This window comes from Pipistrellus kuhlii, unplaced genomic scaffold (assembly GCF_014108245.1).
Source record: "Pipistrellus kuhlii isolate mPipKuh1 unplaced genomic scaffold, mPipKuh1.p scaffold_m20_p_8, whole genome shotgun sequence".
Classification (NCBI taxonomy): domain Eukaryota; kingdom Metazoa; phylum Chordata; class Mammalia; order Chiroptera; family Vespertilionidae; genus Pipistrellus; species Pipistrellus kuhlii.
This window is the reverse complement of record NW_023425584.1, coordinates 14,142,673-14,205,672: the sequence shown is the minus strand read 5'-3', so window position 1 is coordinate 14,205,672 and position 63,000 is coordinate 14,142,673. Positions and strand designations below refer to the sequence as shown.

The following is a 63,000-nucleotide window of genomic DNA, read 5'->3' as shown; positions in this document are numbered from 1 at the left end:
CTCTTTCTAAGTTAGAATCCATGGACAGGCTTCACGGAATTCACAAACATCCTCCACTTGCATTACTGCATTAAATCACAGTGTTCTTGAGAGGGAGGTCACAACAGTTCTAGGTATTTCATGTCTTTGCCACCTTCATTTTTTGCACAGGGGGGCTTGCCGTTGTCAAGCCAGGCCTCCCTCACTATTAGTCAGTACATCTCAAGTTATCCTGTTTCCCCGAAAATAAGGCAGTGTCTTATAATAATTTTTGCATCTAAAGATGCGCTAGGTCTTATTTTCAGGGGATGTCTTATTTTTCCGTGAAGAAGAATACGGTACACATTTATTGTTAAATGAAAATAAAGGAAATTTTCGTATACGGTACGATAGTACGGTAGTAGTCAACACAAACCAGACAAACTGTGAATCCTACAGTATCAAGAATTTACTCATTTATTCAATGACAATCATGTCATCATCTTCTGGAACATCATCATAACAATCCAATTCCTGAATTTCCTGGTGAATTTCTTGTGACTCCATTTCTTTCAGAATCAGTGGGCCAAATCTCTCATGTTTAGCCGGGGGGGGGGGGGGGCGGCTTATTTTGGGGGGTTGCCTTATATTTCACTCAGAAGGAAACCTGTAAGTAGGTCTTATTTTCAGAGGATGTCTTATTTTCGGGGAAACATGGTATGTAATTTCATTTATGGCCATGGCATTTGGCTCAAAGATGGACAAGTGACCCAAAGCGAAAGGTAGGTAATCTCGGCTTATCTATTAGGACTTTTGAGAGTCAGGGACGCTCTCTATTTTCCAATGGTCTTTGAACTGTGAGGAAACGAGGGTGAATCCAATGTTAGCATGTCAGCCATCCCACCACCAGTAGGTGAAACTAGAAGGCAAGTGGAGAAATAGAGAAGCCTGAGTCTTTGACCTGGTTTGAGCTCCTGAAACAAGACACACCAATGCATGCCAATAAACTCTCTATGAGGCTTCAGCCAACTTGTGTTGGGTTTTCTGTCATTTGGAATTTAAATACTCTGATTTCTTAAACCTAGAAGGACTTCTACACAGTAGCAAATTAGCTGATGACTGAAATGTTTCCCCTTCTGAGTTTACAACTATTAACTGGTCCAACTACCTGCTTCATCAAACACCAGCTTCACCCAGACCATTAATTATTTGTCTACCTATTATACAAGTACTTGTCTACCCATTATGCTCTATGGCAATGATTTCCTTTTTTTTTTTTAATAAATTTTTATTGTTCATATTATTACAAATGTTCCTTTCCCCCCCCTTCTCACCCCACCCTCTGCCCTTTCCCCACCCCCCATTGTCCTCATCCATAGGTGTACAGTTTATGTTCAGTCTCTTCCCACATCCCCCTCTCCCCTTTTCCCCAAGAATAAACAGTTCACTCCCCTTCCATACCTCTGATTCTATTATATTCAACAGTTAATATTGTTCCTCAGATTTTTTTTTTTTTTTTAGTTTCCTTGGTTTTTAGATTCACTTGTTGATAGTTACGTATTTGTTGTTCATAATTTTTATCTTTATTTACTTTCTCTTCTGAAAGAACCCCCTTCAGCAATTCAAATAATTCTGGTTTGGTGGTGATGAACTCCTTTAGCTTTTTTTTATTAGTGAAGCTCTTTATCTGACCTTTGAATCTGAGTGATAGCTTTGCTGGATAGATTATCTTTGGCTGTAGGTTCTTGCTATTCATCACCTTGAATATTTCTTGCCATTCCCGTCTGGCCTGCATGGTTTCTGTTGAGAAATCAGCTGACAATTTTATAGGTGCTCCTTTATAGGTAACTACCTTCTTTGCTCTTGCTTCTTTTAATATTCTCTCTTTGTCTTTTGCTCTTGGAATCTTAATTATGATTTGTCTTGGTGTGGTCCTCTTTGTATTCCTTTTGTTTGGAGTTCTGTGCGCTTCCTGGACTTGTAAGTCTAATTCTTTCACCAGGTGGGGAAAGTTTTCTGTCACTATTTCTTTCAGTATGTTTTCGATATCTTGCGCTCTCTCTCATCTTCTGGGACCCCCATAATTCTGATGTTGGTTCGCTTGAAGTTGTCCCAGAGGTTTCTTACATTATCTTCAACTTTCTGGATTCTCTGGCCTTCTTGCATCTGTGGAGGAGTGTCTTCTGGCTCTTTATGTTCCAAATCTTTGACTTGATTCTTACGATCTTCCATTCTGTTTTTAGGACTCCATAAAATATTTTTTATTTCAGACAATGTATTCTTTATTTCTTGTTGATCCCTTATTATTTCTAGTTGATCCCTTTTCATATCCTCATAGGTCTTGTTTATTTTATCGGCCCTTTCTAGGAGATTCTTGAACAACCCTTTAAGTGTGGTTTTGAACTCTATATCCAGTCACTTTTTGTCCTCCATTTCTTTCGTTTGTGATCTATTTGGTTTAGGCATTTTCGCAGGCAGCTTTCCTGATGGGGTGGGGTTTCAGGGTGGAGCCTACAGCCTTGGCTTCCGTCAGCCCTGCCCTATGCGACTCCTGAGACTCAGGGTCCTTCAGTACTTGTTGCGAGCGCCTCTGAGAGAAAGGTGCCCTCGATTTTCGCCTGCTGCCAAACTGTCTATGCTCTCCCCCAATGAGTCCGGTATTGGGGTTCAGTTCAGTTGGTAGTGGGATTGGAGGTGGCATTCAGAGCAGTCTGGAGCCCCTGTCTCCTTCCTGTCAGGGCAATCCCTCGGCACAGCTGGCCCGGCCTTTCTCTGCGCGCAGTGTGCGCGCCTCCAGGACCTCCTTTCGCCGCTTCCCGAGTCCCACCTTACAGCCCGGCTCCCTATAGATGAGCCTGGGTCCCTGGGGTCTGGCCTAGAATTGGGGTTCAGAGCAGTTAGAGCTGGGCCCAGCACAGTCGGAGCTTTTCTCTCCTTCCCGCTTGGGACCACCAGCCAGGCACTCGGCCTCCCTCCTCTCCGGCTCTGTCCTCTCCACGCTCGCCGCATGTCTCCGTACCTTGGGCTTTTACAGCTCCTCCGCGCTTCCTTCTGGTTTTCTCGCTTCTTGTTGTAGAATTTCCAGTCAGTCGACTTTCCTGTAGTTCTGGGTAATGTCCATTTTATATTTTAGTTGTATTTTGTTGAAATTGTTGTGTGCGGCTGCGGCTAGTTGCCTACCCGAGCAGCCATCTTGGATTCTCCTGTTGTCCCCTAAGGCAATGATTTTCAACAGGTGTGCCATGGCACACGGATATGCCACAAGAATTTTTTAAAATACAATACCTGACTTTAGTCAGGGGCACTGACCTCTTTTCCCTTAGATTGTCAAATGGAATAAAAACAACAGCCAGCTGGTGTGAGTGAATCAACATTGTATCTATTTTTTTGTCAGATTAGCAATTATATATTTTTGGTATGCCTCGGAATTTTAGTAATTAGTTTATGTTTGCCATGAGATGAAAATGATTTAAAATCTCTGCTCTAGGCCTGTGGGGTTTCTGCTAGACTCTAGAAACAAAGACAAATGGGCATTCTAACCTTAAGAGCCTGACAGTTCCAAATCTTTAAGCAGAGGGCATATTACCAAGTCTCATTTTAAAGATAAGGCCATAGAAAACCAGAGATAAAAGACATAACATAATAGGAAGAAAACTGAATTCAGGTTTTCTGATAAAGAGTCCTTTGCAGTAACCCGTGCTTCCTTTCTAGTAAATGGGGTTAAATGTGACCCTACTTATTCATTTTTATTTGTTCCTTTCTTCATCAGTTATAGCACAACTATGACCCATGGACCAAATCTATTTTTATAAATCACGTTTTATTGCAACACAGCCATGGCAGGTGTTTACATATTGTCTATGGCTGCTTTTACACTTCAATGGCAGAGTTGTGTAAATGCAAAAAATACTGTATGGGGTTTTTTCTGTGTTTTTTTTTTTTTAATTTCTTTATTGGTTAAAGGATTACATATTTGTCCTCATCCCCCCATTATCTTCCCACTCACCCCCACTCCTGCCCTCACCCCATCTTGTCTGTGTCTACCATGCATGTACTGTATGGTTTTAATAAAAAAAAGTTTCCAATCCCTGAACGATATATTGAGTTCCTGCTGTGTGACATGGTGCTAAGCACTGACACTGCAATATAAGACCAGCCATTCTTGTCCTAAAATGAGCTCACGGGCTAGTGCCTCCTGGTGAGAGAAAAGTGAGTTAACAGACAATACAGCACTTGATAAGATGTGACAGGAAAAAAACAAACACTATGGGAGTGCTGGGGAAAGATCCCTGCCTGGTCTTGAAGATGGAAGAAGAGAGTCAAGGACACTTTTAAGTATAGACCTAAAGGACATTGGTGAAAGTGGAGATGGGGTGGGAAGAATTTCAGACAGAGCACATGGTAGTTCTAATAACAGTGATAACAGTGAGGCATTGTAGACTAAAGGAAGAATTTCACCTTTATAGGTGTTTGTTATAGTATTTAAAAGTAAATGGACCTGCATTACCACCATTAGTCCACCAACCAGATCTGAAATATCATGGCTAGCATGTACCCATAAGGAACAATCTGGCATTGAAATTGGGACTCAAAAGAACTGTTAGCCCAGAAAGGAACTCACTACAGACTAATTTATTTGCCTCTCAGCATAACCATTATGGCTTGTTGCAGTTTAGGTTCTTACAAGGGTATTTCTTGGATCACATGATCTCACACATCTAGAGGAAATAATGAACAACATAAACAGACTCAAAGAAAGAGAAGCAGCGATCAGACTCTCAAACCTCAGAGGGAAAGTAAGGGAGGATGGGGGTAAGGAGAAGAGATCAACCAAAGGACTTGTGTGCATACATATGGGCCTAGCCAGTGACCATGGACAACGGGGGTGGGGATGGGTGGGAGGGCATATCTAGGGAGGGGTGTGGGATGGGAATGGGGGAAAAAGGACAATTATGTGAGACCATAATCAATAAAAAATAAATAATAAATAAATAAAAATTAAAAATTAAAAAAGTAAATTTAAAACTTAAATTTTTTTTGCAATAAAAAAGTAAATGAAGAAGCAAATAAAATAAAACAGGGTTATGTGTCCAATAAAATTCTTTTAAAGAAAAAAAAAAAGGAAAGTGAGTAAAGGATGACTAATTTATTCATCCATCCAAAGCTTTATATATGTGGCCAAGCTTCTGCTTTCATGCTTTCTTCCAAGTAATCCATTCTACCTCTATACAGAGCTAGTTATTAGGAAAATGGAGATGAATTAACATTCACTACTCTCAATACTCTGTGGCTATTTTCACATATAATCCCAATAATAAACGTGTAAAGGAAATAATATCTTTGCCTAAACATATAAGGAAAGAGGGCTTGGAAGGTGTTAAATAAAACTTAACTCAAAATATAACTAATAGTCAGTTGAATTACTTAGGAATCCATTCAAATGTAACAGAAAATCCAATTCACAGAAGCCTAAACATATAAGGGGTTTGTTTTTTCTTTCATACCAAGAAGTCTCAGTATAGGAACCCAGTAATTCCAAAATATCACTAAGGACTCAGATTCCTCTCTTGCTGTTCCTTCATGTTGGTTTGTCACAACATGGTCAGAGGAGGGCTAATGTGCTTCTGGTCACCAAATTCACCTCTGGGTAGAAGAAGTGAGAATCATGAGGGCTTTTACATCATTATTCCTTGACCTTTATTTGAGAAGGAAAGTCTTTCTAAGCAGGATTAACCTTATAACTTATTATCCAGAATGAGTTCACTAGCCAGTTCTTAAATCCATCGTATGAGTTGTCTATGACTTGGTTTAGACAAATCAGAACAATTCCTTGAGCCTAGGGTAGACGCCTAGTATTTCTGAGAACAAGGGATGAAATAGGATGGTTCCCCGGAAAAATGTTAAGAGTTCTATTAGGAGATGGAAAGGCTGTTAGTGGAACAATAGAACTGTGTTTACACCTCCTGTGGCTCACCCAACGCCACACTTCCAATAGATAACAAGTTCTTGTGGAATGAATGAATGAATGAATGAATGAATGAATATTTTGACTCCTTAAAGGGAGAAACTGATACAAAATAGAAAGAAGACAGAGTGGCTGTAGGAGATGCAAGTAATTTCTGCGAGCTTTTGTCTGACCTCTCTGAAACTCATTATCCTTATCTGTTAAATAAGACTGAATAATCCCTGCACCAGGAAGTTGATTTGGGGGTTGAATGAGACTACTTAAAAGTAAGTTCTTTGAAATCATTAAGAATTGTGAAAATATTGTTTTGGTTTATAAGCCAAAACAGCAAAGATAGGAGAAAGCTGGCATGAGTCAATTGGACTTTGAAATCATCCTTACAAGGGGGCTCCCCAAATAGAAAAAAAGAAATGAAGCCTGGGCGGATACATGTTCTGAGTGACTCAAGAATATTCTTCTGGGAAGGTCAGGATTTGGGTTAAGAAATTGAAAGTGAGTGAATCAGATGCAAGAAGAAAAAAGTACAGCATCCAGCAGCTCTAGGGATACCATAGTTGGCCCAAACATTGTGAAATTACTATTTCCAGGTTACATTATATTATGGAAACTCAGATAAATATCACTGGCTGCCTTCGGCCATTGAGTTCACTTTGATTTAATACATCTAACAACAGTTATTTTTACAACTACTCCGGTTATCTTCCAGACGTATGCTGGAGTAGCATGTCCCACACCCATGATGTTAGATATGGCCACATGACCTGATTTGGCCAGAACATGTGGGCAAAAATATCATGGGTCATTAGCAAATGGGAGCCTATAAGAATTGGTGTACTCTGTGTAATATACAGATCTTATAACATAGAAACCCACACTGAAACCTATACGTTCATGTTGACCAATGTTCCCTCAAGAAATTTAATAAATTTTAAAAAATTGGTGTGCAATTCATTATTTTCCCTTCTTCTGACAGAGCAACTGGCTCCAAATAGTGAAACCTTCACAATCCCTGGTCTCTGAGTGAGTGAGAATGACATCAAGCAGGAACCCTTCCTTATTGATCCTCGATGGAAGCAACAAAACCAAAGTTCTATGGTTTTAAACCACTAAATTGTTTAACTGCAGCATAATGGAATGTATCCTCATACCACCTCAGTCAAGTGGAAACAGCAATGAGAAGTGGTTAAGAACATTCTCTGAGGTGAGGACTGGAAGCTCTGACATTTATTAGCCACCTGGCCCACCATTCTATACGCCTGTAGCCTTGCTCTTCTTTCTTTGTCAATCTAGATCTGTGGTTCTCAGATCTGTTGGCACCTTAAAATCATAAGAGAAATTAAAAAAAAAAAAATGGCCAGGTTCTACTCCAGACAATGTGATTTTATTGGGTGGGGCCAAGGCATTAGTATTTTAGGCTCAAATGTGCAGCTAGGTTTGGGATTTTCTGTTAGAATTCCTTAACCTTTTTATTTTTTAATCTTTATTGTTGAAAGTATTATACAATATATGTCCACTTTCCCCCCCCCATTAACCTCTTCTAACCTTCTGTTCCCTCAGCCCAAGGTCCTTAACTTTTTTTTTTTTTTAACTGGTTTCACCCTTCAACACTCAGCCTGAATCTTTTCCAAAAAGTCTTCCTGAATCCAAAGTTCCCACTTGAGTACTGGTAGCACACACCTGATCTTATAATTAGAACATCATATTAAGATTATCCATTTTCACATATACTTTCTAACCAGCATATCTCCTGGAATACAGGAAATATACTAAAACCTTCTTGTAGCACCAGCACCTAGCATAGGTCTAGAGGCCTGGTGGGATCCCTTGGCCTGGCCTGTAGGGATCAGGCTGAAACCAGCTCTCTAACATCCCCCAAGGGGTCCCGGATTGCAAGAGAGCAGTTCTCTGGCAATGCACCCTGGAATCAGGCTCCCTCCCTCCCTCCTCTCTGGTTCCAGGTGTGTCACCCAAGAACCACATCTGCTAAGTCACTGCAGTTTGACAGGTCCTGCATTGAGCGTCTGCCCCCTGCTGGTCATTGCACATCATAGCTATCAGTTGGTCAGCCAGTCGCTTAGGTTTAGGTATATATATATATATATATATAGACATAGACATAGACATAGACATAGACATAGACATAGACATAGACATAGACATAGACATATAGGCAGATATAATATCATTACATATATAACAACTTTTTAGTTTTAGTTTTGGTCTTTAATCCCTCTAGAGCTTGCTATTATATATAACATGAGATAGACATCCTAGTTAATTTTTCCTATATAGTAAGCTAGTTTTCTCACTATATTCTGCTAAAAAAAATATATCCTTTCTTCATTGATTGGCAATGCCATCTCTAGCATATGTATGTAGAATATTGGACAGATACATAAAGATATGTGAATATGTGTGTTCTGTGCTTTTTATTCTGATATGTTTTTACTTATTTTAGAGAGATGGGAAGGGAAAGAGAGAAAGAAAAAGAGAGGAGAGAGAGAGAGAGAGAGAGAGAGAGAGAGAGAGAGAGAGAGAGAGAGAGAGAGTGAGAAGAGATAGAGAGATTGTCTCCTGCACAGGCTCCCACCAGGGATCGAACCCAAAACCTGGGTATGTACCCTGACGGAGAATCAAACCAGCAAACTTTTGGTGTACAAGATGATTCTTCAACTAACTGAGCCACACCAGCCAGGGCAAGAGTTGATATCTTTACATATACCCTGTTTCCCAAAAAATAAGACAGTGTCTTATATTAATTTTTTCTCCCAAAGTTGCGCTAGGTCTTATTTTCAGGAGATGTCTTATCTTTCCATGCCCTAGGTCTTATTTTCGGGGAAACACAGTATTAAGTCATTCCATCCATTAACTTGATAAATAAGGTTTTCTTATGTTCTTTAACAGAGTTTTTAAAAAATGTATAAAGATTTTATACATCCTTTATTAGGTGAATTGCTACATACTTTATGCTTTTTATTGCTAATTTGATTTATACCTTATTTTATATTTTCTAGACAATTGTTGTTGAGATACAGATTGCTATTGACATCTTAGCTAATCTCTCTTTTGTATTCAATTAATATAAATTACTTTTCAAATTTGTTTTTACAAAACAGAAGAAGGAAAATGGAAATACAGAAAATTTGCCTTTGTAGAACAAGGCTATATCTTACTCTTTAGCAGGAAGAAGAGAAACAGAAAGGTTAAAGACAGAGAAAAATGTAATTCATTAAGTGAGGGAAGTTGAACAGTTTATTCCTGAGATGGAAAGAGTTTTGAGTGGTTTAAACTTTATCCCTTGAAGAAAGAAAATACTTTCTGTTGATAAACCCAGTTTTGTCATGTAATGAAGGAGTTACTAAGGAGATAACCCTTTTAAAAGTTACAAAAGCCAACAATTTCAAAACTGAATTCTTAAAGCAAAAAGGAAATGAAGATAAGAATGAAACCTAAACATGATATTCTCCACCTACAAAAAATGAGGAAACTACTAAATGATATCTAAACTTCCTTCTGCCTCCTGTCTCTGAACTTATTCTCTTTATAAGAGTGGGAGGGGAAAAAGGATTTTAAGTGTGAAGGAATCTTCACTACTGACTTTCCTATTCTATAGTTTTCTCTAAGAGACATTGAGGACAGTTGTTTTTTCTTGTGTGTGTGTGTAGTGTGTGTGTGTGTGTGTGTGTGTGTGTTTATGGAAACTCAAGGGGAATGAGTTTAGCCCACATAACTGCAAAAACAATTTGAGAATGGATATTTTGGAGAATTTTGGATTATTTTTATCACTGTCATTTTGGCTGGTAAGTGAACTGGTGCTTTCCCTGCTATCAGCTCTACCCTCACTCACTCTAATGGAAGCTCTTTTCAATTGGTCCATAGGTTTTAGAGTTTTCTAGTTTGGGAAGACAAGAGGAAGACAGAGAAGTGAAACTCCTGGGCTTGCATTTTTAAAGGAAACTTGTTCTTTAAGACCTTTTGCTGCCAAATTTTTACTCAAACTTCCTCTTTCATGAGGTAGGAGGATTTTTTTTTTCTTTTTCCTCCATATTCAAATAAATATTTTAAGATGAAGTACAAAATCCCCCACCTGAGTATCTTATATAACAGACATATTTACTTGATAAGTTCCATTCCTCCATCTACACAGCAGGTGCAATCTGCTCACCAACATTTGGTGACTCGAAAAGAAATCAAAGTTCTGCTTTTGAAAAACCACACATCTTTAAATCAAATAATGGCCTCAAAATTCAAAAATATGGTTAATAAATAGGTGGGGATATAAACAAATTCTTAAAAATGGATACAAAACTATTAATAATAATGAAGATTCATACAGAGTCATCCACATGAAGATTCAGCAACCATTTAAAGGGATGTTGTAGGTGTATATTTATTGATGTGAAAGGATCCTTGGGACAGAAGTGAGGAAAATGAGTTTCATGACTGAGTGTGACAATCAAGACACAAAAGATTACTTATGCACAATCTCAATCCATTTTGTAATGGCACAGCCATCTTGTGTTATGAAATCCCTGCCTCTCCCCACTGTGGGCACAGCCATCTTGTTACAGTGAGGTGGTCAATTTGCATATGCCCTCTCTATTAGGTAGGATAATCTTTAATTTTGTGTACAAATGAACTTAAATTCTTGAGATATTATAATAGACCAAAATGCAAGTGAGCACTAGAGATGTATGTCCTCAGCTAGCATATCCAAATCTAATAGTAGAATAGTCCAAAAAGTCACCAAACTCCCTCTTGCCTCAGTTTCTTTCTCTCTACAGAAGAACTGCCTTTTTCTGCCTTGCTGTTAATCCTCACTCAAGGATATTTTTAGAGATAATGGAAAGGAAGGGCAGGAACACAAAGAGAGGAACACCGCATTGATGTGAGAAAGACAAATCAATTGGTTGCCTCCCACAATGTCTGGGCTGGAACCTGCAACCGAGGTACTTGCCCTTGACTGGAATTGAACCAGGACACTTCAGTCCTTGGGCTGATGCTCTCTCTGCTGCACCAAAACCAGCTAAGGCTTCCATGGAGTTTTTGTGTTCAATCAAAACATCTTCCCACAAACAATTAGCAATTAAGGTAAACATACACTTGCATGAGGCCCAGCAATTCCACAAGAAGGGATTTTACCCAAGAGAAATGAAAGCATGTCCACACACAGGCTTGTACATAAATGTCCAGAGCCTCATGGGCAGGAGCCCAAAACTGGAATGTTCGCACAACAACATGCTAGTCAGCAATATAAATAAATAAATAAATAAATAAATAAATAAATAAATAAGAACAAGCTACTAACACGTGCAACAACATCAATGAAATCTCTAAAATGTTACACCAGGTAAAAAATCTACACACGAAAGTTCACGCACTATATTATTCCATGTAAATGAAATTCTAAAAAGTAGCAAAACCATGCTGACAGAAAGCAGACCAGTGGCTGAGGGTAGAAGTGAGGGGAGAGGATTGCCTGCCAAGAGGAAAGAGCTGGAGTGATGGACATGTCTGTCTTGGATCAAACATGATGGTGGTTACATAATTATACGTCTCTACCAATATGAGGGACACTTGAAATGGGTGAATTTTATTTTGTGTACCTTATACCTCAATAGAACTCTTTTTAAAAACACATAGCAGAACTTAATTTAAAAAGCACATCCAACCAAGTATACGAAACATAGTGTAAAATGTAAAGCTCTATAGAATGTAAGGAGCTTTTTGTAAGTGCACTTCACTGAACACTGCACAAAGAACAAAGAAGCAACCTTGGTATACATGCAACTAACGGCAATTTCCCTTTGTTTAATGCAAGAGAGGGTGTAAGCAAAGAGAAGGAGGTGTAATTGTTATCTGTTTCTTCGATTTCCTTTAGCTGACTTAAAGGTTACATAGTAGTTCAAGAGAAAATATATATCCCATATATTATTTTAATATTGTTCTCTGCTAAGTACTTAGTTGGAACGTAGAGAGGAGAAAACAAAAGAGAAAAAAACTTCCTCAGCTTCAGCCCCAGATCTTGATGGGAAACCTAGCCAAACAGATATGGCACGCTGAATATTTGGAAAAGCTTCAGGTTCACATTCTGTCCCTCTGGAGAAACTGAGGCTAAGAGCTGCTTATTCCTTGCTGGAGGATGCATACCGGTTAGTGGTTGAGCCAGACACTTCCACCTGGTCACCACCCGCCTTGCCTCCAAGGGATGTTCTCTGCAGAATCAACATACAGAGAGCACCAAGGAGGGGATGAAAGGTGAGGGGTCTGGGAGGAGGAAGTCCTTTGGAAATAAGAAGTGGGAAAGGTGGGGTGCCCACATAAGGAGAAGGAACCCAAGGGGGGAAAGGCAAGGTGCCAGCGATTAGGTTCTCCTTTCACAGCTGTGCCTGGCTGGTCTCCAGTGCCACTTACCCTGGGCGTGGGGGAGGGCACCCACATGACAGTCTGGACTGTGCCTAGGGTCACTGCCCCCTGTATCCCAAGCTCAGGGTGGAGCATTGGTGTGCTAAGGGCTCCCTGGATCTCTAGTTGAAAAGGAGCAGCTAACCCTACTTGTTAAAGTAGAGGGCATTACATTTTGTTTCTAATTTGTCTCATCTCCCTCCCCAATCCCCCCTCCCCCTCAGCCCCAGGTCCTGTTTCTGTGCTCCTAACACAAGAGAGCCTGGAGCCCTGTGTGAATCGCTTTGCTCCCCCCTCCCACTGCCCTTTAGGAAAGTGGTCTGGAGGAGTTGGACCAGCAGGGAGCCACACTCTTTCCTCCATCTTATTTCTGGGAGATGCTTTTGGCAAGATATCTTTCATTGGTTTTGTATTAGAATCATTACAAAGCAATTCATAATCATAGTGTATCTCTCTTTATTTCATCTAAGGGGGGGGGGGGACAGGAGAATTTCTTTATGTTTATGCTCCAATACTCATTGATATACCTGGTAGGTCCTGCCAGACATAATCGCACGTGACATATCTATGCGCATGACCAGCTTTTAAAATGTACTGCACTGCCCTAACTGGTTTGGATCAGTGGATAGAGCATCGGCCTGTGGACTGAAGGGTCCCAGGTTCGATTCCGGTCAAGGGCATGTACCCTGGTTGCAGGCACATCTTCAGTAGGGGGTGTGCAGGAAGCAGCTGGTCGATGTTTCTCTCTCATTGATGTTTCTCATCGATGTCTCTGTAAAAATTTAATAAAATATATATTTTTAAAAATGTATATATATTATATATATTTAAAAATATTTACTGCACTATGAACATATTTTATGTTTTCAATTTTTAATTTAAATCCTCTTTAATACACATATTTAATGTCCTCAGAAATAGTATCACACTACAGGGATTTATTTAAGTCCTCTTTACTAGATAGTCAGATGCTCCCCCAAAAATTTACTATTAAAAAGAGCAATTTATCCGAAGCCGGTTTGGCTCAGTGGTAGAGCGTCGGTCTGTGGACTGAAGGGTCCCAGGTTCGATTCCGGTCAAGGGCATGTACCCTGGTTGCAGGCACATCTTCAGTAGGGGGTGTGCAGGAAGCAGCTGGTCGATGTTTCTCTCTCATTGATGTTTCTCATCGATGTCTCTGTAAAAATTTAATAAAATATATATTTTTAAAAATGTATATATATTATATATATTTAAAAATATTTACTGCACTATGAACATATTTTATGTTTTCAATTTTTAATTTAAATCCTCTTTAATACACATATTTAATGTCCTCAGAAATAGTATCACACTACAGGGATTTATTTAAGTCCTCTTTACTAGATAGTCAGATGCTCCCCCAAAAATTTACTATTAAAAAGAGCAATTTATCCGAAGCCGGTTTGGCTCAGTGGTAGAGCGTCGGTCTGTGGACTGAAGGGTCCCAGGTTCGATTCCAGGCAAGGGCATTTATATTAATTGCAGGCACATCCCCGGTAGGGGGTGTGCAAGAGGCAGCTGGTCGATGTTTCTCTCTCATCGACGTTTCTAGCTCTCTATCTCTCTTCCTTCCTCTCTGTAAAAAATCAATAAAATATATATTTTTAAAAGAGCAATTTAGCCCAGCCAGTGTGGCTCAGAGGTTGAGCATTGACCTATGGACAAGGGAGTCATTGTTTGATTCCCAGTCATACCCAGGTTGCAGCTCAATCCCCATTGTGAGGAGTGCAGGAGGCAGCCAATCAATGATTTTCTCTCATTATTGATGTTTCTCTCTCTCTCCCTCTCCCTTTCTCTCTAAAATCAATTAAAAAATTGTATTTCATAAATGAGTGACAATATAAACTGATGAACAGAAACAAATCCTGAGACAGAGAAACATTGATCAGACAGTCAAACCTCAGAGGGAAGGTAGGGGAGGGTGAGGTTAAGGGAGAGAGAGCAACCAAAGGACTTCTATGCATACATATAAGCCTAACCAATGAACTCAGACACCAGAGGGGTGAGGGCATGAGTGGGGAGATAGGGGTGGAGGGTAATATGGGATAAGGACATATATGTCATAACTTAATCACTAAATAAATTAAAAAATAAATAAATAAAGTGTGACCTGCAAACCAGGTCACATGCAAACCGGGGGGGGGGGGGGGGGGGAATTTTTTTTAAAGAGCACTTTAATAATTTCATTTATAAAGTTTTTAAAAAAATATTGAAATTGGAACCAATCAAAATTTTTGGCTTTTAGCTTACAGAAAATAAAACAATCTGAAAAGTTCACAATATGGAACATTTTTAAAAACAACTCATCTAGTTTTTCAGCAAGTCAATGGTATGACAAAAAAAAGGAGTAGTCACTGTTCTAAATGACTTAAAAGACATAACAACCAAATGTACTCTGTAGGTTGTTTTGGATACTAGTTTGGATGAATCCATTATAAACAGTCACTTGGAGGGGCACGCAGAAAAAAACAAATATATACTAATATTAAAGAGTTATCACTAATTTTTTAGGTACAATAATGGGGATTACATATACATTTTATTTCATATTTCAAGATGCATACTTAAATATATAAATAAATGGCCATCAGTTTAAGAAGTACTTTTGTTCATAAAAAAATGTCTAGAATATGAAAAAAGAAATAGAGGTTATAAAAATGAACAAATTGGAAATCATGAAATTGAAAAATGTAAGATAACTGGAATAAAAGTTGATGGCTCCATACTAGAGTGGAGATGATAGAGGATGGGAACTGAGAACTTAAGGATAGATCCATAGAATTTACCCACACTGGAAAAAAAAAAAGAAAAAAAAGAAAGAAAAAGAACCACATTTCAGTGAGCTGAACACTGTAACAACAGAGTTAACATTCATGCCCTTGGAGTTCTAATAGAAAAGAAGAGAAGAGTGGAACTGAAATAATGGGAAGAAATTATAGCTGAAAATGCCCACTTAGGCAAAGACATAAACGTATAGTTCACAACTGGGTCTGTAGCTCAGGGGAGAGATGTGACTGTAAGAGACTTGGGGGAGGATTTCTTGTAAATAGGGAGATGTCAAGAAAGAAGCAAGAGGTGATTGAGCCCTGCCTGGGGATGTGAGTGCTTAGGAAGACAGAGAAAGAGGATCCAGCCACAAATGCGGAGGAGTAGGAGGAAACCAGATAAGTAGCACCACTCCCTGAGAGCAAAGGGGAAGAGGGAGGGGTAGGAAAGATGGTTTGGTCAGCAGGGTCAAATGCAACCGAAAGGTCAAGTCTGATAAGTATTGAGAAATGGCCGCTACCCTTACATAGAATGCTCACTGGACAGCATCACTGGACAAGTGGACTTAGAAGCCAGACTACATTGGTTTAAGGAGTAGATGGGAGACAGGGAAATGGGCGTTTGTAATAAAAAAATAAACAAAAACAAACAAACAAACAAAAAAGTTTGACCGAGTCATAAAGGGATGAGAAAGGGGAGTAAAAGGAGATTGAGATTGTTAAAGGGTCAGGGGGAAGTTGGTAGAGGCTCTTGTTTGTCATGCTCACAGGCAGAGGGAAAGTTCCTAGAGAAAGCAGAGGTAGCAGATATATTAGATGAGAATGGGATGTGCATATATCAAGATAACCGTACACAGTTCTCAAAGTCATGTCCTTGTTCAAAACCCAGAAGCCTTCAATCCAGGCTTTTCTTTTCCTATGATCAGATCCCATAAAAAAATCTTCTCCCAGTCTCCAAATCACACATCCCTCTGTCAGCACAAGCCCTTTCCCTACTCTTAATTTTTTTTTGAGGTGCAATGTACACACAATAAAGTTTACCATTTTAAAATGGTTTTTAGCATATCCACAAAGTTGTACAGCCATAACCACTATCTGATTTTAGAATGTTTTCATTACCCCCCTAAAAAAAAATAAACAACATACTTATTATCAGTCTCTCTCTATTCTTCTCTCTTCTCAGCCTCTGGCAGCCACTTCTCTACATTTTTTCCTATTTATTTGTCCAGTCATTTTACAGAATGGAATCATATACAATATGGTCTGTCACATCTGGCTTCTTTCACTTACCATAATGTTATTGAGATTCATCTATATCATAGCATAAATAAGTATTTCGGTCCATTTTATGGCCGAGTAATATTCCATTATACAGATATGTCACATTTTTTTAATTTATTCATCAGTTAGGGACATTTGGGTTGTTGACCACTTTTTTGATATAATGAGTAATGCTGCTATAAACATTTGTATGCAAATTTTTAAAATTTATCTTTATTATTGAAAGTTATACAGATATGCTTTTTCTTCATTGACCCCTTCTAGCCCATCCCCTGCCCCTGCCCCAGGCTTTCACCACACTATGTATCCCTGGGGTTATGCCTATAAATTCTTTGGTTAATCTTTTCCAACCATCCCCATCTCTCCCTGAGATTCATCAGTCAATTCCATGCTTCTATATCTCTGTATCTATTTTGATCATCAATTTATTTTGTTCTTTAGATTCCACATATGAGTGAGATGATGTGATACTTGTCTTTCTCTGACAGGCTTATTTCACTTAACATAATACTACTATAAAAATTTTTATGCTCATATATTTTCACTTCGATGGGTATATCTATGAGAACTCTATACTCAACTATTTTTTAAATATATTTTTATTTATTTCAGAGAGGAAAGGGGAGAGAGAGAAAGAGGAAGAGAGAGAGAGAGAGAGAGAGAGAGAGAGAGAGAGAGAGAGAGAGAGAGAGAAGCATCAATGATGAGAGAGAATCATTGATCAGCTGCTTCTTACACACCCCATACGGAGAATGCGCCTGCAACCTGTGCATGTGCCCTGACCAGGAATCAAATAGTGACCTCCTGGTTCATAGGTTGATGCTCAAGCACTGAGCCATGCTGGCAATGACTTTTAAAATATAACACTAGTCCTAGCCACTTTGGCTCGGTATATAGAGTATTGGCCTGCAGACCTAAAACTCCTGGGTTCAATTCTGGTCAAGGGCACATACCTAGATTGCAGGCTCTTCCCAGGCTTAGACCTTGGTCAGAGCTCATGCAAGATTCTAGCACATCGATATTTCTCTCTGTCTTTCCCTCTCTCTTCCACTCTCTCTAAAAACAATGGAAAAATATCCTCAGTTGAGGAATATATATATATATCTCCAAAGACATGACCCATGGATAAAAAAATGATAAGTTGGATTTCATTAAAATTAAAACCTCTGCTCTATGAAAGACACTGTCAAGAGAATGAGAAGACAAGGCATAGACTGGAGAAAAAAAAAAAACATTTGCAAAAGACATATTTGATAAAGAACTGTTAGGCAAAATAAAAAAAGAACTCTTAAAACTCAACAATAAGAAAATAAACAACCTGCCAAAATCTGTTTGGCTCAGTGCAAATTAAAACAAAAATGAAATACCACTATATATGTAGTAGAATGGCTAAAATCTAACATCAAATGCAAGTAAGGATGTGAAACAACAGGAACTAATTCATTGCTGATGGCAATAGAAAATGGTACAGCCACTTTGGAAGACAATTTAGTAATTTCTTATAAAACTAAACGTACACTCTTACAATATAATTTATCAATCATGTTTCTTAACATACACATGAGTGATTATAACCACTTAATTCTTAATTGTCAAAACTTGGAAGCAGCCAAAATGTCCTTTAATAGGTAAGTGAATAAACAAACTATAGTACATCCAAACAATGAAATATCATTCCACAATAAAAGCAGTGTGTTATGTAGCCGAGAAAAGAAAGAAAACAAAAATTTATATTGCTAGGTGAAAGAAGTCAATCTTAAAAGGCCACACACTGTATGAGTCCAAATATAGGACATTCTGAAAAAGATAAAACTACCTACATAATAAAACCCTAATATGCAAATTGACTGAATGGCAGAATGACCCATTACTATGATGTGCACTGACCACCAGGGGGCAGACACTCAATGCAGGAGCTGCCCCTGTTGGGGTCAGTGCACTCCCACAGAGGGAGCGCAGCTCAGCCAGAAGCCAGGCTCATGGTTGGTCAGTGCTCTGAGGCAGCACTAAGGACCCCTTGGAGGATGTCCCACTGCTAGCTAAGGTGGGAGTGGGCCTAAGCCTGCAGGCAAACATCTCCTGAGGGGTCCCGTACTGCGAGAAGACATGGATATGGTGCACCAGGCCTTTAGTGGAAATAATAAAAAGGTTAGTGATTGTCACAGATCTGGAGGAAGAGAGAAATGAACAGGTAGAGTATAGGGGGATTTTTAGGGCAGTAAAAGAATTATCTATATATAAAAAAGCCGGAGCAACCATCGCAACCGAACAGATGACTGAACAGGCTGTATAGGGCAACTAGGCTGTCAAGGCGGTTAATGAGGGACTAAACAACTGAGCAGTAGGCTGTGTAGGGCAACCAGGCCTGCAGGGGGATAAGTGAGGGGGCATCCAAATGACCTAGCAGCAGGCTGTGTGGGGTGACCAGGTCCACAGGGGGAAAGTTGGGGGTCACGAGGCTGGCAGAGGGGGGCAATTGGGGGCGACCAGGCCGGCAGGGGCCACTAAGGGGCGACCAGGCTGGGGGGGAGGGGGGTGACCAGGCTGGCAGGGGTAAGGGGCAACCAGGCTGGCAGGGTGGCAGTTAGGGGCAACCAGGCCAATGGGTGAAAATTGATAAGCATTGGGGGAGGGGGAGGATAGTTCTAAGGGAACTCTCTATACTTTCTACTCAACTTTGCTGTCAACCTAAAACTCCTCTAAAAATAAAGTTTGTTGATAAATGTGGGCAGAAGACATCCTCCAAATAATATTTTAGGCTCAGCAGGTTCAGCATTTGCCAGACAGAGCAAACCCCGTCTCAGCAGTCCACCGTATAAACAAAAGAAGGTTACCTTAGAGCAAACCCTCACAAGCCAAAGGGACTTTCTGCTTTGCTTACTTTTACAACTTGTGGAAGAAAACGTTTAGTTCTTAGGAAGCTCGGGACAGTCAACTAGACAGCTGCGGGCTGGCTTCCTGAGAAGCTTTCAAACTCGTGGCAGTGTCCATCTTTTCATTCCCAGGGCTGCCACCAATATAATGCTGTTGCCATGCAGCCAGACACAGGAAAGATCTGCTATCACCCATTGTCTGCCCACCTGTCCCAGCCCGCTGTTGATACTCTGTTTAGTCTGAATCTTTTGTGCTTTTCCAGAGCTCTCTTCACACAGAACAAGGACACAAGCACTCACCTCCCCTCACCAAGTCTCTTCAGGTCAGTGGTTCTCAGCCTTAGCTACACACTGAAATCATCTCAGAAGATAAAAAAAAAAAAAAAAAAAAAAAAAAAAAAAAAAAAGCCTATCTGGCCCCACAGCTGAGATTCTGATTGACTTGGTCTGGGCATGCGTAGTTGGCCACGCTTCCCAGGTGATTCTAATGTACAGAAAGCCAAGGTTGCAAAGCACGGGCCAGAGAGCCTCTGAGGTACATACGAACTCCAGCTGGTCATATGAAGAGAGTTCTTTCTAGCTCATAAAAAGAGTTTTTAAAATAATCAGGTCTTTCAACAATAACAATAAAAATAAAATAAAAAAGACACTTAGCTCTCCCATCCCCCCTCATTCCCAGGACACGGAGGGAGGATTTAGGAAACATTCTTTCAATTTATTCCAAAATTTTCATAATTATGTAGTAAGCACTTACTGTGTGTAAGCTGGTTGCTGAGAAACTGCATACACTTCCCTCAGACTACTCAATATACAAAGCGTCCTTAACCCACACATCTCTAATACAAAGCACTAACTTATAGGGTCACTACATCACTAATTATGCTTGTAGTTTGGACAGACTCCATTTGACAAGCCTTTGACCTGGCTCAGAGGCTGTGCCAGCCAGAAAAAGGGAGGAGGGTGTCTCTGTAATTCACCCAGAATGTGCCCCACTTGCTAGGTAGGGCCCTGGCCTCATGTAGAATGACCCACGCTGGGTAACAGCACCATGCCTGGCATATTCATCCAGTGGCTGAAGAGGGATCCACAAAGTGTTTTCAAGGCTAATTCTGCCTTGGGGAATGGGGTCCCACAGGACTGGAGAGGTGACATTGGAGCTGAGCCATGAGGAATGACACACCCACTGAAAATACAGGAGGCAAGCTTTCCCAGAAAGCGGGTTGACCTATGGGATGGAGAGTGGGTGTCTGAGGCAAATATCACAATCAGAGAACATGTCTCCACTATGCCAGGCTGCAAGTAGATCAAACTCTGACACCCCATCCGTCTTCTTCCAGGACCTCTCTCCCGAGGCCAGGGTGCCCTCATACTGACCTGTGAAAAGCCCTTCACTGCCAGGATGTAACTCTCTCCCCCTACGTACCCTCATCTTCTGTCACCCCAACCAACTAAACCGACTTTTCATGTGTAATCTTAGAAGCACATTAAGAAATGCTGAATTTATTTTTGGCACAATTTGGTGATGCATATCCGGTTTAAGCCTTAATATATAGTGTTTTGTTTCCTAAGAGTGGGACTCTTCTCAAACTGAGGTGTTCATAGGGCCCTCTGCATCCAGCCCCTGTGAGAAGCAGCGCCCAAGTCTCTAGCCTCATCTCTTTCCAAACCTCCTCACTCACTTGGCTACAGCCACATGGCTGTTAGTGCTTGAAACACACCTTACTTTCTCCCTCTTAATGCACAAGCTTCTTCCTGCCCCAAGGCCCTGGCATTGGGTGGATTCCTCCAAGCGGGTGCCTTGTTTGGTTTCAACTCAAATGTCACCTCTTTCTCAGAGGCAGTCCCTGACCAACCCTGCACCACTCCCCACCCTCCCCACTCACATCCTTCACACCCCCAGGCATCCTGTGTCACCCTGATTTCCAACCAGGGGTGATGCTGTCTCTCAGGGGACATTTGGTGATGTCTGGGGACATTTGCAGTTGTCATAGCTGGAAGGGCACAACTGTCCCCTGGTAGATAGAAGCGAGGGATGGTGCTAGATATCCCACAATGCACAGGGAAGCCCCCAGCAACAAAGGGTTATCTTACTCCAAATGCCATGGTTGGAAAGCCCATCCTATCACCAAGTTCTCATTCTCCTCAGTATTTATTGGTAGCAGAATTGATGGTTTTGTGTTTTGTGGGCTTTTTTGCGGGGGGATGGAGGGTACCTATTAAATGGGAACTCCTTGGGAAATAGAGAACTCCACCCCCAGCACTTACCTAACTGCCAGGCACACTTGGCTCTCAAATCTTGTCCCGCCTGCCCTTGTTCTGAGAATCCACCGCAAGTTGAAGATGTCAGGCCCCAACTGATGAGCCTGAGAAAAAAGTCAGTTTTCAAAATGAAAACAGAAATCACATCTATTGGTGTTTGTTCCTACAATGAAAATAAGAGACTCAACTTTCATGTACTCACAAAATTATCTTCACAGTCATCAGTGAAAGATTGGTTCTGCTGCTTCTTAAAGATGTGCAAAATTTCCCAAATTTAAAATATGGCCTAAATTACACCCATGTCCTAATGTCCCAGGACAGCTTATAGAAAATAAAATCTCAACTGTTTCAAAGGATCAAAAACAAAACTTAATACATTCTACAATATTGATAAAATTACAGAAAATATTAATATTAGCTAAATGCTTCCCCCTCTCCTTCCTTCTACCCATTCTTTCTCTCAGTTATTGAGTTATTTTCTACAGCCAAATTACCCAATATCAACTTTTCAAAAAATATTATTCAGTGGTACTCTAGAGCAAGAGACTTATGAATGTAACACTGTTGAAATTATTTACTGAGCATTAATACTAGACTTGCTATTACTAAAAACTCGGCCAAAATAAAAGCCCTTTGCATATCTGTAATATTTTTCACTTTTCAGCCTTCTCACAAATAACATTGTTGTCATCATTAGTTACCACTAGGATCCGATGTAGGTATGGAATTATTATCTCTAATAGATGTAAAAGAAAAGGCATAAAGAACAACTTGCCCTACACGAATCCAGTGTTACTGGTAAGAGTCAAGATAGAACTCAAGTTCTAATTCTGTGTCCCCACACCCTCACAGGCATGCCAGCAGCCATCCTTGCTCATGGGTTTCAAACAAATTTTGGAAATTCTGGATTAAACAAAGTTAACCAGATTCTCAGAGCCTCTAGTGTGACGTCATACATCTATAGGAAAAGTATGGAGACTGGAAGAGGCAGCATAAATGCAAAGGACCACAAGCCAAGAAGCAGGTAACAAACGTGAGCTGCAGGTAGGGCAAGGGCTGGTGGGCTAAGAGAATGGGATGCCACCTAATCAGGCCCTGATTGTATAGGAATGCGGTCCAATGTTGCCACTTCTTTCCAGAAAAACTAAAATCTGGGCTTTAATTTGAAATCTCTGTTTATGCATTTATGTCTTGAATTTAAGAGAAAAACACTGTACTAGTAGCCCTAGCCAGTTTGGCTCAGTGCATAGAGCATCGTCCTTTGGACCCAAGCTTCTGGGTTTTGATTCTAGCCAAGGGCACTACTTTGGTTGCAGGGTCCTCCCCAGCCCCAGGGCTCTGCTGGAGGCAACCAATCAGTGTGTTTCTCTCATAGCAGTAATTCTCTTTGTCTATCCCTATCTCTAAAAATCAGCCGAAACTGGTTTGGCTCAGTGGTAGAAAGTTGGTCTGTGGACTGAAAGGTGGGTCCCAGGTTAGATTCCCGTCAAGGACATGTACATTGGTTGTGGGTACAACCCCAGTAGGGGGTGTGCAAGAGGCAGCTGGTCGATGTTTCTCTCCCATCGACGTTTCTAACTCTCCCTCTCCCTTCCTCTCTGTAAAAAAAAAAATCAATAAAATATATTTAAAAATAAAAAAGGAATGATACAGTTATTAAAAATCAAACCCTTTAAAAAATAAAAATAAAATAAAAATCAATGGGAAAATATCCTTAGGTGAGATTAACAAAATAAACATATAAATAATAAATTAAAGAAAAAAATCTGTAGTTTGAACAAGATTTTTTAAACTATAATAGTCTCATCCTATTTAGGAAACCCAGTAGATAATGCTTAATATTATTTGCTCATTTAACCTTTATTCAGAGGTGCTATTAATTTTCTAGAATTCAGCAGCTACGTGTTAGAAATGTTGCGTTTAAAAACAAGCATCCCGCCGAAAATGGTTTGGCTCAGTGGATAGTGTCAGCCTGCAGAACGAAAGGTCCCAGGTTCAATTCCGGTCAAGGGCATGTATCTGGGTTGTGGGCACATCCCCAGTAGGGGGTGTGCAAGAGGCAACTGATAGCTTTCTATCCCTCTCTCTTCCTCTCTGTAAAAAGATCAATAAAATATATTTTTTAAAAATAAAAATAAAAACAAGCATCCCACCCTCTTAGGCCATTACAGTGTGAGTAGCATTGAACCACAAGTGTGAATTATTTCAGGATTACTTCAAATTGAAATTATTACCCAGCCCTGTGAACTATTCATGTACAGATGTCCTGATTTAAAGAGAAAAAAAACAAAAGAAAAGAAATTTCTGGTGGCTTAAAATATCCTTACCTTTTTTGCTTTAACTCTCTTGGAAAAAACAAAAATTTAATTCGATTGTGAAGAAGGAAGAGCACTGGAATTTGATATGAAAAAAAAACATTCATCCTTCCATAATACTTTTTTTTCCTTAAATTTATTTATTAAATTGTTTGGGGTGACATTGGTCAACATGAACATATAGGTTTCATGTGTGGATTTCTGTTACAAAATCTGTATATTACATCATGTGCCCACCATCAAAGATAAATCTTCTCCTGTTATCTCATATTAGGATCCCCTTCTCCCCCCACTCCCTCCTCTCTGGCAACCACCACACTGCTATTTGTATTCATAAGTTTCAATTTTATATCCCACATATGAGTGAAATCATATGGTTCTTAGCTTTTTCTGTCCATTTAACTTAGCATAATCTTCTCAAGGTCCATCCATGCTGTTGAGAATGGCGCTTTCATCCTTTCTTATGGCTGAGTAGTATTTCATTGTGTATATGTACCACATCTTCTTTATCCAGCCCTCTATCGCAGGGCACTTTGGCTGTTTCCATGTCTTAGCCTCTGTGAATAATGCTGCAATGAACATAAGGGTGCATATATTTTGCAAATATGTGATTTTGAGATTTTTGGGTATATGAACAGGAGTGGGATTATTGGATCATATAGTGGTTCCTGTCTTAATTTAAGTGGTTGGGGAAAATTTAGAATTTCAGTTGAAACTAAAAACACTCTCAAACAACACTATTATATTTGCAAACTTACTTTTCTAAACAGAAAGCCTTTTTCCTGTTCTCTCCCTTTTGTTTATCCTTTTATTTATCTCTGTCCTGCATCATTCTAAAAATTCATTCAGATTTTCTGACACTGGTCTATACGAGTTCCTGGAACTATGACACAGATGTAGCAAAAATAGCATACATGTGTTAAATCACATGGCAATTGGATTTTTTATTACTTCATCCACTAAACATCCTAGCTCCTTCTAACTACTAAAAACCCCATCCTAGTCCCAGGGGAAGCACTTAAAACCTTATATTTTCAGAGCCAAAAAAGATCTAATGGGGAACCACACCAACTTTATTTCCCCACCAGGTAAATAAAAACTTGTGAACCTCCATGATTTGAAAGCCTACAGTAACTTAAGAAGTTTAACATTATGAGTTGCAAGAGAAAAAAAAAAATGCTTCCAAGTGAACTCATTTAAGGACCAAATCAGATTTTCTGATTTTAAGTCCTATTCCAATGTTTTATGGTGACCAAAGTATTGGTTCATTTCTTGTCTTCCCAATGAGAATTCTTGATGGATACATGGCTCATAAAGTCTAAACAGAATACACAATTCTAAAGTGTTAAGCTCATATTTGGGAGAGGGCTCTGCTATGACCAGAAAGACTGAGCCAATTTTAGTATAAAAAATTAAGACTAATTACCAATAAGGGTGACTAGACACTGATGAGCTAAAGACACTCTAACCAACATCACTGACATGCTATAATGCCGTGAAATATGGACAGAAAAATCATCCTGGAGCTTATAAGGACAGACATGGTAAGATCTGGTCATTGCCTTCTGGAGTCAAGGGCCTAAAGTCGTGAAGAACCGCTGGTCTTAACGCACGTTGTAAAGCTTGTTCTTAAAGGAGATATTTTCATGTGCTTGGTAGCACACTGCAGTTTCATTTTGCAAAGTAGCGGTCTGAGGTTCTTTGCTACAAAAAGAATAACGTAAGTAAGTGCAAACCACTTCTAAATAATGAACAGTACGTTTGTCTATTTGACTACCAGTGCCCCATTCACACAACCTATTAAATGACTAGAAGATTGCAGAGTTGTAAATATTAAATTGTGGGAAAATTTAAGAAGCGGGATTGAAAAAAAATAGCAAAACAAAACCTAAGACATATTCAGACTATTCTCTTTCAAGATATCCATGTAATAGAATCAACAGTTGAAAATCTAAGACAATTGTCAGACATGAAATGGAAGTACTAAATCAAGATGCATATTCACAAAGGTGGCTATGAAATGCTTTGGCTTGTGTTTTTCCAATTGTGGATCATACTCTTTAGAGAGGGTTATTAAATCTACAGAGTTGTCTACTTCTTGTATTTAGGATAAACAGAATACAAAATATCAGTGTGTGTTATGTAGTAATAGTGTTGCTTCACGTAAGTGTGTACTGGATTGGATCAGGGTGTCAAAAATCTTACTGTGTTTTTATGGTCAGAATGAGAAAGCCATGAGTTAGATGACTTTCATAACTTATACACTCACACAACAAATGTATGAAAAGGTTATGTGTAGAGGTCTGATATAGCTGTTGTTTTATAATTTGTAGATAGTGATGGTTTTTATTACCTGAGCCTGCCCAGAAATGATATGAAATGTAGAGTCTTCACTCAACTCAGATCTTAAAAAAAACAGGCATATACGTGAGAACCAGTTTAGATGTCAAGAGTTCAAAATGAGTCAGCATGAAATAGCTGCCCCAAAGGTGTCATCATAAATGCGTTCTCTCTCTCTCTCTCTCTCTCTCTCTCTCTCTCTCTCTCTCTCTCTCTCTCTCTCTCTCTCTCTTTCTTTTTTATATTTTACAATATTTCCTACAATTTTTCTTTTATAATTTATAAGAAATGGATGTAAAGAATATGTTGACAGGAAAAGGGCAAAAATCAACTAAAAAAATACATAAAGAAAATATTGACAGTGCAAGGACAAAAAATCGTGCTTTTCTGCCTTAAGGAGTATTCTTTCCCCCTTTCTATTGCTGGAAGCAGATAGTCAAATCTATAGTGTGGATTCTGGACCCCAAAGACTTAATATTGAGTCTTTTATCTACTGTATGGTATGAACTTGGATGTCACTTAATGTTTCTGAACCTGACTTCCAATGTATAAAGTGAGAATAATAGTGCCTGTCTCACAGATTTATTTCTATGTAGTCATTATTGCAATAATAGAAACCAACGTTTATGGAACACTTGCAATATGTTGATTATTGTTCAAGGCAATTCTGTGGATTGGCTCATGGAACTAAGACATAGGAAAGATTGACATCCAACAAAACAGAACTAGGGCCGAAACTGGTTTGGCTCAGCGGTAGAGTGTCGGTCTGCGGACTGAAAGGTCCCAGGTTTGATTCCGGTCAAGGGCATGTACATTGGTTGCGGGCACATCCCCGGTAGGGGGTGTGCAAGAGGCAGCTGGTCGATGTTTCTCTCTCATCGATGTTTGTAGCTCTCTATCTCTCTTCCTTTCTCTCTGTAAAAAAATCAATAAAATATATATTAAAAAAAAACACACAGAATTAGGAATAATGAATGGCAGCCTCAGAGGGATGGCTAGTGAATCAAAGACCTTACTTAGAGCCCAAACTGGACTAAAAGAAGCAGGTTAACCAGGGTTATGGTAAGTAGTGATTTCATACCATCACAGGTGTTTGTTTAGATGGATATAGGAGGTGGATGAAAGTAAAGGAGATTTAAACTTTAATTGGGCAATAGGTGAGATTTACAAAAATTGTACATCAAATGCTTATGAGGCCAGATATCTAACGTAAAGTAGCAGAGCATGCTGGGTGTGGAACAACAGGGAATGGGGAACTATGCTTTTGCTGTGCTTCAGCCTGAAGTTGTCTTCCTCTAGATCTTTGCCAGCCGCCTCCTACTCCATCAGGCTCACTCACACAGCCCACTACCCTGGTCTACACTCCCCATGCTATTTGCCTGGAAGCACTAAAAGGACCCTGTGACTTGCTTAAATGTTCTGTCTGTTTTGTTGATTGCTTTCAGTAGACAAAGCACTGAATGAAAATCGAGAACAAATCAAACAATTCATTCAAATGTAATTTCATCAAACACTATTGAGATTTAGTTCCCTTAGTCTAAGAGTTTAGGATTGAAGTGCTATTTCTATAGAAGTTCATGGCACAATTCCATGGAAATATAGAAAGCTAACAATCCACTGGAAGGTGTGGATAGTGATGGAGGCATCCATTGAACTAGATTTTTCAAGATTCAGGGTATAAACTGGAGTTAGGGAGAGAAAGAAGAGGAACAAAGAGAATTATTATTATTATTTTTTACTAGAGTAGAAACATCAAAAGGCATTGACACAAACCCTTCAAGCTTACCTTCTTTGCAACACGTTTCTTTTCCGACATAAATATTCTAAATTGGGGAAGAGTTGAAGAGAAAATAAAACATGTCAGTCAAAGAGTTTGAGATCTTTTTTTGACCATGTATATTACTTCTGCTATTACTATAATATAAACAAAATTTGTACAAAGGCAGAGGTGGAAAACATTAAATTTAGAAAAATATGTTTGTTTGTTTTGTTTGTTAATATGTTTCTATTGATTTTTCGAAAGAGGAAGGGGAGGGAGAGGAAGAGGGAGAAACATTGGCTTCCTCCTGAAAGCTCTCTACTGGGGATAGAGACCACAACCCTGGCAAGTGTCTTGATCAGGAATCAAAACAGCAACCTCTTGGTACAGGAGATGACACTCAACCACTGTGCCACCTTGGCCAGGCTAAACAAATGTTTTTTTTAAAAAGGAAAATAAACAAAACTCAGATGAGGCTCTTCCTTGTGACTGCTGACTCTATAGTACCCAAAGAAGCCCCCGTGTGCAAACTACCTCATGTTCATTAATGGTTTAGTGTATTCACACATATGCCCAAACTTACTTTCATGCAATTATTAATAATTATTTTTCATTTTCAAAAATGGATAATTGTGGTTCTTCCATGGAGGCCAGCTGAACATGCATGCACATGCACACAAATACACACACACACACACATTCATACAGAGCTGGTAGATGGCTAGTTTTTGAAACCTATTGGACTAGCCTTGCCTGAAATCTGTTTCCCCTTCAATATCTCGTTTCCCTCTTCAGTTAATTAAATGTTGAAAGACTCTCAACAATATTATTCTTTTTTTTTAATATATTTTATTGATTTTTAACAGAGAGAAAGGGAAAGAGATAGAGAGCTAGAAACGTCGATGAGAGAGAAACATCGACCAGCTGCCTCTTGCACACCCCCTACCAGGGATGCACTCTCAACCAATGTACATGCCCTCGACCGGAATCGAACCTGGGACCTTTCAGTCCACAGACCGACACTCTACCACTGAGCAAAACCGGCTTCAGCAATATTATTCTTTACTGGAGCAAAAATGGGGTCTTGAGGGGAAGGGAGGAGGAAGAGTGAACAAATCTGCTTATCCCAACTCCACCCAACAAACTCTCATTTTGTAGTGTTTTATTTCTCCTAAGGAGACTTAAATTTCCTTTTTCTCTTAACAGGCCAATATTTTTAAGAAATAAACAAAAAATAATGAGGTTATGAAACAGGAAAGTTATGAGAAATCAAAAGTAAAGTGGTATGTGAAGCTCCCTAGACCCAGGCAGTTTAGCTCTACAGCCCTCACTCTGCACAGTTCTGAAATGACTTACTTGTGGGAACTAAGGCAGCCAAAATAGTGAGCAATAATACCACAGCAATAATGGAGAGTCCAATGGAGAGTGACTTATTGGTGCTCAAGCTTGGATTTTGTTTCAAGTCCGTGTGCTAAGGGAACATCAGAAGATTGAAAAAGCATCTTGTTAGAATTATGCACAGCAATCATTTCCTCAAATAATGTTCTCAGGCACATTTATCTTAATTGGTCCTTGTCTACTTCTAGATCATGATGGGCAAGACCAACTGATATCCAGAGGTTGTAACATGGTGAAATTGTAAGAGAATTTGAAATTCAATATGTATATAGAGTATTGAAAATACTTTACATCATGCTTGAAGTGGGATTTACATGGGTGCATGTATTTGTCAAAGCTCAAATACATGTAAATTACCAATATTATCAAAAGAAATCAATAGGGTATTTTTATAAATATATTCTCTTCTGATATTAAAAAAGAAAAAGATGTTCATGTATAAGTTGACTTGGTGATGTTATCTCGATGTATTTAATTCATAAATTTGGCCATTGATACAGTCCTTATTTTTTTTAACTATAATTCAAGATTCTATTTATGTCTATATAAATGGACCCGAGCCCTAGCCGGTTTAGCTCAGTGGATAGAGCATCAGCCTGTGGGCTGAAGGATCTCAGGTTTGGTTCGAGCCATGGGTAAATGCCTGAATTGCAGGTTCAATCCCCAGTAGGATGCTTGTAGGAGGCAGCCAATTGATGATTCTCTCTCATAGGTATTGTTTCTATCTTTCTCTCCCTCTCCCTTCCTCTCTGAAATCAATCAATCAATCAATCAATCAATAAAATGGACCTGAAATCAACTACTCAAGTTTGGCTTTGGTTAACAGTTAACTTAAAATGCTATGAAAGTCATTTAAAAATGCAGAATTGTGTTTAAAATGCCTGGGGTGATTTATAAGGGATCATCCTCCTAAAATAAGCCCAAAACATGCAAGCATCATGCTAGGTCCCTTTACATTTTAACAGAAAGGAAGATCCGAGAGAAAGATCAAGCTTATTGCAGCATAAAAGTTTAATCTCTGGAGTCAAAATCCTGGCTCTTTTAGTTGCTGTGAGATCCTTAACAAGTTATTATGCTTCGAGGATATTTTTTCATTGATATTTAGAGAAAGCGGGAGAAAGGGAAAGAAAGAGAGAAATAAATATCGATGTGAGAGAAGCACATCAGTTGGTTGCCTCCTGCATGAGCCCCGACCAGAGCCTGGGCTGAGGAGAAGTCTGCAATCGAGTACATGCCCTTGACCAGAATTGAACCAGGGTCCCTTTGGACTGCAGGCCAATGAGACTTTATCCACTAAGCCAAACCAACTAGGGCAGAATGTGCTTTTAAAAAAATTTTTTTTGCATAAATCTGGCCATATAGCAATATAATAACCATTTCCATGGTGGCAGTTCTAATATTTAGGAGGTATATACAAATTCAGCCCACATCCATTGGGTCAATCATGCCATACAAATTGGTAAAATATTTCATATCACCCCTATGCAGTGTTCGCTTTGTAACTAAGGTTAACAGTAACAGTAATCTGACCCCATAGAAGATCAGCCCACTTTGTCTCAACTTGAATTTCTCTTGCTATTGCAGGTTGTCATTTCTCACCACTTGTGACTAGTTAACACCTTAACAGTTAATATCTTAGCAAGTCATTCTATGGGGAGATTAAGGTATAGAAAAACTCTACAGTGGCCTCACATTTTCTATATAGAAGCATTTGGGTTGGAAAATGATATTAGGGGGCCTATGTTTAAGTGGCACACTTTCATTTACATAATATTTTTGTTTGGAACAGCTTCCATGACACCACAGTGACTCAAAGCATGTTATTCCCTAATGCTAAGTGAAGTCTTCCTGGTAGTTTAACTCTCTTTAAACTATTTCTTTTTTTTTCTTTTTTTTTGTCCAATTTTTTGGCCAGGAGAAAGTCTGTAGTGAGTGTTGTGTGAATGTGTGTGAGTAAAACATCACTTATCAGGCATCTCTAACAAACTGATCTACCTGTATCCATATGAACTTTACCAATTAATCATAGGATCCCTATTTAAGAAACAAATTACTTTCTTCTTTGTCTCTTAACTAGAAAGCACCAATATGCAGCCCAGCCTTACAAAAATAATCTCTAAATATAACTTGCTTCCAGGGGAACACACAAGTGAATATGGCTAATAAAATAGGGAGGAATTCACTTACAGTTTTATTGCATTGCCAACTGCAATCTTGTGACACAGTGCTATTCCCATCTGCTCAAAAAAACAAAACAAAACATTAATTAGAATTATAAAAAGTGTTAAAAATTTGCTACAAATAATTAGGCATTGTAAAAATGCAGCAGGCATTGCAAGAATTATACCAACTTACTAGTGTTTAATAATTTATCTTTAAGATGTGTTTCTTAACCATTTTGTTATGGACCTTGTGAAAATGGACCCCTTTTTTCTTTATAAAAAATAAATGAATTATATATAAAGTTTTATAAGATCAGGGATACAGAAGCTATTTTTAGAACCAGGTTAAAAATGCCACTTATAGATGATTATCAGTATTTTCATGCCAGTGAAGAACTGTCAATGAATGCCCACAGGCCATATGCACATCTAAAGACCAAACTACTCTATTCAGAACGGACATTAGATTGATTTTACATTAGAAGTCTAAGCAAAATGTACTAAGATATCTAAGACAGGTGGCATGTAACTCCAACCCTATATGTCAAGGTGCCTAGGCTTTTATCCACAAGGACTTTAGAAAATACATGGGGCAGCAACTGCAAGACCAATATATCATGTACCTAAAATCCTAATATTAAAGGGTACTGTTCTTTAAGGGCTTTTCATAAAAACATTATATTTATGTATGCATACAAAATATTTAAATGATAAAAATATCTTAACTTTAACTTAATCCTATATTTTAAATAACTAGTACTTTTAGATAGTCTAAACTGAAAATGACATAAAAAGTCTCACTCTCTTCTTTCCTCCAATCTCGATCCATCCCCATACAAACTGACTTAGAAGTAACCATTTTTTATTAGTTTCTTGTTTAGTTTACTTTTTAAAATAATTTTCCTATTTTTCAATATGGCTGACATACAATGCTATTTTAGTTTCATGTGTAAAACATAATGACCAGACATCTAAATAACTTACAAAGTGATCACTCAAAAAAATGTAGTACCCATCTGATACCATACATAGTTATTGCAATATTATTGACTATATTTCTTATGTTATACTTTACATTCTAATGAAATTTGCAACTACCAATTTGTACTTCTTGTTTTAATTCTCACCCAAGGACATTCTTTTACTGGTTTTAGAGAGAGAGAAAGAGAGAGAAACAGAGAGATAGAAACATCAATATGAGAATGAAACATTGATTGGTTGCCTTCTGCACATGCCCTGACCGGGGATCAAACTCATAACCTGAGTATGTGCCCTGACTCACACCTACCAGCTTTCAGTGCACGAGACAATGCTCCAATCAACTGAGCCACACAGGCCAGGCCTCAATTTGTAGTTCTTAATCCTGTCCACCTCTTATATACCCATTCCCTCAAATCCCATCTCATCTGTCAACCATCAAAATGTTTTTTTCTATCTATGAGTTTGTTTCTGTTTCGTTTATTTATGTATTCCCTTTCTTAGATTCCACATATAATTGAAATCATATGGTATTTGTCTTTCTCTGTCTGATTTATTTCACTTAGCATAATACCCTCTAGGTCCATCCATGTTGTTGCAGATGGCAAGATTTTTGTTGTTGTTAATCCTTACCTGAGTATATTTTTTCCATTGATTTCTAGAGAGAGTGAAAAGAAGGGAAGGAAAGGAGAGAGTGAGAAACATCTATGTGAGAATGACACATCAATTGGTTGCCTCCTGCTCATGCACTTGACCAGGAATAAAACCCAAGACCCTTAGGTGCATGGGTCAATACTCTAACCACTGATTCACACTAGCCAAGGCATGATTTTATTCTTTTTTAAAAAATATATATTTTATTGATTTTTTACAGAGAGGAAGGGAGAGGGATAGTTAGAAACATCAATGAGAGAGAAACATCAATCAGCTGCCTCCTGCAAAATCCCTACTGGGAATGTGCCCGCAACCAAGGTACATGCCCTTGACTGGGATCGAACCTGGGACCCTTGAGTCTGCAGGCCGATGCTCTAGCCACTTAGCCAAACTGGTTAGGGCCTATTTTATTCTTTATATGGCAGAGTAATATTCCATTGTATATATGTACTGTCTCTTTTGTATCCATTCATCTATTGATAAACACTTAGACTGTTTTCATATCTTGACTATCCTATATAATAAAAGGCTAATATGCAAATATACCAAACAGTGAAACAACAGGAACAACTGGAACAACCAAACAACCAGTTGCTATGACATGTGCTGACCACCAGGGGGCATGTATAGAACGTGGCAGGTGTCAGCTGTGGCAGGATGGTGGAACAGGTGAGTGGGGGTGCCAGACCAAGGCGGGGCACCACTCAATGTCATTGGGGAAAGCCTCTGGTAGTTACTGAAAATTCTTTGCTCCCTCGCATTGTGATCCCACCCAGTGCTCGCACCTGCTGCAGGCAACGGCTCTGCTTGCACCCACTGCAAGCACGCCGGAGCCACCACTCATACCCACAAGTCAGTGCTGGAGCCGCTGCTCACACCCACTGCCAGTGCCTGGCACCAGTCCTGATCCCTTGGTACCATCAGTGGGTATGAGCAGTGGCTGCCAACCCTGATTGCCCTTGAGGGCTCCACGTCCCCCTGCTCCTAAGGGGCAATCGAGGCAGCAATCACCACTTGCACTCACTGAGGTCACTGGCCCTGCTCACAACCGCTGCTGGCGCTGGCCCCAATTGCTCTGGGCTGTCAGCAATTCCACTTTCAAAACTGAATGCTACCATTATTTAATCCCAACTGAATGTGTCCCTCTGTGAATCACTGCAGATCCATTTTAAGTTAACCATCTTCCAGGAATTATTCGCAAAAGTAAAGCCACAGGGGGTCCCCTACAGATTGTCAACTCCTTAGTACAGTGAGTCATACACAGGAGGAGTCTTGCAAGGTTTGACCTTGTTTGGATACAGCACAAGGACACATAGTCAGCTCTTCTGCTGAACAAAGGGGTTCAGCATGTGGCACTCCCCACACTTCCCACTATGGAGTACAGAGTTAGCTGGGAAAGATGATAGGCTTCAGTGTCACATTTTTCCACCATGGGAAAGACAGGTCAATCTTCCCTTTCAAGAGTAGAGACTACATGGGATCTCCCAGAATGGAGAGAATGGGGGAGATTCTCTCTTTGGTGCCAGCATTGTTGTCCCCAACCCATCACTAAGTGTCTATTAGTACCTGCAAGCCTGCCAAGGCAACAGAACAGCCTGCTGGGTGAATTTAGACTCTGGAGCTTTGGAAAAATGTAAACACAGATGGACTGTTTTGGTCTGGAGATAATTGTTTTACAGCTTTGGTCCAAGGGAGCAAGCCGAGTAATAAATAATGAGTCAAAATTGATTCATTTGATTTAGAAAAATCAGTATATGCATGTGGGGGTTCCCAAATCATACAAGCTGCCTATGTTAGTCAGATATATGTACTCTGGACATCTAAGTAATAATCATAGTTGCTATTGTATCTATCACTTATCCCCCTACACTTAGGTCCCAAGTTCTTCATCTCATTTAATGCTCACAAGGATTCTGCATGATCAGTGATGTTCTGTCCATTTTAGAAATGATGAAAACAGATTCAGAGAGGGTAAGACATTTGTTTCAGTCACATAGATTAGAGTGGCGAGTATCAGCACTCATGTAACAATATGTGCTCTCAACTACATGTCAATGACTTTCAAATTTTGAATGCTCTAAGTCTTTAGGAAAGAAAATGCAGTTACTGCCGAAACCAGTTTGGCTCAGTGGATAGAGTGTCTGCCTGCGGACTGAAAGGTCCTGGGTTCAATTCCAGTCAAGGGCATGTATCTTGGTTGCGGGCACATCCCCAGCAGGGGGTGTGCAAGAGGCAGCTGATCGATGACTCTCTCTCATCGATGTTTCTAACTCTCTATCCCCCTCTCTTCCTCTCTGTAAAAAAATCAATAAAATATATTTAAAAAAAGAAAATGCAGTTACCCGTTGAGAAAGAAGAGTTCAATGATGAGCTGGTCGTACTTGTTTCCTGTGGTGTGAGAGGCTGGATTTCTGTTGTCTGCACTGCAGAAGATGAAGTGGTTTCTGGAATAAAAAGGACAAAAGAGCTCTGTTCTATTTGTAGAGAAAAATATCCAGCCACAACAAAAATAGGCAACAAACATAAAATTGGGAATTACCTTCAACTCTTTCTTAGAAATTTATTCAAAGATAACATTGAGACATTGCACTGCCAATTAAGTTTTTTTTTTTTTAATCAGGAATAAATCTGATATAGATAATGGTCTGGATAGTTATCTATAGACAGACTTATTTCATACTTTTCATACTCTTAGGACCTCCCTAAATCATAATGCCTATGACTGTGTATCTTATGTAAGACACCTGATTAAGCTTTTATCCATACAAATAACATTTCATGTTCATAAAACAGGGCCTAGGAATTTACACAAATCTGTCATCCCATCTTCACAATAACCCCAATCTGGATCTTCTGACATTATTGAAGTTCATGATTATCCATCCACACATCTTTCCAGAGAGACTGTATATGTACCAGCATGTGATACTCATCCTCACAATATTTAATTCCTTAAAGTCTCTTCAAGGTGACTACATTGCCCAGTCTCTCAACTTGGTAATGATTCACAACCCTCAAAGTCAGACTCCTGGTAGACCGTGACCCCAGCTCCTTCAGTTGCATTCTGCTCACTCATTCTGTATGACTGATTTCCTGTGCTATCTGACTCATCTTCCATTTCTCACCAAAAACCTTCACTGAGAATTCTCAAGCACACCGCTATGCATCACTTGCCTCCTTATAAAATCTTCACATTCCCTCCCAGAAAGCACCACAGAACTTAGAGCAAATTAGTGGTGCTGGCTTGGCAAGAATTCTCAAACCTGGGCTTTCCTTTTGCCTTTCATCAGTCTTCCTGTTTCCTCTTTCCTGCCACCATCTTCACATTTCTACATCACCCTTCCTTATCTTCTGAACCCATTTCATATTTTCCTTTAACACTGAACCCTATTACCGGATGTGGCTCTCTTTAGGAACAAAGAACAGGGCAATATAAGAAACTAAGATTATCCAAGGGTAAGACATTTACATTCAACCATTTCATGCATATTTTAGGAAGTGAAAATGTGCTGGAAGCACTGAGGACAGACAGGAAGTGGATGTAAAAGTAAATGTCTCTGAATTAAATTAGCTCCAGTGCTCACCTCCATCCTGTACTATAAAGCTCAACTCTAGACTCAAACTCCTTAGAAAATTATCAGCATAAATATAAGGTTCAATTTAATGAATGATACAGTTAATGTTCCTCAGAAAGTCACACAAATCTTTTCTTCTAAATCTCTGCTTTAAATAAAGTAAAAAACATATATTTTCACTAAACCAAGTTCACTAATCCTCACACTTTTAAAGGCACACACTATGTCAAACTAAGTATAAAGAAGCTAAATCAATATTAAGAAAGTCAACAGATTCTCTAGTATGCTCAGCTGCCTGGAACAAAGCTATTTTTCTTATATACTTTTATGGCTCTAAAATCTGAGTTCTAACCTGAAGCCTTCTCCTCCAAACTCAACTCAACACCCAAATGCTTCAGATCCCTATTGGTTACCAAATAAATATACACAAGGCTCAATGGGAGTTAAAGAAAATCAATGTTTCATCAGATTTCACTGGCTAAGAGGTTGAGACATTTCTGTTACTCTTCAGAATCCAGATCACCTCAAGGAGTCAAAGAGTTTGAAAAGCTTTGAGAATCTTCACTAAGTGTTATCTTTTTATTCTTAAAAATAAGGTTTGAACCTGAACTTGTCCTCAGGAGGCCAAGCTATTTCCCCACCCATGCATCAAATTATTCTCAATTTGAATTATATCTAAACTCTTAACTATCAGAAACTTGAAGCATGTAGCTTGAATTGAAAAGAGAAGCCATGCTGAAACTGGTTTGGCTCAGTGAATAGGTCCCAGGTTTGATTTTGGTCAAGGGCATGTACATTGGTTGGGGCACATCCCCAGTAGGGGGTGTGCAGGAGGCAGCTGGTCAATATTTCTCTCTCATCGATGTTTCTAGTTCTCTATCCCTTTCCCTTCCTCTCTGTAAAATATCAATAAAATATATTTTTTTAAAAGAAAAGAGAAGCCATACATTCTAAATCCTTGAAATCCTTAAATCAGATATTTACTTTGTCATCAGTATAAACAGGATTTTTTAAAATTTTATGCTACATACTAAAGTAAAGAATGCTATAAGCAAAACTGTCACTGACTGGCATAAAAAGACAGGGTAATTATATAAAGGCTTTTTCAATGAGGGTATCAGATAAGGACAAATTCATTCTATGACTTCAGTCCTCATAGTAGAAGCACCATCCTGTAGTTATAAGAACAGCCACAAATTTAAAATAATGGAGCCTGAATCCTGACTCAACCACTTTCTACTCATGTGTCTTTCAACAATGAATTTGAACTCTGTGCCCACAACTATAAAGTAGAACTGAGCCGAGGCCGGTTTGGCTCAGTGGATAGAGCATCAGCCTGCGGACTGAAGGGTCCCAGGTTTGATTCCGGTCAAGGGCATGTACCTTGGTTGCAGGCACATCCCCAATAGGAGGTGTGCAGGAGGCAGCTGATCGATGTTTCTGACTATCTCTCTCCCTTCCTCTCTGTAAAAAATCAATAAAATGTATTTAAAAATAAATAAATAATAAAGTAGAACTGAATCACACCTACAATGCATAGGGCTGTCATAAGAATTAAGTAATATAATGCTTGTAAAGAACTTAGTAGATGGGAGATAGGATAGGGCAGTGGTCGGCAAACTCATTAATCAACAGAGCCAAATATTAACAGTACAACGATTGAAATTTCTTTTGAGAGCCAAATTTTTTAAACCTAAATTTCTTCTAATGCCACTTCTTCAAAATAGACTCACCCAGGCTGTGGTATTTTGTGGAAAAGCCACACTCAAGGGGCCAAAGAGCCACATGTGGCTCATGAGCCACAGTTTGCCGACCTCGGAGTTAGGGGATGGGTGAAAAAGTTCAAGGGATTTAGAAGTACAAATTAGTAGTTATAAGATCGTCAGGGGGATGTAAACTACAGCACAGTTGTGGTTGGTTTTTTTTAAGTGCATTTATATGGAACACAGATTCAAAGACACTGTGAGGCCCACCTTTATAAACCAAGAAGGAATTCATACCCTAGATTGTAACTCTGCCTTATCACATGCCCTTGGCAGTCTACATCCTCTCATTAGAAGGCCAAGGGCTGGTCCTAGCTAGTTTGGCTCAGTGGATAAAATGTTGGCCTGCAGACTGAAGGGCCCCAGGTTCAATTCTGGTAAAGGACACATGGCCAGGTTTGAGGCTGTGTCCCCAATAAGAGATATACAGGAGGCAGCCAATCAATGATTCTCTCTCATCATTCAGGTTTGTGTGTGTTTTTTCTCTTTCTCTCTCTCCCTCTCCCTTCCTTTCTGAAATCAATAAAAATATTAAAAAATAAATAAATAAAAAAGAAGGGCAACGGCTGGAACACATATTAATTTACCTGTTTTGAATTTCCGCTGACCTCCTGCTGGCTTTGTAGAAGCAGACGTGGAGACCATAGGTGATGTTGGGCCCATGGTGACATTAGGTGGAGCTAGAAATCAATACATGAAAGCAAGCATTAATCAAGAAGCAGAGTTTTTATCACATGCAAGGCATTAATCTTAAGCAGAAGTCAGCACACTTTCTGTAAAGGGCCAGACAGTAAGTGTGTTAGGCTTTGGGAGCCCTATGGTCTCAGTGCCACAGACAAGACAGTATAAGGATTGGGTTTAGCTATTCCAATAAAACTTATTTATAAAAAAATTGGTGGGCCTGTTTTGAATATGATAAAGCTCTGAGCTATAATGTTGGCTGACACTGATCTAAGTTATAGTCAGAGGCTTTTAAGAAGTATACAGCCTAACCCTGGCCAGTGTTGCTCAGTAGTTTTTGCACCACCCCATGCACCAAAAGGTCACCCACCAATTTAATTCCTGATCGGGACACATGCCCAGGTTTCAAGTTCAATTTCCAGTTGAGCTACTGTAGTATTGGAGGCAATTGACTGCTGTTTCTCTTTCACATTCTCTCTCCCTCTCTCTTTCTCTCTCTCTCTCTCTCTCTCTCTCTCTCTCTCTCTCTCTCTCTCTCTCTCTCTCACAATAAAAATACTTTTTTAAAAAGAAGTATATGGTCTAATCCTTCCCATCCAGTTTAAAATCTAATATAGAGAAAAAAGTAAGCATGCAAAAAATCTGGTCAAAGGAGCACAAGGAACAATAAAGTGGAGGAAACCAAGACAGATCTAGTAATGAATTTATCTTCATCAGTAGAAAATATCTTCTCCAAGAAGAAGCTAGGAAGATATAAGTGTAGATTCCGGATAAGAAAAACCTCTTACAGAAAGGTGGGGAGTAAGCTGAGCCTATGAAAAATGAAAGAAAACTTAAGCAAAGATTTAGTTCTTGGAGGCTCAAATATGTCTGTTAAAGAATTGGGAGACACTATAAAAGTCTCTCAATTCTTGTTCTTTTCCATGTTGTATTTAAAAATTAAGATAGATCAAAATAACTTCACAACGCCCAAATTTCATAATCATAATCTCTTTTCCACATGCTCCCTCCCCACATCTGTATATAGAGCACTATCTCATCAGCTTCTTTGGCTTCCCTGAATTGCCTCCCAGATATAGTTTCCACAGAGTCAGCTGTTTTCTCCATCTGAATTGACCTTATCTTACTTCCTGTAAGATAGTGTTTCCCAAACTTTTGACATATGTGTACCCTTTCTATAATTTTCGTAACGCTGAGAACCCCTTGTACTCATGAGAACATAGAATTAGGCGCAGCTAAGCATGGTGCAGGGCATATCCCCACCAAACTCTTCCCATACCCCTGCGGGTATGCGTAACACACTTTGGGAAACACTGCTGTAAGAAAATAAGCCTAGTTCAAAAATGTGAATTGACAAAATAAAGTGTCTCTTAATTGAAGAGAGAGAGAGACAGAAAGATATAGCTTATTGAGGCCACAGACATTGTATTCTGCTGTCAATATAAATCTTCAGTGGACAAAGATTCATTAGAAGGAACACTAGAAACTAGGAAATCCTCAAATACCTACTCCTATCATTGAATAATAAGGGTTGGAATATCCACATCAAGACTGAAGAACTGCAAACTTCCCAGATTTTCAAACTTCATAAAATTCTTTTGTTGTTGTTGTTAATTCTCACTGAGGATATTTTTCCATTGATTATTAGAAAGAGTGGAAGAGAGGGGGAAAGACAGAAACATTGATGTGAGAGAAACACATTGATTGGTTGACTCCTGCACGCACCCCTATTAGGACTCTAAGCCCAAAGAAAAGTATACATCCCAGGAAGTTCAAAAGTGAAAATGGATACCTGGGATTAACACTGAAGCACTTTGAGAGGACCAACCATGCATATCAGATTTATGTATCTTCATAAACATCAGTGAGGTAAGAAAAAAATGTCTAGAACCTGGACTGTTTTGTTCTCTAATAAGTTAATGACTTCAGAAACACATCAATTTACCCATCTTGAATTTCTGCATGCGTGCTGGCGTGGCAGTAGCAGAGGTGGAAATCATACCAGTAGATGATGTTGGGATTATGGTGACATTAGGTGTAGCTAGAAATTAACATGAAAGCAAGGATTAGTCAAGAAGCAGAGAATGAGAGCTTTGTGCTGGGTCTGCACATCAACATATCCAAATTAGGCAGAATTTGGCACTATTCTCCCCTAAACTCAGATCTCTTGTCCTTAATCTACAGTGGTGCCTCGCATAAAGAACGCCTCGCACAGCGAACGCTGCACACAACAAACTTCATTTCATGATTCATACAACGAACTTTGTTTCACACAACGAAGTCGCCCGAGCTTCCACGACCGCTTTGCCCGAGCTTCCACGACTGCTTCGCCCGAGCTTCCACGATCGCTGCCGATGTATTGCATCCTTCCGCGCAGGCACTGCAGGCAGTCGTTAGTCACTGCGCTTAACTTAAGCACGTATCGCGGCAATCGTTCTTCATTACGAATTAAATCATGCACGTATCACGGCAGTCGTCCTTTTAAGTTAAACTCAATATTTTTTTTATATCATGGCTTCTAAAAAAAGCAGGAAGGTGATTTCTGTTGAAATGAAACAGGAAATAATTAGAAGGAGTGAATGTGGGGTAAAACAGTGTGACCTCGTCAAAGAGTTTGGCCTCAGCAAGACCACCATTTTCACCATTTTGACAAATAAGGATGCAATCAAATCAGCCAAAGTAGCCAAAGGAGTATCAAAACTATTTCATGAAAAACATAGGTCTTCAATCCACGAGGAAATGGAGAGGCTATTAGCGATTTGGGTTAAGGACAGGCAGGTGAAAGGTGACATAACAACCCAAGATATTATCTGTCACAAAGCCAAGAGAATTTATGACGATCTAAAGAAAAACGTCCCTGGAAGTAGCAGCAATCAAGATAATGAAGAAGAATTCAAAGCCAGCAGGGGGTGGTTTTTTAGATTTAAGAAAAGGTGTGGAATCCACAGCGTTACTATGCATGGTGAGGCTGGCAGTGCTGACAAGAAAGAAGCAGAAAAGTTCTCTATTAACTTTCAAAAATGTATTAAGGATGAAGGATACTGCTCACAACAAGTGTTCAATGCCGATGAAACAGGTCTTTTCTGGAAAAGAATGCCGAGCAGAACCTTCATTACAAAAGAGGAGAAGAAATTGCCAGGACACAAAGCCATGAAGGACAGACTTACCCTTATGTTTTCGTCTAATGCCAGCGGAGACCTCAAGATCAAACCTCTATTGGTTTATCACTTTGAAAATCCAAGAATTTTCAAGAAAAATAACGTTATTAAGTCCAAACTGCCCGTCCATTGGAAGTCCAATCAAAAAGCCTGGGTGACCCAAGTTATCTTCAACGAATGGATTCTGGAAACCTTTGCTCCTGCCGTGAAGAAATTCTTGCTGGAAAAAGAACTGCCGCTCAAAGCCCTTCTGATACTGTACTTGACAATGCCCCTTCTCACCCAAAAGACCTAGAGGAAATATTGCAGGAAAATTATCCTTTTATCAAGGTGCAGTATTTGCCACCAAACACCACATCCATTCTTCAGCCAATGGATCAGCAAGTTATTGCGAACTTTAAAAAACTCTACACTAGAGCCCTCTTTAATAAGGTGTTTGAAGAATGCAAGTTTGGTGGAGACAATATGACTGTCCAAAAGTTTTGGAAGGAGAAATTTGATGTCCTTATGGCAATACGACTTATACAGAAGGCCTGGGAAGAAGTGTCACAAAGGACCCTCATTTCTGCTTGGAAGATGCTTGTGCCTTCGTGGACCCAGGAAGAAGAAGTAGTTGATGACACAGAAGTGGTGAAGGACATCATCACAGTGGCCCAAAGGTTGGAATTAGAGGTAGAGGAAGAGGATGTAGAGGAGCTTATTGAGGAACACGAAGAAGAGCTGACAACTGAAGAGCTCCAAGCACTTCTGGTCCAGAAACAGGACAATGCTCAAAGGGAAGCGTCATCTGATAACGAGGAGCAACAATCAAACAATCAACCAATCCCAACTGCTGACATCAAGAACATCCTGGTCAAATGGAAAGCAGTTCAGGAGTTTACCAATGCCCACTATCTGGATTCAGCTGAAGCAAACAGGATCAACGATCTTTACTCCGATACTCTTGTCCGTTATTTCCGGCAGATGTTGGAGAAAAGAGAAAAACAAACGACTTTGGACAGGTTTTTCATGAAACCATCGGCCAAAAAGCAGAAAATGGATGAAGATGTGCAAGATTCGGTAGACTCTACTTAGTCTGTCTTAAAATTAAAAAAATGTGTGTTTTTTTAAAAAAAAATTATGTTTTTAGATGTATCTAAATAAAAATAATAACAAAAAATTTATCTTTTTTTATGTCATCTTAGCATATTTTATGCTACAGAACGAATTATTTTTTTTAACATGTATTGTTATGGGAAAACGCGTTTCACATAACGAACTTTTCGCATAACAAACTTGCTCCTGGAACGAATTAAGTTCGTTGTGTGAGGCACCACTGTAGTAGAATCTAACAGGGGTGGGGTTGAGGACCAGCCTGCAAAAAGGAAACAGCTGCATCGAAAAGCATATATTCCAGAGTTGATAAAGGTTACTGGCATATTCACTGAAGCATTTTGAAAACACTAGCCATGTATATTAAATTTACATATCTTTTTTTCTTTTTAACCCTCACCTGAGGACATTTTCCCATAGATTTTTACAGAGAGTGGGAGCAGGGGGGAGAGAGAGAGAGAGAGAGATATCAATTGCCTTCCAACCCTGATAGGGTTGGAGATCAAACCTGGAACACAGGTATGTGCCCTTGACTGGAATAAAACCTGGGACCCTACTATCTGAGGGCAAATGCTCTATCCACCAAGCCAAATAGATTAGGGCTATATATCTTTATACACACTAGTGAAATGGAGAAAATGTCCAGGGCCAGGACATGTCCTTGTCCTCTCTGTAGTGAATGACTAAGATTTAAGCAGTAGTTCCAGGCCCAGAATGTTTACTCAATAAATAGCATTCATTTCAGCCAATCCTGAGGATACCCTCCCAGGTGTCCTGCACCTAAATTAACTCACCCCACAAGTATATGCTAGATCACAGGGACCATTTATACATTATACACTTGGTTGAAAGTTGAATTAGACCACTAATGATTCCTTCCCAACTAAGAGATGAAAAAAGGCCGAAACTGGTTTGGCTCAGTGATAGAGCATCGGTCTGCAGACTGAAAGGTCCTGGGTTCGATTCCCATCAAGGGCATGTACCTTGGTTGCGGGCACATCCCCAGTAAGGGGTGTGCAAGAGGCAGCTGGTCGATGTTCCTCTCTCATCGACGTTTCTAGCTCTCCATCTCTATCCCTTCCTCTCTGTAAAAAATCAATAAAATATATATTTTTTAAAAGAGATGAAAAAAGTAATAACTTGGGCTCTTTCAATGATAGTATAGATCTATGATTTCAAAGTATTTACAGAAGGTCTCAGAGTTACCAAGAGAAAGAGAAAGATAACACTAAAATTAAGCACATACACAGTGCCTTGCACAAATGACCATCAATGAATGCCTGATTTACAATGTGTACCTTTTCTCACCGGGCACCTTTGTATCCCAGGAGAAGCTTCCTTGAGAGGATGAAAGGAAAAACACTCAGATTTCTCTTCTTCTCTGAACTTACCTAGATTTTATTCATAAACCAGTGCCCAACTGAACCAAATCCACATAGTTATCCAAAATCACAGGTCTGGGTTCTTTGGCTAATGATGAAACCCTTTGAGGATCCAATTTAAAAAAATGGATCCCCTCACTCTGAAGATACCTATTAGATGCATGTAATATGGGACAAGGTTTCACAGATCACATGAGGCCCTATGGAGCCCAGGGAAAAACCTTTAGCATAGATGGCAACTCCACCTTAACACATACTCTGGTGGTCTTCATCTACTCAGTAGAAAGCTTATAGCCTCAGAAATACATAAGTTTACCTATCTGAAGGTTCCGTGTGGGTGCTAGAGTTGTAGGAGCAAAGGTAGAGACCTTAAGTGGTGCTGGAACACTGGTGACCTTAGGTGGTGTTGGAACACTGGTGACCTTAGGTGGAGCTAGAAATCAACATAAAAGCAAGGATTAATCAAGCAGCAAGGAACAAGAGCTTTGTGCTATGCCTTTATATCAATTAAACTAATGAGAGACTGCCCCCAGGCATAACTGGGCATCAACCTCTCCTGAACTCAGAGTCCTTATCCTTTCTCAATTAAAATCTGAAAACCATCTGGCCAATGGAAAACATGCACTGAAATGTATACACTTTAGGACAATCAGAGGTGAAAAGGGTTAACCAGAATTAAAGCTGAATTATTGTGAAAAGATCATCCATGCATATCAGATAAACATCTGTGAGGTACAGAAAATACCTAGAGTCTGGACCTGTCTTAGTCTTCTCAATGGTGAATGACTAAGACTTACTTAAATAGCAGCTCCGAGACCCAAAATGTTTACCAAATAAGTAGCATTAAATTCAGGTACCTGAGGGTACCCTCTCAAGTGATTGGCACCACAGATGAGGATTAACTCAGCCCCACCAGCAGATGCAAGATCACAGGAAGGATTTATACAACATACATTTGGATGAAGGTGAACTAAACCACAAGAAATATTTTTGACTCTTTGCAGTCAGAGGTGATGTAGGATTGCAGCTCACTTACAGAAGGTCTCCAACTGCCCAGAGAGAGAGCTGGAGCTAGAATTAAGCCTAAACACAATGCATGGCTCAGAAGCAAAAGTAGATCAATGAAGGCCTGATCAAGAATGTGGCCCTTGTCGAAACCAGTTTGGCTCAGTGGTAGAGTGTCAGTCTGTGGACTAAAAGGTCCCTGGTTCGATTCCGGTCAAGGGCATGTACCTTGGTTGCGGGCACATCCCCAGTAGGGGGTGTACAAGAGGCAGCTGGTCGATGTTTCTCTCTCATCAACGTTTCTAGCTCTCTATCTCTCTCCCTTGCTCTCTGTAAAATATCAATAAAATATATTAAAAAGAATTTGGCCCTTTTTCTCACCAAACACCTTATTTTTCTTTAACAATAAGCTTTCTTTTTTTTCTTTTTTTTTTAACAATGTAATTTATTGATTTCAGAGAGGAAGGGAGAAGAAGAGAGAAATAGAAACATCAGTGATGGGAGAACCATTGATTGACTGCCTCTTGCAAGCCCCACACTGGGGATTGAGCCCATAACCTGGGCATGTGTCCTGACTGTAATTGAATCATAGGTCAATGTTCAATCACTGAGCAACACTGGCCCAGATACAAGAAGATTTTTAAATCTAACTCTAATGAGTATAAAAGAGGAGTCCATTGTATAGGAGTCTATTGACTTGGAAGCTCTTCTTTGGAGAGATCTAGTTTAATATGGAATTGAGCTAATTTTTGTCTTGAAGAGGAAAAAACAACAACATGTTTTCAACAAATATTTGTGTCTATTGCATGGAAGGCATTAATCTAAAGCAGAGGTCATCAAACTTTTGTGAGAGCCAGAGAATAAATGCTTAGGCTCTGGTGGCTGGATGATCTCAGAGGCTTAACTATAACAGTGTAAAGGTTTCTATATAAAAGATAATTGGATATGATTGCTCCAATAAAACTTTATTTATGAAGCAGTTGGTGGGCTTAATTTGAATCTAATCTGGCCTTGCACTATTGTTTGCTGACTCTAGTCTAAGGTATAATCAGAGGCTTTTAGGAAGATACAATCCAAGTTCCTTTCTCCAATTTTAAATATAATATGGAGGGGGAAGCAAACATGCAAAAAAAAAAGTCATTTTAAAGGAACATAAGGAACAATAAATAGAAGGAAAACTAACCAGATTTTTTCTAATGAACTTGTCTACTTCAATGCTTACACAATGTATATACAAATAAGATTGAAAGGACAATTGTTAAAGCTGGTGCTGTACCTACTTGACAGCACCCTATAAAATAAGAAGGAATCACACATAAAATGTATAGGGTTGTCATAAGAACTCAGTGATATAATATTTGCAAAGTATTTAGCATGGTTCCTGACATAGGAGACAGAGCGAATATTAACTTCACTGCAATCTTATTCTCAGGTAGAGGGTCTAACTTCAGAGTGAAGTAAAGGGTCCTTATTCAGAACTCCTTGGGAGAACTGAATGCCATTAACTTGACCATTTTCTCTGTCATTTCCTGTATTTTCCTCTTAAACCTGTGCTCATTGGGCAAAATCCACTCCATCCTCATTAGATATCAAAGAATAATGGTCAGAGGGCGGGGGGACTAATAATGAATGCCTTTGAGAATATGACCAGAAAAACCAATGAGCCTAAAAGCATGGAATAGATTGTCAAATCTCAGAAGGAAGTTGGGAGTGAGTGGGTGGATGTGAAGAGATAAACTAAAGAACTTGCATACATATACGCATAACCCATGGATAGAGAAAATTGTATGGTGAGGCCTCGGGGGAGGGTGTGGGTGCAGACTAGAAGGGATTTATGAGAGGAAAAAGGGAATATCTATAATACTTTCAACAATAAATAGTTTTTAAAAACCTCATGAGTCTTCCTATTCTGAAAATACTTATAGTTACAAAAGCTGGATATAATATGAGACTAGGGTTCACAGCCCCTATGAAACACTTGCTTGGAGCCACCTAAGAACCCTTACCTTGAATTAGACATTTTAACACATGCCCTGGGTAGTTTCCATCCTCTTACTAGAAGGCCTCTGGCCTCAGAAACAAATGGCTTTACCTGTCTTGAGGTTCTTCATGGTCGCTGGAGTTGTATGAGCAGAAGTGAGGACCTTATGTGGTGGTGGAGCAGTGGTTGGAGCTAGAAATCAACATGAAAGCAAGGATTAATCAAGCATCAGGGAACAAGAACTTTGTGCACCTAAGCTGCCACCTCTCACAACAATTTCAAAACAACAACTAAAAGACAGAATGGACATCATCCAAAAACACAGGAAAGCTGGCTGAGTGGGAAATCTACAACTATAAAGAAGGAGAGAGGTTCACGGATCAGGGGAGCCACAAAGCGCTGAGGTAGGGAGACGCATGAGTGCAGAAAGGGTGGCCAAGTGCCTGACTGGCGGAGGGGAAAGGAAGCCCCTGACTGCACTGGACCCCAGTTCCAACTGCACTGAACCCCAACCCCGGCCGAAGCCCAGTAGACCTAGGCTCATATGGGTGGAGTCTGAACTATAGAGAAAGGCATCTAGAGACTCAGAGACTGGGAGACTCAGGGGAGCCTGGAGCAGCAGCGGGCAGAGTCTAAAGGCGCTCATGCTTGAGTGAGTGCACACAGAGAGGTCTGACTACGGAGGTTGCTGCAGCCTCTCCATAGCTGAAGGAGTCGGAAGCTCCAGACTGCACTGGGATTAAATATATTATACAGAGACCCCACCTATTTTATAAATTTCAATGACATCATCTCAGAGGAAAAGTGCAGTTGTTTACATTAAATTAGTTTGAGAAAAATATACACCTCATCTCCCTATGGAGCCATGAATACCTCGTGATGAGCTAACCAGTATTTTTGAAGCACTGCTTTAAGAGATAGTCTGCAGACTGGGAAGGCCCTCTAGTCTCCATTCTTTTTTTTTCTTTTTTTCTAATCTCCATTCTTGACTAGATTCTTTTAACACTTCATTCTACAAAGTAAGTAATTCTATTTCACCAAAGTTATTAAAAAAAAACAAAACAAAACAGGATTGTCAGAACCTCCGCTCTCTTTCCTAAAGGAAGAGGATATCATTTCCAAACAGTAAACATCTCAGTTCATGCACATGAAGAGGTCACAGGAAGACAAACTCACCTGGCTTTATCTCCAAACATATATTCTTTTTATAATCATTAAACCACCCTTTGAACTCAATACGACAACAATAGATGCCAGTGTCAGACAGGGCTGCATTCTCTATGGTTAAAGACAAATTCCCTATGGAAATGATTCCATTCATCCTATAACGCTTGTCCTTCGTAAAGGTGACACGGTAGCCATCAGTCCATGCAACTGAATCTGAGCATCTGTATAAAGGGCATGATCCTCGGCCCCAGCACATAGGTGCAATTACACGAGCTGTAGAGTAGCTACAGGGTAGCATGACAGTTTGTCCCACCACTCCAGTCACGCGTGTCTGAGAAACTACAACATCTGCAAATAAAAACAAAACTGAGTATGAGGTCTCAATATTTGAATTTTACATTTACACCCACTTACTTCTCTTGATATGGTTTATTTTGTTTGTAATCATGTGACTTTAATCTTAAATATAAAAATTTTTACATCTTTATCAGCATTTTGGTTTCTTGATAGACTAAACTTCTTTCTTTTTTAATTTAAACTTATTTATTTTCTTTTTGTTGTTGTTGTTGTTGTTTTTTTGTTAATCCTCACCCAAGGATATTTTTCCATTAACTTTTAGAATAGTGGAAGAGAGGGGGGAGACAGAGAGAGAGAAATATTAATGTAAGAGACATACATTGACTTGTAAGCTCGTGCATGAGCCCTGACCATGGCTGGGATCGAGCCTGCAACCGAGGTACATACCCTTGACTAGAATCAAATCTTGGACCCTTCAATCCATGGGCTGACACTCTATCCACTGAGCCAAACTGGCTAGGGCTAAAGTTATTTCTTTATTTAGAATTGTTTCCCAATAAGATAAACTTCTTAAAATAGAAATTACCAGGGCAAAGAGCAAAAATTTTTTTATCAAATTTATTTCCAAAATTGTTGAACCAAATGATTGTCAATACTGGGGATCAAGCCCAAAACACAGGCTGATGTACATACATATTTTAAATAAATTAATTAAGTATTATTAGGCCCTGGCTTGGTATCTTGGGTGGTTAGAACATCATCAGTATGCCAAGGTTTGAGTTTGATCCCCAGTTAAGGCACATACAAGAATCAACCAATAAATGCATAAGTAGAATAATAAATCAATGATTTTAAACAAAAATTTAAATTTAAAGATAATAAAGTATCACTGCCTTATAGGCAAAAGTCTAATAAACTCTTCAGGAATCAATTTATAGAAAATGGGTTTCTAATGGTTCCAGAGGAGCCAAGGCTGATCATGCTCTTGAGGATGGTTCAAAAAATTCAAGTATAAATCATTCTCATGAGTAGATAACAGCTGGCACTAGAATGAGGCACACTTCCCATGGTGAATCCAGAGAATTGGACAATATTCAATCAAGTACTAAATTAAGCCACTTAAAAAAAAAAAAAAAAAAAAAACTCTCTCCAGTACTAGTGGCATTAGAACCCCATATTGTCGCCAGCCAGGTATGGCTCAGTGGTTGAGCATCAATCTATGAGCCAGGAGGTTAAAGGTTAATTCCATGTTGGGGTACAGAGGAGAATGCAGGATCAATCCCCAGTAGGGGGCGTGCAGGAGACATCCTAGCAATGATTCTCTTTAATCATTGATGTACTCCCTTCTTCTCACTGAAATCAATAAAAATATACATATTTTTAAAATCCTATACTGTTAAATGCAGTCAAGTTGGTCCTTAAATGAAATCTGAGATGTACCAACTAACCTTATTTTTTTTAATTACAATTTATATACAATATGATATTAGTTGAAGGTATACAAAATAGTGATTAGACATTTAAGAAACTTATGAAGTGATTCCCCCAATAAGACTAGTACCCATTTGACATCATTCATCATTATTACAATATTATTGACTATATTCCCTATGCTGTACCCCAACTAATCATAGTTAGGACTGGGCTGTGAATTTCAAAGTGCTCTGGAAATAAAATGTGATTGTTAATTGAAGTAAGAGTCTATTTTTTTCTCTTAATTCCTATAATATTTAATTTTGTCTAACATCATTGTAGATTACAAATATAGTATGCTAACTTAAGAATGTAGTATGGAAGTATAATTTAAATGAACTTATCCCCATAATCGCATCACATCTGATGATTTTTTTTTTTTAATTTAGGATATACCTATTTTCCAACTCATCGAATGTTTGAAATAATATACAGGGTGTCCCAACAAGGTATTCACACACTTTGAATAATTATAAATACAGTGTTTATTTAAATACATTTTATTTTAAAAATTGAGTTATTGGCTGTTAAAATGTGTGTGTGTGTGTGTGTGTGTGTGTGTGTGTGTGTGTGTTTCCCCGAAAATAAGACAGTGTCTTATATTAATTTTTGCTCCCAAAGATGCACTAGGTCTTATTTTCAGAGGATGTCTTATTTTTCCATGAAGAAGAATACGGAGCACATTTATTGTTAAATGAAAATAAAGGAAATTTATTACCTGTATACAGTACGGTAGTATGGTAGTTGTCAACACAAACCAGACAAACTGTGAATCCTACAGTATCAAGAATTTACTCATTTATTCAATGACAATCATGTCATCATCTTCTGGAACATCATCATAACAATCCAATTCCTGAATTTCCTGGTGAATTTCTTGTGACTCCATTTCTTTCAGAATCAGTGGACCAAATCTTTCATGTTTAGCCTGGGGGGGGGGGGCTTAGTTTTGGGGGATGCCTTATATTTCACTCAGAAGGAAACCTGTAAGTAGGTCTTATTTTCGGAGGATGTCTTATTTTCAGGGAAACACTGTGTGTGTGTGTGTGTGTGTGTGTGTGTGTGTGTGTGTATTTGGGGGGATCCCTCTATATTATTTATACTTTTTAAAAGATTTTTTTTATTCATTTTTAGAGGGAGTATAAAAGAGAGGATAAGAGAGAGAGAGAGAGACATTGGTATGACAAGAAGACAGTGATAGACTGCCTCCTGCATGCCCTGTACCTGGGATCCAGCCAGGAATCCCGGGCATGTGCCCTGACTGGGAATTGAACCAGAGACCTTTTGGTGCATGGGGAGATGCCCAACCAATTGAGCAACACTAGCCAGGACATATCTTATTTTTAACAGCATTATTTACACATAGTTAAAAACACATATACAAAATGTACAATGAAAGACTTGTCTCTTTCCATCCTAGCACCATCTCTTCTTTTCATTCCCTCCTAGCACCATCTCTTCTTTTCATACCAGGAAAAAGTTGGTACTATTTCTTACATACATGTGAGAAGTCCATATATACCCAACTACCCACCACCCGCTTTTTTTCTTAAATACAAATGGCAGCATATAACAAAGTGTTCTACTTCACCTTAGATTTTGTGATTCATATCATTTCAGATTTTTTTTTTTCAGCCTGGTTCTTTGCTCTCAAAAGTTGACCTATTACCTTCCAACAGAGTCCAAGCACATCCATCTTCCTCCCCCACACCCACACACAATCCTACACTCCCCCATGCCCAGGCCTTCCAAATTCTAGCCCACCTATCCACTTACCTGCCCAAAGCAGTATAAGGCTGGGGAAGGCTACCCAAGAAAGCATGATGGTATCAGCCTAAAGGGAAGAGAAAAAAAATGGACTTTTTGATGTGCCCCTAGCAGATGGTATGGGGACATGTCTTAATTCTCAGATTGCAACTTTTCCTTGTACCCTAACTGCATGCATCACATGTGCCTACCCTGCTATGGATGGGAGACCTCATACAATGGCTTCAGGTATTTGTTAGCTCAGGGTGGCTGAGAGCTCTATACCTCTGACAAACAGGCAAAGCTGCCCTTGGAAGTAGCCTCTTATTTCCCAGCTCCTTTTCAACATATAAAGTCCAAACTGACTCCCGATGCTCAGAGAGATTAAGGAGTAAACAGGAAGAAACTAGAGTTGGGTATAAAAACACAGCGTTAAGTTTGGATAATGAATATCCTCCCACACATAAACACTCCACATAACTGGATGCCACAGGCTTAGTTGGGGGAACACCAGAGCAAAGACCAGCCCTCCAATGGTCCTGATGCACTTACCCTTGGGCTCTGAGATGATTGTCTACTGGCCCTTTGGTGAGTAGAGGGTTCTCCTTGCCCTGTGGCCACAATGGTTAGTTCTTAGCCTTGGTTATATTGCCAAGTTATCTACTAACAAGGATTAAGTCAGAATGTGAATCACTGTTTCATCATTTATGCTATAGGAAGCAACGACTCAGACTGCATTTTATTGAATGATGTCAGGAGAATATTTCAGAAAGCAGAATGTGGACCGGGCCTGTTGCTCATAGACACAGACTCAGAGCAAAACTCCAGAACTGAAATTCTACTTTCATAAATGGGGGACAGAGAGAGGCTGGCAAAAGAAGCAGGCCACTCCAATCTGGCAAATAACAGTTTAGGAAAAACATTCATATGCAAGGTACTTCTCTGGTGACTGCAAGACAAAATGGATGACCACATTTGTTAGCAGGGCAGAAATAATTATATGGAGTAAAGGATGGGGACAGTCATAGATACTAGTTTATGAATGCTACCAGCTATTGGAAATTACTTTACATGCTTGACAAGGAAAGGACAAAGGCCTGCTCTAAGAATGGTGCATGGCAGGAGGCAAAGAAAGTATACCGATTAACGTCAGAATGAATATTGATTATATCAGATAATCAAAGTGGAGGAAGGTTATGGAAAGTAGCTTCCATTCTGGCCTGAACTAGCTTGTAGGAGAAACAGAAGTCACGTTGTGGAACAAACAATCTCTCCTCGCACTCAACCCCTCTTGACCGCTCTTACACTCTCATGACACCTCCCTTCTGCAAGGTCACCTACAGGTCAGCAGGGAGTTCAGTGGGAGGGAGGTAGCTCAGTTATTGCTAATGGACTGCATTGAAGACACAGTTCTCAGTGCAAACAGGTACAAGGAAAGAGACAAATTAAAAGAAGCAGTTCAAGTATTAATAACAATGTTTTTCATCATGCTCCCAGAGGCCCTACGCTTGTAGGTTAGTAGGTCTTCTACTAACAAAAATAAATAAATATTAGTGGATGCATTGGGTATTAAAACACATCATTCAGTTTGGATAATGAATACTCCTCCCACACACACACTTCACATAACTGGATGCCACAAGAATAGCAGAATTCTAAGGTCAGAAATACAAGTATTTTGTAGGGATTTGAATTGAGAGTTCTCCTTCTTTGAGAATTACACTTGCAGCCTAGCCAGGCTGTGTAAATCACATGTTGTCTAATAGGAAGTTGTGCTCTCTGGGGTAAGTAATGAAATAGGAGGGAAAATATGCCAGAAAAGGATCTATTCTTTCTTCTTTATAAGGTGTATATACCAATCCATGTATAGCAGGTCTCCATGGATGAAATCCAAAGGCATTAGAATAACAGGGTCTGACCAAAGATTAACTAGTTCCTCTCTACCCAGGAATGTGAAGACATATCCTGGTGGAAAATCCCATTGTAGAGTCAACTAAAAGGTCCCTGTTAAAGGCAAAAAGGGCATGTGGCCCTCATTATCATAATCCTTGGTCCATGGCAAGTTTAGGGTCTATTACTGTGTCCTTTATTTTTTACACCTTTATTTTATTTTAACACAAAGAACAAATCTTGATTTTCTTTCAGTTTACTTTTTTTAGAATATATTTTTATTGATTTCAGAGAGGAAGGGAGAGAAAAATAGAAATAAAAAAAATCAGTGATAAGAAAGAATAATTATCTTTCTGCTGCTTACCCCCTATTGTAGATTTGTCCCACAACCCAGGCATGTGCCCTGACCTGGAGTAGAACCAAGCACTCCTGTTTCATAGATCAACACTCAACCACTGAACCACACCAACTGGGTTATATCCATGTACCTTCGGTATTTTGAGCCCACAAAATTAACTCTGGCCAGATAGTTCAGTTGGTTAGAGTGTCATCCAGATAAGCCACACTTGTGTGTTTCATATAAGAATCAACCAATGAATACATAAATAAGTTGAACAACAAATTGATGTTTCTCTCTATCGATCTATCGATCTATCTATCTCTATGTCTCTCCCTCAAATCGATAACAAATAAATTAAATAAATTAAAATAACAAATCCACTTAATAAAATCTATTCTAATTTTAGAATTCTTAACCAGGTCAGGACAATAGGCCTATACCAGGGACCAGCACATAGCAGCAAGCAAGGAAAGGGTGTTCATTTATGTTAGAATGAACATCAGTTGTAATCAGACAGCCTCTAACAGGGAGTTGTGGAAAGCAACCTCTGATCCAGCCCAAGTCCAGCTCATGGGAGAAACAGAGGTCACATCAAGAAAGAGTTTTCTCCACACTTGGGTTCAGATCCCAGCTCTGCCACTTAGAAAGTTGGTAGCTCTTTGAGTTACTAAGTTGAGCCAAGCCTTGATTTCCTCATTCCTTTAATGGGGCCAAATATACTTGTTCTATCTCCCTTAGAGGATTGTTGAAATGAAAAAAAAAGTCTGTGGGTAAACTCAAAAGTAAACCTAAATATGCATGAATACTACAGCCACCATTTCTGGAGAATTACTGTGTCATGGAATCTGTGCATTTTCCTTTCACACTTAGGCAGGTGCTGTTACTAACCCATTCTTGGAGGAGGAAGCTGGGGTTTGGAAAGGTTTAGTGAGCCTAGATATTCAGTTTCACTTTATGCTTTGTCTTTAAATACTTACAGTGGACACTGTTGACCCTACTTCAACCACCACCAAAGGTTAGGAGGCATATTCTGAAATGCTTCACATACAAATAGGTGATGCTTTATTTATTTGGGAGGCAATAGATTTTATGACCAGCCCTGGCCCATGTGGCTCAGTTGGTTGGAGCATCACCCTGTGCGCCAAAAGGTGGAGGGTTCTGTTCCAGGACAGGATGTATCCAGGTTGCAATTTTGATCCCCAATTGAGGTGTGTGTGCAGGAGGCAACTGATTGGTGTTCTCTTTCACAACAATGTTTCTTTCTCTCTGTCTCTTTCTCTCTCCCCCCTTCATCTCTCATTGTCAATGTAATAAAATTAAAAGATTTTGATTAGTGTTGTTATACTCTGGGATTCTGCCAATGCCCAGTAAGTCAGTGATAAGGATTTTTCCATTTAATTCCACTCTTCCACAGTTTTTATTATTATATTGAGGCTGACAAATATACTAAGGATAAAAAAAGTTCAGGACTGTACAATCAGATAGAGATATGAGTAAAGTAAATATTTAACTAGTAAAATTGTGCAGAAAGATATAAATGGCAAATATAACTAGACCATGTCACTCCCTCACTTAGAACCCTTCCATGGCTCTTTCAGAAAAAAATAAAAAATCCTAACTCATAACCTAAATGCAAAGGCCCAGTGATCTGCCCTCTGCCCAACTCTCAGATTTTCCTCTCTCTTTCCCCTGCCCATGGGGCTCCAGTGACTTTTGGTTCTTTCAAATGAATCCCTTCTTTACCACATTCTTGCTGGTGGTGTCTTTGCCTAGATCCGCATTCCTTTAGCTCACCATTTCCAGATTTCTCCTTTTCATTCTGTTCTCTGCTTACATGTCACCTCAGACATTCCTCATCACTCTATTTTGTTTTCTACACTGCATTTGTTAACTCCTTTCCTATGGTGTGTGCAGTTCATGCACGCAAGTGTGTGTGTGTGTGTGTGTGTGTGTGTGTGTGTGTGTGTGGTGTATGTGTTTAACTCAGAATGTTCTGTAATGATGGAGTTATTCCATATGGGTTTGGGAAAGCACTTAAAATGTGGTTAGTACTGCCATAGCTGGTTTGGCTTAGTGGATAGAGCATCAGCCTGCAGACCAAAGAATCCCAGTTCCATTTTAGTAAAGTCTCTTCAACCTTGGTTGTAGGCTCGGTCAGGAGGAACCAATTGGTGTGATTCTCTCACATACATGTTTTTCTGTCTTTCCCTTTCTCCATAAAAATCAAAGGGGAAAGATCCTTATGTAAGGATTAACAACAACAAAAATGTGGTTAGTACAAATGAGGAAGTTAATTTTTTTTCATTTAATTTTATTTTAATTAATTTAAATTTAGGAGCATTTGAGATCTGTCTCCCCAGCATCTGTTGTCAATTTGGCTCAATTTAAACTTATAAAAATTTAAATAAATTAATTTTAATTTAAATAGCCACATGTGGCAATAAAATAAATTAAAAAAAAATAGCCACACATGGCTATTGTGTATGCTCCATACATACATGTTCATTTCTATTTCCATATTTTATAATCCCCACTTCACAGATGAAGAGAGGCTGAGCAAAGGAATGTGTCAGCTCTAAAGTCACAGCCTCCAAATCAGGCTAAACATGCAGGTCCTCCTCACTGATGTTGCCCAGAAGAAGCTTAAATAACTGAGATATATAAGCCATGGATCCATTTAAATGAGACTCTAACTCCGAAGAAATTTAAAAAAAACAAAAAACAAAAAACCAACTCTAGTTTTGTAAATTTTCCCAAATTTTTAAATTACAATATAATTGATATAAAAAACTATCTATATTCATTTCGGGTGGAAAACAGAGTGACTAGACATACAGACCTTACAAAGTTATCCCCACGATAAGTCTGTGACACCATACATAATTATTACAATATTATTGACCATATTCCCTCTCTGTTCTTTACTTCCCTGTTACTTATTTTATAACTGGCAGATTGTACTTTTTCATTCCCTTCATCTTTTACACTCCCCACCTCCCCCATGCCAATCAGGTACCTATTAATTTGTTCTCTGTATGTATTATATAAGCTTGTTTGCATTTAGTTTTCTTTGTCCTTGTTTTTACATTACACATATAACTGAAAACTGATGGACTTTTTCTTTCTCTGTCTGCCTTTTCTCAATTAGCATACTATCCTCTAGGTCCATTTTGTCACAAAAGGCAAAATGTCATTCTTTTTATGGCTGTGTAATATTGCTTTGTACATATGTAACTTGTGTTCTTTATCTTTATTCGTCTACTGACAGATGCCTAGGTTGCTGCTTGTGCTGAATTGAAGGGCATTTGGGAGAGATTGCAGGGAGTGCCAGAAGCAGGCCATCACTCCTGTAGAATTTGAGGGCTTTTCAGAGAGACTGTGTGGGCTCCTGTGAAGGCCCTGGAGCTGCTGAAAGAGGTTCCAGTAAGGTGAACTCATTGGATGGGTCAGGGTCTCAGGGAAACACCAGAGCAGGGCAGACAGAGTAGGCCAGGTTAATGGAGAGAGAGATTTTACGCCTGCCTGCTCAGGGCCAGCTGGATGAGAGAACTCAACAAGGACTCAAGCACCCATCAGAGCTTCTGTTCCCTGAGAGAGTTCCTACCAATCCCTGCCCCTCCAGCCTTTCACCTAAAGTTAGTCCATTGAGTACTTCCCCTTATGTCCCAGGCACTTCTGGAGCTGCTGCCTCTGTGTTGGAGCTTAGAGGGCAGGAGTTCACGTGAACCATCTAAGTACAATGCTAGGTCTCCCATAACCTTTCCTCCATCTCAGACATAATACCCACTTGTGCCCAAAGCTGGATGCTATTGGAAGTCAACACAGCGCCTGTACTGTGGAGCCTGAAGTGGGGTTCAGACTTCTGCCTTCTTAGGGGGCACCTCTGAAGCCCAACTATCCCTCCCATTCATTCATCACCACACAAGGAGTTTGGGAACTGCCCAAGACCCCATATTCACACTTACCTGTGTCAACGTGGCTCCTTCTTTATGACCTTAGAGGACGACTTCTATTCAGCTGGTTTTCAGGTAGTCCTCAGTGACCTTTGTGCAAAAATTTCTAAATGTTCTGGAAAGATGTGAGTTCAGGATTTATCTATTTGATCACCTTGATTCCTCTGTGCCCTCCCCTGGAATTTTCCTTATCTTCTATTGGCTCAATCACTGTTGTCGTAGTATGCCATATAATATTCAGAAAGTTCAAGCAACCAAGTTCTGATTTTCTCTTCCACATAAATTTCCAGAGGATTTAAAGTTAGGAGGTTCCCAGCTCCTCAGATGGTTTGTCACCAATCCTTCCCCCAAGGGTTTTTATAGATAAAGACAACTTTCTCCCAGCATTCCATTCTTTATCTTTTTGCCACTCCTTGACATCAGACCTTGAGAAGTATCTTTGAAAGTCAAATTTCTGCAGCCTGCCACAACCTTCTTGCAGAATGTATCTACTTCCTATCTTAAATAGATTATAAGGAGATATTAGTGAACTGGAAAACCTTTGTTCTCTGCTAGGCTGTCTTTAAGATTCAGCACAGTGCTTGATTTTAGGTCAGACTCTGGAGCCGGAAGGCCTTGCAAATTTTGAGACTGTTTATATATGAAAGGGTTATTAAACTACAGGGACCTACTCCTCAACTTATAATGAATAAACTGAGGACCAGAGGACTAGAGGATGGGACCCACAGAAGACACACAAAATAAAGTCTAGATTGTCTACTCCTACTCAACTGTTCTTGTTATTCAACAAACATTATTTCACCAAATATTCATTGGGCATCTAATGCTAAGCAATGGAACATCCTATGGAGGTGGAGGGAAGCAAACCTACAGTCTTTACCCTCAAAAGTTTAGGAAAACAAGTTACTACCTTTAATAAAAAATGAAGTAGATCCCTGGCTGATATGGCTCCTAGAGCATTGGCCTGTACACTGAAGGGTCTCAGATTCAATTCCTTGTCAAGGACACATAATCCCAGACCTGGTCAGGTCAATGTATGTGGGGGAGGCAACGAGTCAATGTGTCTCTCTCACATTGAAGTTTCTCTCTTTCTCTTCTCTCTCTCCCTTCCTCCACCCCTTCCACTCTCTCTAAAAATCAATGGGAAGAAAAAACCAGTGAGGATTAAAAAAAAGGGGAGAGAGGTATTAGTACTACACTGTGATATAGTTGATATAAATATAATTGATATAAATTTTTATATCTAATATAATTGATATAAATCTTTCCGATGTTAATAGCATGTCCATGGACACTCAAGGTTTTGAACTTGTGTATGACAAAAATGTCAGAAAACTGGATGGGAGCTGTGCTCCTCTCACACCCTCAAGGCAGTACCTGTGCACAGCAGAATGTTTTTCAAAGATATCATGATAGAACCATGACTTTTCCTTCCTAAAACCAAAACAATGGGTGTTCTCTCCTTAGAAACATTGACAACATTACATATTTGCTTTTGGATCAATACTTTCACTCACAACCAGTGTGCATGATCACACGATTGTAAGACATTTCCCCCACATCCATTTTAGAAAAGATGGCTGGGTCAAAGAGACTTAATAACATTGACATTTTGCAAGATTTGCTATTTATTATTATACAAACTATTGTAAAATGTTTTCTAAAGGTGACCCATCCATAAAATAAGCATATTTGTGTGTTTTTAACTTATTATTTGTTGGTATCTTTATTGCTGTTTTTTGGTTAATCCTCATCCCAGGTTATTTTTCCATTGATTGTTTCTGTTTGTTTGTTTGTTTTTAGAGAGCGTGTAAGGGAGGAGCAGAGACAGAGAGAGAGAAACTTCAATGTGAGAGAAACACATTGATTGGTTGCCTGCCATATGTGTTCCATCTATCTGAGGATGGAATCTAGCCTGCAACTAAGGTATATACTCTGGACCCAGAATCAAATCCACCCTTTAGTCCAAGGGGTGATGTTCTATCCACTCAGCTAAACCCATTAGGTAATAAACATATTTAGACAAATTCCATCACCACCACCATACATGAATAATTTAAATAATTAAAAAGGTTTTTAAAAAAAAAAAAAAAAAAAAAAAAAAAGCTCAGCCCTAACTGATTTGGTTCAGTGACTAGAGGGTCAGCCTGAGAACTGAAGAGCCCCGGGTTTGATTCCGGTCAAGAGCATGTACCTTGGTTGTGGGCACAACCCCAGTAAGGGGTGTGCAGGAGGCAGCTGATCAATGTTTCTCTCTCATTGATGTTTCTAACTCTCTATCCTTCTCCCTCTCCCTTCCTGTTTGTAAAAACTCAATAAAATATATTAAAAAATAAATATATTAAAAAGTAAAATAAAAAATAAATAAATAAAAAGGCTCACTGCTTTCTCTAGGAAAAGAGAATCACACCATAAGCAGAAGGAATTTGAGCAAAAACTAAGAAGTCATTACTGTGAGTAAATGAGTAACTTGGAATGCCCTTAATAGTTGCAGGCAATGTAACTACAGAGGATCCTGAAGCCTGGAACTAACATTTCTGACTCATACTGCTCTTTGCCCAGGTTCCAGAGAAAATTGGCCCAAATCAGAGCCTTCCTCTAGCTTGAGAACTTTTCACCTTAATAGTGCTACTGTCCTTTTCTCCACTTTCCAACAGAGTCCCAGAAAATGTTGGTGGAAAAAATCTTAAAAATTACAGCCTTAGGGCATCTCAGCTTATCTCCAGAAGGATCCACCCTTTCTCAATAGAAATCTGGAGACAAAGTAATGTGGTTTAGTTTACTTTTTTTAATTTAAATGAAAGTGAAGTAGGTTTTTGTTATGTTATTTTTTTCAACCTGTAAAATACCTCACCTGGTTGCTTTTACATATTAAAGGAGGCCTTATCAGTGGATACAGCATAGGCTTGTGGATGGAGCATAGGCCTGTATATAAGTTGAAGGGTCCCTAGTTTGATTCTGGTCAAGGAGCAAATGCCCTTGTTGCTGGCTGGATTCCCAGTGGGAGGCATGCAAAATGATTCTCTCATCATTGATGTTTCTATCTATCTCTCCCTCTCCCTTCCTCTTTGAAATCAATAAGAACATATATGTTTTAAAAATGGAAGAGGTATCTGATAGCAAGCACAGAGTATGCACCAAATAAATTTTAGATTTGATAAAACTTTCCAAGAAAAAAAAAAAGAAAAATTTCAATTTCAATGGAAACAAGCTTAAGGGACACTCGGAAATCAATTGCAGCACACCTTGAATCTGCAAGTATCAATCCTCCACCACTCACAATAAAGTTAGCCTGGATCTTTTTGCTGTTGGCAGGGCCTTGCCTTCAGTTTATAAAAATAACACAACACCTGTGCAGCACCATAAAGGGAAGTACAAATGAGGAACCATTTGGAATTTCTGCTTCTAGAATTTCAAACCTAGAAAAAGGAAAAGACAGATAAACCATAGTAAGACCTTACTTTTTCAGTCTCAAATGATAAAGGGGCCCTCGTTTTCATAGCTGGTGAGTCTCTTAGAGCTCTGGAAAAGAAAAACAACAAGAAAAAAAAAGAAAGGAAAAAAAACACTTTAAGGCACTTCTATGAACACACCGCATATTACACTGTGATTAAGTTGCCACGTGTCATCTCCAGGGCCCCTATAGTATCTTTTTGTTCCCCTTTCTGACATCTGTCTCATTCCAAATAATAGATGGAAAGTGGATGCCACTCTGAAAACTAGAGTTCCAGTTCTAGCTCACTGCTGGCCTTGTCTTTAACTTATTTAATCTGTCCCAGGCTTCATATTTTTTCAGTGAAGGAGTGTTTATTAGTGAAGCAGTGTGGCAGAGTGGCTATGCCACAGACAGAGCGGCCTTCCTGTCTTTCTGTGAAGTGGAGGACAGACAGGAAAACACTGCTCTAATGCTTAAACCTTGCCTTTTAATTACAGAAGAAAATGGAGATCATCTAATATTACAGAAGTACCTACAAGAAAAAGTGAAAGTCTGTATCTTGACCATTTACTCCTGTGGGGTAAACATATTCATTTGGGTACATTCTTCCAGGTTTTTTTTAAATCCATGTCCCTTCACTTGAGGATAGAACCAGAGGACTGGAGACCATGGGCACCAAAGGCCTGATACCAAGGGCAGAGCCCTTTCCCTCTGCCTCCAAATATTTCTGGGACCAGGACCATGTGCCAGGTCTTATCAAGAAGAGGAGGGTCTCCCAGACCTTTTAAAGGTAAAGAAAAAAATTCTATCACTTAAATAGACTATTCTAGAACATTTTTTAAAATTTATCAATAAAGCATGCTCCTCTGACAAGTGACATACACTTTGTCAGAGGAAGGGTTTCACCTACTGTTCTATTCAAGGGGAC

The 63,000-nt window shown here is 39.3% G+C and overlaps 1 protein-coding gene and 1 non-coding gene across 4 annotated transcripts; both read right to left on the bottom strand.

Annotated features, from left to right (window-relative positions):
* Window positions 1–24,349: 24,349 nt before the first annotated feature.
* Window positions 24,350–53,421, bottom strand: LOC118711239 (hepatitis A virus cellular receptor 1). Of its 3 annotated transcripts, XM_045576938.1 has the most exons (12): window positions 53,006–53,421; window positions 52,484–52,541; window positions 48,947–49,285; window positions 47,882–47,962; window positions 45,101–45,217; window positions 41,098–41,193; window positions 39,059–39,151; window positions 35,476–35,577; window positions 31,527–31,576; window positions 29,298–29,412; window positions 27,969–28,005; window positions 24,350–25,546 (listed from the first exon to the last, which is right to left on the bottom strand). In XM_045576938.1, exons 2-12 carry the CDS (start codon window positions 52,527–52,529, stop codon window positions 25,447–25,449), a joined length of 1,176 nt encoding a protein of 391 aa, XP_045432894.1. In that variant the 5' UTR covers window positions 52,530–52,541; window positions 53,006–53,421; the 3' UTR covers window positions 24,350–25,446. The 3 variants fall into 3 exon arrangements, with proteins under 3 accessions (XP_045432894.1, XP_045432895.1, XP_045432896.1); XM_045576939.1 differs by lacking the exon at window positions 41,098–41,193; XM_045576940.1 differs by lacking the exons at window positions 24,350–25,546; window positions 27,969–28,005 and having other exon boundaries at window positions 29,269–29,412.
* A 9,276-nt stretch (window positions 53,422–62,697) lies between these two features.
* On the bottom strand, window positions 62,698–62,842 carry LOC118711941. The gene has a single exon (XR_004985892.1). It is a non-coding gene; the product is annotated as a small nucleolar RNA SNORA57 (small nucleolar RNA).
* Window positions 62,843–63,000: the final 158 nt, after the last annotated feature.

What these genes read in the sequence shown, in the direction of transcription:
- LOC118711239 (XM_045576938.1), bottom strand. Translation starts at nt 52,529, where the DNA reads ATGCTTTCTTGGGTAGCCTTCCCCAGCCTTATACTGCTTTGGGCAG. An exon ending in CACACGGAACCTTCAGATAG is followed by an intron (nt 41,194 to 45,100) that starts GTAAACTTATGT and finishes GTTAATTTCTAG; the next exon opens with CTACACCTAATGTCACCATA. An exon ending in TCAGCGGAAATTCAAAACAG is followed by an intron (nt 35,578 to 39,058) that starts GTAAATTAATAT and finishes TTTTTATTCCAG; the next exon opens with AAACCACTTCATCTTCTGCA.